Here is a 57,902-nt window from a genome sequence, read left to right as displayed (position 1 = left end):
TAAAAGTGTCGCCCATGACGCCATTTCTGTCGGCGACCTTTTCAAAAGTGTCTGCGACCTAAGTATAAATTGGGCTTTAGCCCTCCCAAAAGTCGCTAGATGACGCCATCGTTAATTTGCATAATATGCAAATGAGCTGCGCATGGGCAAATGTTTCTAATATTTGACCCGTGAATGCAAAGTACTATTTATTTTGCCCGCAAATTCAAAGTTCTAGCGGGAAAGTAATGAAATAATGTGGCGAGTCATTGCCTGTGCTGCATCACCTCCAGGCTCCAGCAAAGGAGCTCAGCTGCCTTTGTCTTTTGGGTTGAATTCGTTTTCAACAAACATGGCTGCCACTGGAGAGCTGAATTGTGGAGATTCGAGTCTGTTATAGAAGACATTGACAGCACATTCAATTTGAAAGAGGAACAGAGAAACACGATCAAGGCATTTGTCGATCGAAAATATGTTTTTTCTGTCCTTCCTACGGGATCCGATAAAAGTTTAATGTATCAGCCGGTCCCGATGGTCTACGTATGGTTATACTACAGTGCTCTGATTAGTGTTAGCTATATCAAATTGAGCGAAAAGGCATTTTTTTTCCTGGTTGGGTTGAAACACACCCTATAATCACAGCCCAATAGAGCAGTATCAGACTCATGCCATAACTATAACATTTGCTCATTTCCTTTTCTTTTTTTCCCCTATGCAGTTGCCTAATAAATGTACACCCACAACTGGACTGGCTCACAGACAGAGTGAGTCATCATCACTTCCATCCAGATCAATGGCAGGTTCAGATACTGAGGGAGCTGCCTTAAAGGAGTAAGCAGCTGATGTGCCAAAATGCTGCAAAACGCTATCTGGCAGCTTGTGCTCATAGCAAGCCTCTCCAGACAGCCTCAGACAATATCAGACATACAGGATGGAGTTTAGGGTCTGCAAGGACATCCGATTTCGAAGTTTGTTTTTGACCACACTCATCTGACTGAAAACCCTCTAAATTTCAGCATTTGAATGGGGAAAGGACAAAACAGACACAGCAACCTGGGAAAGCTCCTGAAACTGGCTGAGGCCAGCCGCATCCTTAAACTGCCAAACTTCACTCCAAAAGCCTACTGTGTTATGTATTTCCCAATGTGGTCACATGCTAACATCGAACAGTGCTCAGCAATTAGCCATAGCAATGGTTGCCTCAGCCCTTTTGGCAGAATAATTTTTGTTATTTATAACAGGCAACTTGCTTTGTGTGGCACCATAGGGTTTTGCCTTCAGGGCATGCTTTTTAGTTGCCATGTGCTTCCTTACGTCATCTATCTTTGCATAAAAGTCAGATTTGCAATAAAGGCAGTATGCCCGCGTATCATCCCCTACATGTGGCTTCAACCAGCCCTTGAATTCAAGGTATGACTCCCACTCACTCCTATATTTCTGGCTGTAAGCTTTTCGCAATTCATTTGCAGGCAGTGCTTGCTCAGATTGGTCACGGTGCGGTCTGGCTGGGACTGTGGATCTGCTATCTAGTCAGACTGGCCGCGCAGGTGCTGAGTGGAGAGGAGACAGCGACAGCTCTCACTGTACGTGAGATAGGTTGAATCGTGAACTGCAGAACGGGATATGTGCTTTGTGAACACAATAATCCACCAAATGACAAAAAAAGTCGCTAGATTTGTCACTAGTCGCTTTTTGCTAATTAAGTCGCCAAGAGGGTCTGGAAAGTCGCCAGATATAGCTACAAAGTCGCTAAATTGGCAACTCTGCAATGATATGTACTGTTTTGCTTCATGTTGAACAAGTCAGTGGGTCTGAGATTATTTTAAACAAGTCCACATTTCATGGTACCAGCTGTTTTCACACACATCTGGAAACTACTGGCCTAAAAAGTGATTAATTTAACTGAATTTTTTCAATATTCTGTTTATTTGAAGCCATTAAATGTTGAACTGTTTACACAGTTTATGTAACAATGCTAGATTAGATTTCTGCTATCAACAATGTCTAATTATAGTTTTTTTTCTGTGTCTTCCTTTTCAACATGTCTCGTCTCATTGTCCCCATCATTATTGGACATTCTGTCTTTCCTGTCCCACATACCCCCTCTATCTAATATTTGGACATTCTACAGGGTGCCCACGGTGCCTGGAAAACATGGAAATCATTATTTTTTATTTTTTTCAGGTTTAGAAAAGTCATGGAGACTGAGCAAAAGTGAACACTTACATGTAAATTGAAACAGTTGTCCTGGAAAGTTTTATTGGATGATGTGTTGATGAATTGTAATAAAATGAAACTATTGAACACAGATTGAATGGATTTAATTGATGAATTCCATGAATTTAACCTCAACAGAAGCATTGCATTAGGTCTAAAAAAATCTCAATTAAGCTTTAAAGGGGCAATTGACTGCAAAACCGATTTTACCTTGTCATAGTTGAATAACGACAGTTCGGTGGGTAAAATGAACATACTGTGAATATCAAAGTCCATAGACACCTCTTTCCTATTCAAATCTCAAAAAGAAAAAAAATTGGCTGTATAACGCTATAGCTTTTCAACAAAGCTACCGGTCCTACGTAGGACCGGGGAACGCCCTTTTTGGCTCTGGTCTGTATTTTTTGTCACACCCCAGAATTTACATCCAGACCAGCCCGAGGTAGCGTCTATCTCCGATACTAGTTTAGGTGCGCGCTGCTCTGTGTAGGCTACTTATAAGGAATTACAAAGAAGGTTTTGAATTATAACAAGGATATTGAAAATGAACCACGGTCGTAAATGCTGTGTTCCAGGCTGTACAGGGAAGGCTAACACTCAGTCTTCCCAAGGAGCCAAACATTCAACAGGCATGGCTGATGTTGTCTATGAGAAGATCCCGGCAAAGTTCGACACTCAATCATTCATTTGCTCTGTACATTTCACCCAAGACAGTTTTGCCAACCCTGGACAATTGCAAGCAGGATTTGCCAGGAAGCTGATCCTGGAAAGACGTGCTGTTCCGACCGTATGCTCATTGCAACCGCAAGCTATAAGGACAGTATGATGTTGTGCTAACAGTTAGCAATGCTAACGTTTCCTGTATATAGCATACCAGGTAGAATGCTAAATAAGTTTCTACACACATCATATGACTCTAGCTAGACTAGCTGTAGTCGGCATTAGAAGGGAAGCTTCCGAAAAATAGCCAGAAAACGAACAGCAGTCTGGCTAATTGCTAACGCCTGTCTAGATAATCTATTTGAAAGAACTGGAGAAAGGTAGGTGCTTGATACAGGATACGTTAGCATTGCTAGTAACTGTTACTAGTAACACGTAGACGGTAGGCATGTAAACAAGTTTGCTAACGCAAGAGCATAGGTAGAATGTGTGATAATTTAGCCTAGTTTATTGGCAATGGGACTAACGTTGATTCATGTTCCTGACTGTGTTTCATTCAAATAAATAACCTGTGTAATGTAAATCTACAATTCACGATGCATGTTTGTCCAGGGGCCTCATTTATAAAGTTTGCGTACGCTCAAAACGGGACTGAAAATGTGCGTACGCCACTTTCCACGCAAAAGGTAGTGATTAGGGATGGGCGTGGTTAATTGAATATCCGGATATCCTCAAGTAAGTTAGTATTCGAATACTTTTTTCGAATACTTATGAGCGTAGTTTGATTTAAAAAAATGTTTCATTGAAAAACCGTTGCGTCATGTTGTGAATTCTAATAGTTGTGATGTTAGAAAATGATGAAAACCATCAAAAAAAGGTAGGCCACGCCTGCGTTGTGCTGCGAGTCTCATTTCATTTGGCGCTACAAGAAGCATAGTGTCCTGGCTAAGCAGTACCACGCAGCAACCTCAGTTCCTGCAGTCTTTTCTACGCCGGCCTGCTCTTAAATTGACTCCGTACTCGCCTCTCCCCTGAGCATGTTTAAATGCTAATTCTCTTGAGTATAAATGAGTATGGATAATGCAGTTGTGGTTTATTTATTTTCTTACCAGTAGCCATGTAGAGCTAGCGTAATCGGCTGTTTATGTTTGCAATGTGTGGTGGCGCACCGTATCCTATAGGATTCCGGTTCCAAGTTAATATCCTAGTAAATATGCAATATTTCTCCGTGTGTCTTTCGTATTTATGGATGATAGCGTACCCAATGTGTTTAATTTAGTCCAATGTAGCCTACTTTTTATTTCACATAATAGGCTAATCGCTTTTACGCCAAATTAAGAGCCTACGTCTGAAGACGCAGCGTTTTTTCAAGTTCATTGTCTTTTCGTTATGTAATAAATTGATCTTTCATTTGTTTTCTTTATTCAACCCTTATTTAATCTAATAGTTTAACAGTCCCAATTATTGCCAGAATGTGTGGTGGTTCATGTGTTTACTGTATGCTTAGTGTCACGTCAGGCTAATTACATAACTGAACCACATTAATAAAATAGATGATCCGGATATTCGAAAATAATTTCGGATACTATTCGAAGAGTGAAATCAGTTCAAATCTCCATCCCTAGTAGTGATCTATTGAGGGAACATTGCGTATGCGTACAGGTGTGCGTACGCACGGTTTTATAAATCTGAATTTTAGTGTGCGTACGCCATTTTAGGCTTTTGGGCGTACGTACACTTTAAGTAAGAATCGTACGCACAGTTTTATAAATGAGACCCCTGATCTTTGTCATGTTATTTTTCAGCAAGATATTTAGAGGTAGCTAGCTTTATTTGCGAGTTTTTATTTCAAGTCTCCAACTTCGGCTGTTTCAGCGAGTGCTGCTGTTGGCCGTGTTGCGTTTTTGCTCCCCAGCTTCACTCGTTGAAAACCAACCAATCAGTACGCAGCTTATCTAAATATTAATGAGCATACCATAAAAGAGAAAAGCTAGTGTTTTTTCCCGGGAACATTTCAGAGGATCTGTCAGTGGGCATAGAACAACACCCGGGCCATTTTCAACCCAACCAATGTTACATACCCCATTCGAAAACCTTAAGGAACAGTGTAAAATACCCCAAAAACCCAGTCAATTGCCCCTTTAAAGTTACATCTATATGATAGATAAATATTGTCCAACTAACAATATAGCATACATATTCAAAACAGATTATAGCCATCAACCTATTCTGTACCATTGTTTAAAATGTAGGCTATAGTATTTCTAACGTTAACGAGCCTTTGCAAACTCTGGAACACACAACTACGGAATCGGTCTTTGTCAGGTGACGTAACAGTTGCGAAAACCAAAGGGCATTATGGGAGTAGCCATAATTTTCCAGGTATGCATAAAGCGGTGTTCAGTGAGTTTGCTATTGATTCATTTAATTTAAGTGTCAAAATGGGACGTTCTTGTTGCGTGATCGGCTGCAATAGAAGGTCTTAGACAGCAAAGGTCATACGCTTCACAACGGGGATATATTTTTTTCCTTTCCCAATTCGAAGAAAATATGGGGCAACATGTAGCGGATCACCTGGGTTGCAGCGGTCCAGCGCAAAAACATCACTTTTGCTAACATATCGCGTTCTATGTTATGTCATACTCAATTGACCGTTCCCAAAACTCCTCCCTAGAACGGCCCTCGTCCAATTGTACCTCAGCAACCGCTACTAAGAGAAGGTTTGTCAAGCTTTGACTCAGAAGCAACATGGTTTAACGGTGTGCCTATGGGACGTGTCGATCTGACACCAGATATCCAAAAAGTTTAGAGGGAGGTGTAGTATTTTTTTCATTTGCAAAGCCGAAGACTCAAGAGGGAAAGTGATGGCGGTGGATAAAACAGTGTGGGAGACCCCACTCCCAACTTAATTTAGAGAACATCACCAAACACACATAGCCTATGTCTGCTCCAAGGTAGCTAGCGTTAAGCTGCTAGCGAACAATATCTAAGATGTTAGTTGAGAGAACATCCCCAAATAGTTATGGTTCATGGTAACTAGTATTGCCACTACTAGTGCATAACTAATCACTCCAACACATTTGTTAATGTTAAAATCTAAATGTTAATGATAACGTCTGTAAAATTGCAAGCTGAGCAACCCAACGAACGCCAGCGAGTTGCCAGGAGCTTAAAATACTGTATCATTGTTGAACAAAACGTCCCAACAAGCCGTTATTAACGTATTTTGTTTTAATCTTGTTTTAAAAGACTATGGGGCGTGTTTCAACCGAACTCGTAAAACAAATGCCTCTTCTCTCAATTGGATGGACCTACAACCAGAGCAATGTAATATGTTTGTTGAAAACAAATTCAACCCAAGCGCTCTTTCGTGACGTTGTTAATAACGTTACTGTTGATAATCTCTCCATTATCGTATAAAGCCTGCCCTGACAATTTCATTGGTCCGAACAGCTCCTGTTCGGACATAGTTTTTTCCCCAAACGTGCCCCCCCAGACCCAAGATAAGTTGGGCTGGCAGCCAGGCTAGTTCTATGTATGCTAGTTCTAATATGTTTGCGCTCGAAATTTTTATAAAGGTAAGATCGTTAAATCCACGTGTAGTTTTGGACGAATTATGTGGCACAGGAGATGAATCAAAATAATGTTACCGTTAAATGTCATGCAATCGTCTTATAGGCTACAGGGCTGTAACATATATGTACTCTTACTTTAGTATAATTTCTGACTAATAGTAACCCTTCTGGTCCCATGTAATGAAGCTTAAACGTTTTTTATGTTATTGCAGGTCAACAAGCATATGACAAGATGGAGACAGAAATCACTCTCACCAAAACTGCACGCTCTGCAAGGCAGTGTTGACCAGCCTTGCATTTACAATAAAACATATGAAAACATTTTTCAAAAATGTGTTGTTAATTGTTTTCTTGTGATTTACTTTGACAGCTAAATGGAAACAAACACATGTGTAAGGTGTAATACTTCAGGTGTATAAAAAAAAAAAATTACAATAGTGCAAACTGCAAATCAGTGATTTGTATAGAAAATGTATGCTTAAGTTAATGTCAGTTCAATTTATATATTTGTCCATGTACTGACATTAAAGTCCTTTGGTCGGAATGTAAATCCGCACTCCAATTTACTGCAGTCAGCTCGTATGGATCTATGTCTTGAATGGATGACAATTTCTCAAAATAAAGGTTCCTAGCATTTTTGGTTAGTTTATCGCAGTACAGCCATTTCTCAGTTTTCTTGTGCTTCTCCAGTTTAGCGATTTATTTGCTTGTTATCTTCAGAAAATTATCATCAGTGCTCATCGACTGCACGTTTGCTGTAGCTGGAAAATGGCGGCGCAGTGACGTCACACACAAAAAACCTACGTGTCTGACAAAGACCTGCTTGCTACTAGTAGCTATCAGACATTCATTTGTGCTTTTCAGGCATGAGCTTCAATATCAAATAGAATGGTAAAACTGTGTCCCCACCAATGTTCAAACCAAACCTACGCCCTTGAAAAATATCAGGAAACAGCGCTAGGCACCGTGCAACGTCACCCTTTGTGTCATTTGAATTCTGTCACATTTTGAAAAATAAAGTATCAACTTACCGGCACATCTAAACAAAGTCTGTGAAGGGCTTGGCGTGCTTGCCGATGGCATGGGCATTTCGGAAGAGCACCTGCATCTTTTTGTTGGTCGAGTCGGTGAGCTTCGTAAGTTGTCTTGACGGTCTCACAGGTCTGCACTGACGAGCTTCTGGCAGCTTTGATTGCCATACAATCTTTGTGGCAGTTTGACGTTTTTCAGACGCAGCTTCAATAAAGTCATCCATAGTAGCTGTCATATCCACAAACTCCAGGTTGGTCTTCTACCCCAACAACCAGAAAGTGTCAGTCCGCGCCTGGCCCAACATCACATTCTTTAAGCAAAAAAAAAGTTTGAGGACTTCGCTCTTACTCAGCCACCTTACTTCTGTATGGCAAGGAATGCCTTCATGCTCCGAAACCCACCTCCTTCAAGAACAGCTGAAACTGCCAGTGATTGAGACCACGCGCCCGAATGAAGTTCACTGATTTCATGACTGTGGTCATTATATCATCCAGTTCCAGAACCTTTCCACACAAAGCTTCTTGATGGATATTACAATGATACGTTACCAGAGGTGTGTGACAGTTACTTGTTTGCATTTCCTGCATCATCAGTCCCACCAAGTCTCCACACATTGCAGGTACACCATCGGTAGTTAATCCCCCCCAATTTTTCCAACGGTAATTCATTTTTACTTCTTCACAATATCAAAAGTGTCCCGTCGTGCTCCCATGCATGGCAGCTACATCCAACAGCTCCTCCGTGACAGAGAGGTCCAACTAATAAAAATGGACAGCTGCGCTGTATCCGCATTGTCTGTGCATTCATCAACAGCCAAAGAATGAGCCAGATAACCGTGCGTCTCTTCAGCCAGCTGTGTGTCTAGATATTCTTCCTCTTCAGGGCCCCTCCCACACCATCCTGGGCACCCTTCCCGTGGCTCGCCTCAATATAGTTCCATGTCCCGGCAGTGAATCCTCGCATCAACAGCTAAGTACAAAACAGGAAAAGTTACCTTGTTGTTTGTACTGCGTGCAAGGGCCATCACTGTAAAAATGTAGAGACCTACATTTTTTTCTTACATTTTTCACTCAGTTTCATTGCAGCCATTTGCTAAAATAAAAAAGTTCATTATATTTCTCATTAATGTACACGCAGCACCCCATCATGACATAACAAAACAGAAATTTAGAAATGTGCGCTTTTATTAAAAAAGAAAAACTGAAATATCAAATGGTCATAAGTATTTAGACCCTTTGCTGTGACACATTTAACTCACATGCTGTCCATTTCTTCTGATCCTCCTTGAGATGGTTCTACTCCTTCATTGGAGTCCAGCTGTGTTTAATTAAACTGACGACGACGACGACTTGATTAGGAAAGGCACACCCCTTACTAAATAAGATCTTACAGCTCACCGTGCATGTCAGAGCAAAGGAGAATCATGAGGTCGAATGATCCGCCCAAGGAGCTCAGAGACAGAATTGTGGCAAGGCACAGATCTGGCCAAGGTTACAAAAAGCTAACCCTTCTGGAAAAACCTCAAGGCTAAAGCCAAAAAAGATAGGGCGGAAGAGAGGCGTAGCAAATTTAAAACTGGCGGAAGACCACCAATCAATGCTACAGATCCTCTGTCAAAGAAGATCATTGGTATGATCCCGCAGCAGATTTCCCCCCTTCCCAACCCCTACAACGATGACGGCGCATTAGATGACAGTACAGCCACAGAAGCTGCAAGTTAGTAACTACGAACTCCAACGCCGTTGGTTGCAGCAATAACGTGACACAAATTATGAAAATGGGCTACAATTTTGCCTCCAAAGCATTTGTTACCAACCCAGGTGGTCAGAGTGGGGAACTGTGTGAAAGGCTACTGCTCAATTAATGTCCAAGTTGTGTGTGTGATGACCAGGCCCAGATCACACACGTTGTTGCAAGATGGCCAGGATCCACACATGACAGCCGAATCTTTGACAACAGTCAACTTTGTGCACTGCTGGAGAGAGGGGAGATCCGTGGACACCTAGTGGGGGACAATGGCTATGCATGTCGCCCGTACCCGATGACTCTTTTTTGAACCCTCAGACCCAGGCAGAAAAAACCTAAGTACTCTCACATTGAAACAAGTTTCAATGTTTCGAGTAATCGAGTGAAACACAGGTCCCGGACGACACTGCACTCCCGGGGAAGGCCACCTCACGGTCTCCTCTCCGCCCCGAGTCGACCGTGGGCGCCTAGATGTAGTCAACGTGCCCCGAGAGTGCGTGACGGCTCTGGCCGGGAGGATCTCATAGGCCACCGTCTGAGGGAGGGTCCGGTACCCGCCCAGCGGAGCGGAAAGGGTCCGAGCGGCCTCCCCCCATGCCTGCACGAGAGAAGAGACAGAGCAACTGTGGGTCAAAACGGTAAAAACAACTAATTTAAACCTCCTTAAAAACATCTTAAAAAGCCATAAACAAGGGGAAGACTTAAAAAGCACCTGCGTCCTCAGGTCCTTCCGGGTCCGCTTCAGGGTCCCGAGGTGGGGCCCTATCCAGAGGCCGTCCTGGGTTGTCATCACTTGTTTGCTGGATAGGGCCGACGCCAGTGCTGTGCGGCATGTGACGTCGCAGTCCCCTAAAAACAAGGCATAAAACTGATAAAACACAATCATGTTAAAATGGGGATACTCACCTCCTCGCTCTTCATTTCTTTTTTTTCTTTTCTTTGGGGATGCCTTTACTCTCCTTGGGGTTGGTTTGAGGGGAATACTCTGTCGGTGGAGTCCGACTCCCCCGAGCTCCCCTCAGGCCTCCCCGTCGCGGCAGGATCAATATCCGAGGACGCATCTCTAGGCCGTTTCCCCATCAGGTTCTGTCCACACTGGATATAATCCCCATCGCTGGTGCTGGGAGAGGAAGTGGAGGCGGCGTAGGAGGAGGTGGTGGTACTCGGTTCCCCAGTTGGTCTCCTCTCTTCGCCGCTCTCGCCGCTCTTCCCCCTCCTCCGCACCCACCCCTGCTTCATCCACCCCCACCTCCACCTCCTGGATCAGGGGCTTTAAAACAGGGGTTAAGACCGGGGCTGGCCCCTCCTTCCCCCGGCCTTCCTTTTCCACCCTCACCTCCTTCACCACAGGCTCCAAAGGCGCCCTGTCCGCCTTGAGCCTATTTGCAAAGGACTGAGGACAGTCTCTGAACAGGTGGGAGAGCCCACCACACAAGTTGCAGGCTCTCCCATTCGGGCACTCCACGAAGACATGCCCAATCTCCTTGCACTTTCCACAAACTACCTCCTGGCATGCCTCCGCGAGGTGCCCGTGCTTCCTACACTTTCTGCACAATTTAGGCTGTCTCTGATAGTGTACGAAGCCCCTGTTCTCCCCCAACACAATGAGGGAGGGTAACTGCCTCAGTCCTTCGTACCCTGTTGGATCAGGGAGTTGCTGAATGGGCACTCTCCACGCCCCATTCCAGATGCCATCCTGATCCATCACTTTAGCCGGTGGCCCGGTCACTTTGCAGTACCTACTCAACCACAAAGAAACATCCTCCGGGTTAACAGTCTCATTAAACATCTGGACAATCACCACTTTCAAGGTGTTGTCCATCAGTTTTTCCATTTCAAAAGCTAGGGAAATATACTCTCTGCAATCCTCATACCTTGACCAAAACTCTTTCAGCAACGAAGCAGTTATGAAACTAACATCAAAGCCCTGCGCGGAAGGCAAGGCCAAGATGCAGTTCAAATCTGTTGCTGTGAATTTCAAATTCTTCTGGAGCAGGTTCCTGGAGAAGTCCAATCTGGACATCTCCAGTTTTACGCCTTCCACCACCTTGAACAGAAAACGGACACTTGTGCCTCTTCAACAACAACACTCAACAACAATTAAACAAGAGAGTGGGAGTGACACTACAAGGAGACAGAGGGGGGGGGGGGCACACCTACACAAGAGGGTAGAGTGCACACCTACACAAAGCCAGGTTTGGTGGTTTGCTGAAGGATGAGAGTGCCCATACCCCAGTGGACTTCTTCAAAGTGCTAAATCCTGACACATGGCCAGAAGACCAGGCCAGCCTTCTCACCGTTGGTGATGATGATGTGGCAGACCTGGTGAGGCATTTCAAGGAGCCTCTAGAGAGGTAAGAATGTATTTGACACTGGAATTGCCATAGAGACAATGTTGTTTACATATTTGCAAACTCACTTGTTCTGTTCAAACTTGCAGATCGGGGTGCAACTTGGCTGCAATTCAGGACGAGTGGCAGGGCCTGAAAATCCTGGTCAGCCATCATTTTAAGGACAAGTCGTACAGTGGCCTTTGGGAGTCCATGTTAACAAAGGACCCCTACAGGCTTGATTACAAGGTAGGCCAACAGTACTGAGTGGTTGCGTATGGTATCCTTAAAGGTTAGTTTTGATAAGTTAATGATAAGCGTTTAAATGAAATTGAAAAGTATAATTTTTCCTTTAGAATATACTAGAGTTGGTGAACATCATGCTGGTGCTGCCAATTTCAGCTGCCCAGTGTGAGCGAGGCTTCTCTGCACAAAATCTAATCAAGTCTTTGACAAGAAGCTGCCTTGGGGTTTCCACCACTGAGGACCTAATGAGGATCACCCTGGAGGGGCCTTCTATTGAGGACTTTGATCCAACTCCTTCTGTGAACCGCTGGCTGACTTCAAAGCGTTCCAGACGGCCAAACTACAAAAGCAGCTGGACAACAGATATACTTTGCATCTAGGCAACGTGCAGTATATGCATGACATGTTTTTTTGTTTATTAGTCAGGGACAAGAACTGCAGGAATGCTTGCATGTTCATGTCGCAGCCTTAGTGTTGCACAGCGGGACGGTCCAAAGAGCAAATACGATCAAAAAAACACTGTGCTCCAAAATGTCTTTGTGTGCTCCTAAATGTTTTCATTTAGGAGCGCATGTGCTCCTTGGGGAAAACATTAGCATAGAGCCCTGCATTGTTGCAGTAGCTATTTTGTACAACTTTGGGAAGACAGTAGGAGATGAGCTACCCGAGGAGGATGAGCACCCACGTGAGGATGATCTGGAACATGCTCAAGTGCAGAATGCTGCAAACGCAAGTGGTAATGCTGTCAGAACACTGATTGAAAACCACTTCGCAGCGTAATTAAGGTCAGTATTGGCAGAATATTGTTATATTTTGATTGATATGTGCACTTATACAATAGATGATCTTAACCCATACCTATTAACGAATATGCTTCTTACTTTCTCATCCAAACAGGGAGGAACTAAGAAGAACAGTAAGACAAGGGGACTGCCAATTTGATTGAAAGAAACGTTTTACTCCAATAAATACAAATACATTACACAATTTCAGTTTCAGAATTCATTCAAAAATCTTTCTATTTCTTGTGACCGCCTTAGATCCAGTAGCCTCTGCTTCTGAAGAGTTAGGAGTTCTTTCTATAGCAACAGGACATCTTTTTTAATTTTTGCATTTTCTATGTCGAGCATGCATCTCTCCTTCTCTAATGTGAGAAGCTCCTGGTGAGAGCTAAGCTTAGCAAGACAACTTTCACGTGTAAGAATTCACATAGAAAGTTATTGGCCGATGGAAGAATTTTGAAATCTTTCAATCGGTCATTCCAGTGTCACAAGTTAACCTCCTAGATGATATAATGAATGTGCGTGGTGCCCTCACAAATATCTGCGAGTCTGTTGTTCCCAGATGATATAAAGTGTACTGTGTTTGCTGATCTGTAAATATTTTAATTTAATCCACAAATGATGTTCAGACAAATAAATGACATGTACTGTACAGTCTTGATTAAATGATATTTAAATGGTCTGACTCATGCTTTTTACCTCTTGCACTGCTTGCAGAGCCAATTTGGGAGCTTTTAATTTGCACACAGCTGTAGTGGAAGTGGATGTCACATTGGACACAGTGAATCATTTGACCATAGTCAAATGGTCACTGTATGCAGGCTTTTGGTGTTTCCAACTCAGGATCATGGTTTTGTGACAGTAGGTCAGGCAACACATTTGAGACGACGAAAACTTAAGCTTTTGGCAAGGGCTCTCACAACAACTCTTCATCTCTGAATATGCGTTGCACAATGACCTCATGATTCGTCCACACCACAAAATCGCATCACATACAAACGTGGAGTTGTGCTTGGTAATAGTACTGGTGTGAGTGCATAAGTTTGAATGATTCGCATAGGCAGAACTGCTTGTCTTCAGTGCATCACTGAAGGGCATTAAGGTCACACTACTTTATGTCCTGGACATGCCCGCAGACAACGCAGTTATAGGCATCGAGTGACTTGAATGCTCGTAATGTATCTTTTGTGTTAACACTCTGTATGAATATCTTGCCACTCCTGGGCATTTTAATGGGTCAACTATCCAATGCTTGATCGAATATGGATCGGGAAGTTGGATTCCAACACTTAATGTCAGTTTATTCAGGTAACTTTCATTAAGCGAACGCAGATTAAGCGAACGCAGGTATGAACTTACTTCCGCCATTTATTTTGCACACTACATGACGTGGGCATTGTTTACCAACGGCGTCTATAGACCAATTATTTGTTTGTAAACATTCGGGATGCGCAGCAATGTGGTTGCAGAAAACCGGGAAAGGATTGCAATTAAAATGGCAAAAGGACCACAAGGGTCATACAAAAAAGGCCAAAAAAAGTCCAGGAGGACAGCCTGAAAGAGAGAAAGTGATTCCCCAGTTATCTGTCACATCAGAATTTTGATTTGGATCACGAAAGTCTTGAAATTTGAGTGAGAATGTTGCCCGGTAGGCCGCATAGTTGGGCGGCAGCAAAGTCTTCACGTCATGTCACCAAGTTCATAATTTTACAGTTTTACAGTCAATTCTACATCTAAAATGTCGAGCAGGGCAGCTTTCAAGAGATATGGGAATTCTGCTTTTAGCCAGCTGGTCCGATTATTTTTGTGATTTGTTTAAAACTGGCAATCTGAGTGAGACTGCATCCCCGTTTTGACGTTAGCATCAGTCAGACTCGGGTCGCTCACTGGCAGTGTGCACAATGTTGTATTTCACTCTATTCTACACCAGAAATGTCTGGGAGGACTGCCTATTGTAGATACGAGCCTGCTAGCCAGCATCTCGGATTTCTTTAACCAAACCTGTTTCATTCATCATTTGCATGAGAAAGCGACCTCGGTTAGCCAGGCTAGTTTTGCTCGATCACTTGGTCAGGCTATTTAAAGGTATATGAAATGTAAATATACTTGTCCAAAGGACTTTTTGTACTTTTTTTGTCAAGATAGAGATATATGATGACCTGATCGACACTCGAAGTGTAATAGATCATAGCCGCGGGAACATGTTTTATCAGGGGTGTGCTGGCGGGGGCTTAATGTTTCGGGGCAGCAGGGAGGAACTGGGAGTAAAAATTGGCCCTGGACTTTGATCCAGACCGGCCCACCAGAACTGGCCCCCATATACGCCACCACAGCTGCCCTGCTAATGCAAGCATATTCTGTGTTCAGTGTGATGCGAGTTTGAGAGTTCCATCCTTAATGCGAGCGAGCCGAAAAATGTTTGGCCTTTATTTGAGTGCAAAATAGTTGAGCTTCATGTCAAATAAACATACCCGTTTTTCAATTGGTAAACCTTGTCTAGTGAAGGTAATTTCTGTCTCTTAATTTTTCAGCCCCACCCTACGTTTCTTAGCCTGGTTTTCTATTGTTATTCTTCTCCCGGTACTCCCGATGGCCAGTCCGCTACTGCGGAGCTGTGCCACGGTGGTGGATTTTTAAGTCATATCATTTTAAATTCTCATACTGTCAGGGGGTGCTGCAGCACCCTCAGCACCCCTAGTTCCCGCGGCCATTTAATAGACACGTTTTTGAGCCGTTTCAGCTCTACTTCCTGAACTACTCCCCTATATGCAATCCACTTCCATTCTGGCGGGCTGGGTTTGTTTTGCTAGCTAGCTCCGTTGTGCCGACAAAGCACTAATATCGCAGTGACAAAGAGGATATAAAATTTACAACATGAAGAAAAGTGTTTCGGGAACGACGTGTGCGTAGTTGGTTGCAAACACTCGAGAAAGCACCTGAACGAGTGGTTAGATAGAGTGTTACGACCAGTTTTAAAACCTAGAATTGCCTCTAGAATCGCCTCTAGCCTGTTACAGTTATACTACAGTAGTATGCTTATTGTTTGTAGGCTATTCACATTTTGCTGGTGTTCCTTTACCCTATTGTTGCTGTGTATTTAATAATTGTACATTGATATGTGGATATAATAATTCAAACCTTTCAAAGTGCCAATACACACATCTGTATAAGCCCGGCATGAGGTGTGTAGCTAACCCCCGCATTTGGGGTTGAGGAAGTTGGCAACCCTATGTGTAGCCAACCGGGTTCATAGGAAGAATAGATAGATACATAGGCACTTCAGGCAGTGACAAGCCACATAAATAAGGATAAGTGTACTGCCTGTCTTGTCCTTCTGAAGCTGTTAAATTGAATAGGCTGAACATCAACATGTAACATCAAGTATAGCCTAGAAATTCCAAACAAATTACCTTTCAATTTTACGTATGCCTAAGCTACTTGGACCGTGTCCTGGCAATAAATAAAGAACATTATGCTACATGTTTTGCCAGGATAACTGGCAAGACCATTGAATGTTCATGATGTTCCTGTGTGTTTATTCCTTTGACTGGTTACAACAACGCAATCAATCAACCAACTATAACAGTTTTTAATGTCGGGCTACGAATTTATAGAACAACTTCTGTCTGATACGTGTGGCATCCTTTAGCCAAATAATTCTAGCCTGCATTTTGCTGAGATTGAAGAGCTAGACAACAAATGTTCTAATGAATCACCGACTAAAGTCATCTTCTGTCATTGCTTTTGCTCCATGTTAAAAGCTCCAAAATGTCGTTATCCACAAGTACATGCCACAACGTTGGCAACTTATCGAGTAGTAAATGTCAAACGACAAGTATGTCAAAGTAGTAGAACCGTGATCCCAAGCTAGCATAGACGCTGTCTTTACACCGGCAGACGCTGTGCAAACCACTTCCGGCAGAAATGAATTGCATGTTTAGAGTTATGGCGGCCCCCTGGTTTTGACGCGTAAACTTAAGTTCGTGTTTTGCAACCGACATGCGCAGTTGAACCTGCTTAACAGTCGTGTGACGTATGGTGATAATTGGTCAGCTCTCGAGCACCCCCTAACGGGCGATGACCTGCATTGCCTTTTAAAAAGGCTCCTCCTTTTCGCCTAAAATATACTTTTTTGTCGCGTCCAAACAACTTTACCCTCTTCACTGCATATCCTTGGGTCTTGAACGCCACACCTGCCAAATCTTTACTTCACACAGTGCCCAGTTTGCAATATAATCGAGCTGCAGACACAAACATATTTTTGGCATTATAGCTAGTAAGATGATGGTGTATTGGGACATTCAAAATGTTTTTCTGCCATACAATATATAGTAGCCTATGGATACTGGGATCCACCCCTACTTTGCCACACAATACCAGCCTTTTGCCGATGTTTAGCAGCTACCAAGCTACGTACTCACGTGTCTACGGAACGCCCCCGGCCACGGTACTATAGTTGCACACAGTGGCGCGGGGTAAGGCTGACATTAGCCAAGCTAAACTAGCCATTGAAGCTAAAGTGGAGGCAGTTGGCTAAGGCCCTCCGAGGCAAACGGGTTTCACTCGACAAGGCGTGTTGGTGCGAAGGACATTGCTCGCTAGATAGGTATCTTGCTATACAGTTCCGAAATGACATCGGGGGCCGAAAAGACCGATCTGGTAGACAGTGAACAAGATGAAGAAAACGTCTACGAAGTGGAGAGGATTATTGACGTGCGAACTGAAGAGGTAAATGTTGACTTGCTGTGTAGCTAGCGGATGTCATTAGCCAGCTGCAGTGCCAGAAGTGTGTTCTGTTGTTAGCATAGCATGTACACAGTCTATACTTTGCAATGCTATGGTCTTAGCTAGCCAGTAAGTCAACAACCCGGTCACACTTATCAATTTGACAAACACGTATAGGCAGTTTAACAACTGTTATTACATTGTCTGTAGTTTACCGATTAGGCGTGAGGGATAACGTTGACTGAGATAAATGTAAAGCAACAATCAATGGCTGGCTGCACAACTTTGCCCAACGTCCACAGCACAATGCACACACAGTCACGGTCATTGTCTAGTACTACTAGTAGTACGTTAGTTAGGTAGCATAGACTAGTAAGCCAAACAGCACCTTTACTAGATTACTAGTTGGTTTGCTGAGGTAGCTTACTGCTGCTGAAACAGCTTGGCTAGACTTATCAGTTTCAGATTTTGCAGCCAAGTTTCTGTTTATTACTAGCTAGTCTAGCTTGCTAGCTTGGTTTCCTTCTACGTAGAACTAGAAGTCAGGAGGTAGCTTCAATATGTGTGCCTGCTGCTGCATTCACCATCAGACAGTGCACGGTCATAATAACGTTCCACCAAACTCATTTGTAGTAAAAGCAAGTTATAATATTCAGGGCTTAAATAGACCTATGTTGACAGCTAATGAGATATGTTACCAGCTAGCCTACATTAAAAGGGGACGAACATGCTAACCAGCCTGTGTTCTAAGCTTTGCAAGTGTCTCCTGCTAAACCCTTCAGTTGAATCCTTAAAACTTACTAGCTGGCATCCACGTAAGACTGCAGGTCGAAGGTGATTGCAATTTGTTACAAGTACAGGTACATTGGATTTGGAACATTGGGTATTCATAAATATCAGACGTGTTGTTGTGTTTGCCCATACTCTACTATAAAACAAATGTACATTTTCAGTGAGAAGAGTGAGTTAGGGTCTCATCTTGCCTTCAATTAGCCCCAGGAATCAGACAGATGGCTATCATATTATGTTCTCGTGACATCTCTAGTACATAGGAGAGGAAAGCTGCAGCTGTGTAATGGTTTCTGAAGCCTCACAGAGGTTCTAGAGTATTCTGGGAGAGGCGTAGTCATTCCGGTGAGGGGCGGTGACAGAAAGTGTCCTGCTTAAACACAAGGAAGCCTGTACGGAACACCAGTCAGGGCGAACCATTGCATCCTCAAGTTTGTTTACAATTTAGCACAAGACAGTAGTTTTCATATAGCTTTCATATATAGCTTTCATATAAACAGCACTGGTGATGCAAAATGTTTAGGTCGTGAAAATACAAGTGCCACATACACTTATGCTTGTGTCTGTCTGTGCTCTGTTTGTGTTGGGTTGGTCCTTCCAAATCCCCCATGTGACTGCGGACTGTGTTGTGTGCCCCCGAGGGGTGGGCTGACGGGGGGGACTGGCTGTGCTCCAGACAGACACAGACATTCTACTGAATGTGTGTGTGTGTGTGTTTCAGAATGCTCCACGAGTGCACACCTAACACAAACAGTCCCTTAGTAAGTAGGGCAAATGCTGCTAGGTTAATAACACACAGCTCACATGCTTCACTGTGTTGAGGGAGTAATACACATACATGTCCTTGTTTTGATTGTTAACCCTTAAATATAGCTGCTTCAAGCTTGTCATTCTATAGAGGAGTCTGCTGTTGAGTCAGACACTACATTTGAAGAAGCCCATAGCTTTAGGCACCTGAGCAACTACAAACGTAAAACAACAAAAATGTTAATTTTACAATTTAAAAGCTACAGGTTTCACTGCATGGAAAGATATCTACAGCAGGATATCAACTGTTAAATGAATTATGTGTATGCAGTCTTGCAAAATGTAATGGTTGTAACCAAAAAACATTCTTGTTGAGAGTTGTGCTAGAAAGGGGACGAGTAGGGTTGTCAGAACTATTGTCCCATTAGTCAGTAATGCATGCAGAGTTGTGGCTCAAATGGATGTCTGCTGTAGTTAAATCATCTGCCATCCTCGTCGTCTCATTGTCTCCCTTTTCTAGCATTTTCCATTTATATACTTATTTGTTCAATTCATCAGTGGCTTATGAGGAGTTAAGAAAGTCCCTGAAAATGAGTGATTATTTATTCAGAGGAACTTGGCTGCGTCTGACAATAACATTTAACAACATTGGTCCACTGATCCTCTTCTTCAACTACCTCCATATTCTGACTGAGTGACCTTTGACCTCCGTAGGGGGAAGTCCTGTACCGCGTACGATGGAAGAACTACGCCTCGGACGATGACACCTGGGAGCCGGAGGCTCACCTGGACGACTGCAGAGAGGTGTTACTGGCCTATAAGCGCGCCCTGGCAGAGGCGGAGGCCAAGAAAGGCATTGTGAGTCCAATCCAGGTCCTAATCAGTTTGTGGTATAACCCAGCCATGCAAGGCAATAATGGGAAAGTAAAAATTGTGCATGATTGACTTTTATCCATTGCACATCTTTTAGTAAATGTCAAGTTGTGTCTGATTGCATTATAGTATAACATATAGGTGCTTAGACACTCAGCATTTGGGATTGTCGTTCCTGTTGTTAACAATCTGAACCTTCTTTTGCGTTCAGAAGCTGCCCATGAAGAGTGACGTGTTTGACGCAGACTCGAGTGAGAGCGACAAGGAGAGGCCGACAGAGACGCCCACGAAGAAAAAGAAGAAGAAGAAAAGGCCACTGGACGAGGAGGTGGAGGAGGAGGAGCCGTCTTCAAAGGAAAAGAGGAAGAAGAAGAAAGAAAAGAGAAAGGAGGATATCCGACCTCGACCGGCGCCCGAGTCAGACGAAGAGGACGAGCGAGCGCCCTCCCCTCCAGCGCCCTTGGCCCACAAGGACAAACCAACTGACGGCAAGAAGAGACTGGTGGACTCTGAGGACGAGGATGAGGTGCCCGTTCCCTCCAAGAAGCACCGGAAAAGCAGGACCAAAGAGGGAGGGAAGCACAAGAAGGAGAGATCAGAGGAGGGCAGGCAGAGAAAGGGAGGTAAGAAGGAGCGGAGGCATCAGGTGGAGACTTCAGAGGAAGAGGGCACTGCCCCCCTGGAGGAGGATTTGAGCGATGAGCCCTCCGAATCCCAGACGGACGACCCCTCCCGGAAGTCATCCGAGAGAGGGCGTGCGGACGACATGCCCAAGAAGAAGACGGGCAAGTCTGAGCTGAAGCTGCAGGGCATCAAGGACTTCCTCCACGACAAGAGGAGCAAGAAACCGGACACGCCCTCTCCCACACTCTCCCAGAGGGAAAACAAGCTGAAGATCCTTTCCTCCTCTAGGAGCAGGGATGAGGCTGTCCCTCTGTCGTCCGACTCCAGCGACAGCTCCTCGCTCCACAAGAAAGCCAAGAGCAAGGGCGCGGAGAGCGCCACTGTCCCACCAAAAGTCCCCTCCTCGGCCTCTTCCACCTCCTCCTCGTCCTCCATCGTAGCAGCCAGCACGAGCAAGGCCAGGGAGGAGGAGCCTCGAGAGGACGCCCCCAAGGAGAAAGAGCAGTCTGCCTCCACCAATCTGTTTGAGAAGTTCCTGCTGAATTGTGAGGCCAAAGACCGCGTTCCTCGCAGACAGGCGGTTCACCAGCCCTCCCCAGCTGAGGCAGGCAAAGCACCAAAGGTAAGCCGAGGAACTGTGCCTGATGTGCAGAGAGGGATTATGTGGTTATCTTGGTCACAATGGTGTCCTCTGTTCAGTGATCTTTTGTTGAAATAGCTTTTATTCTTTTTTTTTTTCATTTTTTTTTTTTTTTTCGTTCAAATTTCAGCTGATTGGAAAGATTGAGAAGAGGGCCAAGTCAGCGAAGGAGTCTCCAGCCCGTAGATCAGAAGAGAAGACAGAGAAGCCCAGGCACACGGAGGGTGAGGGACACACTGAGGGCGAGGGGCACACGGAGGGCTGGGGGAACACGGAGGGCGAGGGGGCACCCGGAGGGCGAGGGGGCACCCGGAGGGCGAGGGGGCACCCGGAGGGCGAGGGGGCACCCGGAGGGCGAGGGGGCACCCGGAGGGCGAGGGGCACACGGAGGGCGAGGGGCACACGGAGGGCGAGGGGCACACGGAGGGCGAGGGGCACACGGAGGGCGAGGGGCACACGGAGGGCGAGGGGCACACTGAGGGCGAGGGGTACACGGAGGGCGAGGGGCACACGGAGGGCGAGGGGCACACGGAGGGCGAGGGGCACACGGAGGGCGAGGGGCACACGGAGGGCTGGGGGAACACGGAGGGCGAGGGGGCACCCGGAGGGCGAGGGGGCACCCGGAGGGCGAGGGGCACACTGAGGGCGAGGGGTACACGGAGGGCGAGGGGCAGATAGATGTTCAGCTGCTCCCTGTAACTCAGTCTGAAAGTCTGCATTGTCTTGACTAAAACTCTCCTCTTTCTTTCTGTCTCCCCAGATGATAAAATGGAGGTTGAAGCAGATACTCTGGGAGACAGGCGAGGGGAGGTGCCTGTGATGAGGTTAAAGGTCTGCGAGGATTCTCGCGAGCGGAGAGAAAGGCAGGAGGAAGGGCCGAGGGGAGGAGACCGCTGGGAGAGGAGGAACCCTTCCTTCGAGGCAGCGGACAAGAGAAAGAAGAGGGAGGATAGCGAGCCAAGGCTCTTTATTGCTTGTGATGACAATCAGGATCCTCAGGATTCCCTGGAGAGCTCAGACAAATCTGGTAGGCTGCAGTTTGTTGCCGTCAGGATTCAGAAAGTGACAAAAGTGGCTCATATGAGCATTGACACAAGTCTGAATACATTGACACAAACTGAATCTATTTTCTCTGCCTTGTGTGATTCAGACAAGGCTCCAGCCACGCTAAGTTTGGGGATGGACCTTAATCTGGACTGGATGACACTGGATGAATTTCAAAAACATTTGAACGGAGAAGATGAGATTCTCTCAGCCCCACCACTATCTCCTAGTCAGTATCTCTCTCTACCACGCACTCAAGCACACGCTCAACATTGATTGTTCAATTACAGTATTTCACTATCTGACCCCTCCTCCAGGTGAGCTGCGGGATGCTGTGAAAAGTGGAGATTACATGTCGGTCAAACTTGCACTCAATTCCAAGGAGGACTACAATTTGGACCAGGAGGTATGTAGTTAATCTCAGGATATTCAGACACTGTCTCAAGGCTCCACCCTCTTTTAGGGTGCTGCTTTGTTTCAGTAAATTAAGGTCAAATGTCAAAATATTCTGGTGTTCTATGAAACTGTGAAAAAGTAAACTCTCAGACAAAAACTCTTCCGCAATTTACAAATAACTAGGTCACGTCATGGGTAAGAAAGATAACTTAAGGTGGATTTCGATTATTTGCACCTTGGCTGCCCCCAGGTGTGTGTGTGTGTGTGTGTGTGTGTGTGTGTGTGTGCGTGTGTGTGCGCACGGTGTGTGTTGTGGATGTGAAATTGTGTACATAAGGACTTATGTAAGCTCTTGCTTACACAACCTCCACATTCACATTAAACCGTATTAGACCACATTGAACAGTTGTTGATAGAACAGCTCAAGGCATCCTGCTTGAGGCCATAGCATCTCTATCATCACTGCCCATGGAAATATTACACCTGGCACTCACTCTCCAAGAGATTTATATCGGCCTGTCAATCGGCCTGAAATTAGTCAACAAAGCATGATATACTCACAATCTGGGATCAAACGACATGCAGTATATCAAAGGATGCCATGGAAGAAGCAACGGTAAGAGAGCAATGCTCTTCACCTACTTTTAATTAAGTCAAAAGTTTAACTTTTTCTCTTTAGTAACTATTTGTAATTCAAGTTTGTTATAAATACACATGGATTTAGAATTCAATTTAAATATTGATGTTTGTCTGAACATCACTATTGTACATCCTCATAAGGTATGTTTTTATTCAGGAATGCGGGAAGCCAAAAGACGATGAACGAAGGAAATGGCTGGCGAACTTTGTCCTTTGATGCAGGTACGTACAGCACGACATTCACAAAGCATTCTTTCATGATCCACGGAGCGTGTTAGTGTTGTCGTCATGCTCAGATGACCGTTATTGCCACTAGAGACGGTATCGGTTGTAGTTCTTGCATGGCTTACTCATTTCCATCATCAGCTAGGCATTACAGAAAAACAGAAAAGATGGCTAAATTAAGACATTACCATCCTTTGTTTTTCTTAGGTCAAATTCAAAAAGGTTTTGGATCAATTACAACATTTAAATACAGAAATATCTTCTTTGCATTCTTAACCTATATTCGTGCATATAAATGGCTCAATCAGAAGAACTAAAAGTAAATGTACTGAAATTACAGTATGTGCTAATTTGTGGATATTGTTGTGGCTGGTTTTAAAGCAAACCAGTTTGCAATGAGTGTTTTCATACATAAAGTCTGCGGTTGAACTTAATAGTAAGGCAAACTTTCCTAACCAAAATCAAAAGGCATTATGTGACTGGCACTATTCCATTCACAATATCTGGTACCTTTCGGCAAAACTCCATAATTAGTTTGCTCATGCTTTATGTCCCTAAAGGCACTGAGATGTGTTTCAGAGTTTAAAATGTGAAAACACAAAATGTGAAAACACAAAATCCAGAATGGCATCTGAAACGGAAAGATTAACATAGATATCTAACCGCTATCAAAACATCATCTTTGCATTTTCTGTTGTCTTCATGCAGCATTTCATCCGACATGACATTAATTTTTCTCCAGACTCTATACAATGTCAAACCGTTGCAGCCGCTGCTTAATACAATAAAGCCATAAACTATTCCTTGAATGGGTCACGTGGTTTTTGTTATCAGAATGTTTCGTTTTTGCACACAACAGCACGGAATATTAGTGTACATGGCAGTGTGGCCAGTTTATGAACTTGTTTGACTGGGCATGGGGCCGTTGCCAAGGTGCTTTAGCGTTCTCAGATAGTGCCAGGTGTACAATGCTTTCAAACACAGCTGCTGCTTGATGTTGGAGTGCAGTTTTGCCATCGCACACTAAACAGAACTAAATACAACTTTTGGCCAAAAATGTTGATACATTTTAGGCTAGTGTGGTACTATGACGCTACTAAAATGTTGGTTTGAATTCATGATGACAGTTTTTGAACTGTATTTAAATTAAAAGACAATTATTCATCAGGTTTGAGGAGTAACCCTTACATATACTTATTCTCTTACAGGAATGTACTGTTGAGAAGAAGAGTTTAATTGATGAAGAGAGGGATTTGATTGAAAAAGAAAAAGGTTCAAAAGATACGAAGAATTCCACAGATCAAGAAAAGGACTTAAATGCTCGCGACAAGCACTCCAGCAAGGAAGTAGAAAAGAATTCCAGTGGCAGGTTGAGATCAAGAGAAGAAGTAAAGAGCTCCAGTGACAAATTAAACAGATCGAGCGATGAGGAAGTGAACTCTGGCGAAGAAGAGCAAGATTCCACTGGCAGGTTGAGTTCTAGCAGCATAATGAGATCAGAAGGAAGAATAGATGATCCCATCAAGCAATCCAAGTCAAGTGATAAAGTGAGGAACCCCAGTGTGGAGGAAAACAACTGCAATGAAGAAGACGTCAGTTCCTCTGCAAGATTAAGATCCAGTGAGAGGTTGAGATCAAGACCCAAGAAGAATTGCTGTGAAAAATCAAATAGTTCAAGTGATGAGGAAGAGAACAGCTCAAGCAGTGATTCTGAATGGATGGATTCTACAGTTGCAAGTGAATCTGATAATATCTCATCTGATGAAGGCCTTTCCTCTGATAACGGATTAAACAATACCGCAAAAATATTGTCAGTGTTGAGAAATGGGAAAAAACGCAAAGACTCGAAAACGGCAAGCTCTGAAGTGACTATCATACCATTGAGCAAGAAGGTTAATGGTAAACGAAAATGGGATAAAAAGCACTACTGTTTGTATTGCAAAGCACCTCACACTAAGATAGGTAGACACTTACAAACCAAACATGCAGGAGAAATGGCTGTTGCCCATGCTATACACTTCCCCAAAGGCTCATCAATCAGAAAAGATTTGTTTAGCCAACTTCGCAATACAGGGGACTATCATCACAATTACGAAGTTCTCCGATGTGGAAATGGGGAACTGGTCACAAAGAAAAGGACGAGCCGCCCAACGTCTGTGCGTGACTTTCTTCCTTGCCAATTCTGTTGTGCTTTTTTCCGCAAAAGTGAGTTGTGGCGACATGAGCGCGTATGTAAATTCAGAAAAGTCGATGCGGAGCCCAAGAGGAGAACAAAAACCCGTGTCCAGTCGATGTCGTCTCGACTTCTCCCATTAGCCTATGCAACAGGAGGCTGTGAAGAAATCATACATAAGATGAACCAGGATGAGATTGCAGTGCACATCAGAAACGATCCCTTGATTTGCAAATATGGCAACGCGTTATCAGCTCGACATGATCATGACAAATCACAGTATGCTTACATTGCACAGAAAATGAGGGAATTGGCCAGATTTATGTTGGCGGTAAATGAAGTTGACAAGAGTGTTAAATATCTGCATGAAATCTGTCTGCCATCTAAATTTGAGTTGGCGGTTGAAGGTGCCAAGAAAGTTAGTGGTTTTGATGAAATGTCTAACAAGTTTAAAACCACAACTCTTGTTTCAAAAATTGGCTATTCTTTGAAAAGAGCTGCGGAAATAGCTTTTGGAGAGAGTCGCATGGCTGAGGATAGTGAGACGGAATGTCAAGTCAGGGAGTTCATTAAACTTCTCGATATGGAGTGGAGTAATCTGTTTTCTCGTAGTGTCCTGAGCTCTCTTCGCCGGGCAGAACGGAAAGAACTTGATGCTTCGTCACTGACCACAGACTTGATTAAACTCCACAAATTTCTTAAAAAATCAGCTGATGAATCCAAAAAAGAGCTACTTGAAACCCCCAGCCCGCTGGCCTGGAAGAAACTGTGTGAAACTCTCCTCACAGAAGTGTTCCTCTTTAACAAGAGCAGAGGGGGGGATGCAGGAAAGCTTCTTCTGGAGACATATGCAAGCAGGAAATGCAAAATAACTCCAGTTACTGCAGATGTATTAAACAGGCTGACGAAGATGGAGGTGTTCCTTGGTGACTCTTTGACAAGGATGGAGTTGGAAGGAAATGGGGGTAGGAAAATGCCACTCCTACTCAATGAAGAGATGGTTTTGTCTATTGATATCCTAACTGAGAATCGTGAGAAGGCCGTTGTGCCTGAAGACAACCCCTATGTCTTTGGACGAAGGGAAGCCTTGTCCAACACCCGTGGGCATGATTGTCTCAGAAGGGCTTTACAACAGTGTGACGTGACAAACGCAGATATTTTTTCTTCCGGCAAACTAAGGAAACTGATTGCATCCCATTATCAGCTGCTGAATTTCAATGATCGTGAACTCGATCGAGTGTCACAGTTGTTTGGACGGGGACACCTAGACTGCTACAGGCTGGCAGAAAACCCTTCCTTACTGGCGGAACTCAGCCAGCTCGCTGTCACTCTGGATCAGAACTCTGAACTGGATTCCAACAAAGACCACACCTGTGGTAAGTGTATGTTTCGGGGGAATACAGTCAACTGTTGCTTCATAGTGTCAATGTGTAGCCTATGTGATGGTATTAGAATGCTCTACTCTTCTTATATGATAAGAAGCTACCTGAACATGGACCTTCTTACTTTTGTATGTGTTTTACCTAATGACGTTTTTATGTTATGATTTCTATGATACTTCCATGCACCACTGCTCGCATTCACCCTCGTACATCTCTTCATTGTCATTTTTCAGTGGTGTTTCCTGTTTGTGCGCAAACTCACAAGAAGCGGACCTGGAGCGATGAAGAGCAGGCGGCTGTGAAGCGCCAGCTAGCGGCCTCCATCGCAGAGATGACCGTCCCAGGCAAACGGGAATGCGACGCCTGCATCAACGCAGAGCCTGTTCTCCAGAGTAGGACCTGGAAAGACATAAAGAACTATGTGCACAACACACTACAGACCATAAGGAAGAAGCACTTCCAGGTCAGCTCCGACATGGACATCGTCAACCCGGAACTACTCCAGAGTAGACAGAAAGCGGAGATCAGAAAGCGAAAGAGAGAGGAGGAAGGAGATGGTGACGTTCCTGATACAATGGTACACAGTAAGGTTCACACAGAGAAAATTAGGCCTGTTACAGCAGCAAAACCCAGGAAAAAGGGTTCGTGGAGTGACGAGGAACAGGCTGCGTTGAGGCGCCAGTTCAACGACTTCGTCTTCATGATCAAGGCCCCGGGGAAGAGTGAATGTGATGCGTGTATCGCTGCTGAGCCAGCTCTTAAAGACAGGGTGTGGAAGGAAATAAAGAACTATGTACACAACAGACTACAGACCAGGAAGAAACAAGGCTCGGTACGCAGTCTGATGGAGGACGTTGGAGGACCAGACCTGGAGAGGCAGACACCTGAAGAGGAGCTGGAGGCAGCCCCCACTGCTCCTGTGTACACATTCTTGTAACTGGCTTCCTGGAACTATTCTGGAAACATTTGAGCGAAAGAGAGAAAACTTTACGTTAAGTACGGTGTGACCATCCTCACACAATTTTGAAATATACTTTTGTTGTGGCTTTCACAACTCCATTAAACACTACTCTATAGCTGCATATATCCGGCATGAAACCTTAATTGTGAGTTTTGAATGTGGATTATTCTAAATGTCATTGTGACCATGCATTAAGTGATACTTACGCCCTGAGTACTTCTGGAAGGGATACTTGTTTGTTTAGCTAAATAAGGATTATCTTCTCATTATATCAGACTGTACTATCCACATGAAGAAAAAAGTTGGAAGCCAACCCAATATGACACATTTAGAGACATATTGATGTATGCATACGAGTTATATTTGTATATTTTCACCAAATGGGTAGATGATGCAGATGTCTAAAAAGTTTGTAATGTCATCGTAATGTCTGCACTGCTGTACCTGTAGCCCTCATATTTACTTTGATTTAGTTGAATCAATTAGAAAATACTGATCCAACAGGCCTGGGAATTCAGGTAATTTCATGAAGTCATTGTGTTAGTGGCTCCGTATAGAGTATTTTCGATCAGTTTTCAGGCTTCTGTTAGTGTTAACAATTTTCATTCAGTTTGTTTTAGCTTATACCAATGTTAAATAAATACAATTTCTAGTTAATGACAGTAATACATATGTTACATCCCTCTGGATGGAGACCCTTTAAACGTTATCAAAAGTATGGATATAATGTGCATTTCAAATCTTCAGTTGCAACTTTGTATATTTTTATAGCAATTGTTTTAAATGATCTAAGCCAAGCATATAATGTTCAAGTTTTCACATGGAGGTTTCCACTGATACTTTTAAAAGGATCACCATGGTTAAATGTTTTTGTGGAAAATGTGTGTTTATGGTAGAGGGCCCCTATACTACCCACAGTTACGCAGTTACAAGCATGTCTGTGCCAAATGGCAAGGAGAAGAGTCTTTACAATTAGAATCTAAATGGAGGACACACATCACATGGTTCATTCTTTTCCAATATCGCTACTTTTTCCTCAATTGGTTCTTCTCTCATTTCCCCCATATTAGAACCTCTGTAGTAGAAGCAGGCACACATGGTGCTGACTGACTGACTGAATGGAACTGCCTCCCTCTTACCTTTTTCACATCAGCTGTTTGATAGCGATTCTGTAATCTGTGTTAAAATACATATTTTCTCTTTTTACTCAGACATGTAAGCAACTATATCCGTTAGAAGTTTATGCTTCATAATTGCTGTTGTAATCGGTGTAGTTGGTTGTTGGCTGAAGAAATCCGTGAGCGATTTAATCCACTTCTAGGTACTTGCGTAAATTTACTGCTAATTTCATGGTTCTTCAGTATATTGTGCTGCTCTCCAGACTGCTGTTACGTAGGTCACTTACCCAGTGCTGCTGTTGTTAACTGTATGACTCCACATCTGATAGGAAAATAAACTATAACTTGGCAAAAATGGTAAAGGTTGTGGGACATCTGCCTCAGTAGGATTTTGAGGTTTATGCACATGACGGTTTTTCTCACTGAGCTTAATTATAGTGTCTGTGTTTTGCATCACATGACACGGCTGTATTGCCATGCATTGCTACATGATTTTGCTGTACTTGTCCATGTCTTTTTTAAATGAAATGGATACGTGTGTGTGTGTGTGTGTGCCCCGTGCAGGATTCCAGCGGTATGTCCTTGTGCATGTTGGCAGCCGCGGGTGGCCAGGATGACATCCTCAGGCTCCTGATCAAGAAGGGAGTGAAGATGAATGGACGGCAGAAGAACGGCACAACAGCACTGATGCACGCTGCAGAGAAGGTAGTCTTCTCCCCACTACTCCTCCATCACCCCACCACTCCTCCACCTCCCCACCACTCCTCGACCACCCCAGCACTCCACCTCCCCACCACTCCTCCACCTCCCCACCACTCCTCGACCACTCCACCTCCCCACCACTCCTCCTCCACCTCCCCATAACTCCTTCCACCTCCTAACCACTCCACCACCCAACCATTCCTCCTTTACCACCCCTCCACTTCCCCACCACTCCTCGACCACCCCACCACTCCTGCACCTCTTCACCACTCCTCCACCTCCTCACCACACCTCCACCTCCTGCACCACTCCTCCACCACCCAACCACTCCTCTTTTACCACTCCTCCACCTCCCCACCACTCCTCCACCACCCCACCACTCCTCCACCACCCCGCCACTCATACACGTCCCCGCCACTCATACACTTCCTCACCACTGGTCCTCCACCCCTCCACCTCCCCACCACTGCTCCACCTCCCCACCGCTCCTCCACCTCCCCACCACTCCTCCACCTCCCAAATTGTCCAATAGTTAATTAAATTAAACAACTTTCAAAGTTAGTCTTTAGCAACCTTTTTAAACTCTCCTCTGACTTTTTCTGTGTCTTCTAATCAAAACACTTAAAAGTGACCCCATGCTGGCTATTGAACCTGTTCTATACTTGGCTAGTCTGTTCTTTACTTGGCTAGCCTACTATATTGGCCTACATTGTTGTACGTAGTCCCATTTACAACACTGGGAATCAGAATTTGGTCATTTTGAAAAGTTTGTATCTGAATCAGGGTGATCAAATCCAAAACAGTACAAATGTAAAATGGATTACCTGATCCTGGATAGCAAAACATGGGATTTCAAAATCCAGATCATTTAGATCCAGATTAAACTTTTTGAACAACTGGCCCCTGGTGCTTGGAAACTGAAAAGGCTACAATGTGTGACCTGACAATGCAGAACAGCATCCATGTTGTCTCACTAGCTCTTATTGTCATCTTGTTTCCAGAACTTCCTGACCACAGTCGCCATCTTGCTGGAAGCGGGATCCTTTGTGAACGCTCAGACGCTGGGGGGTGAGACTGCCCTCATGAAGGTGAGGGAGAGGAGGCCTAACAGTCCTGGTAGCCCGGAAACAGTAACAGTCGTGATATCAAATTGTATTTGTATAACCCTTTTTCCAAACAATGTCAAAGAGGGCTTCACACATGCCCATAGAACTGCAGCTCACTCAACCTAAAACCCGCAATAGAAGGGAAAACTCATGGTTCGTTGTTGCCCAGTAACAGTTGAAGTAGCCCAGTAACAGTCTTGGTTGCCCAGTACCAGTTCCTTCTGCTCCGCAGGCGTAAGAAGGGTAATGGTCATGGTAGAACAGTGACAGCGGTGCAGTAACAGTGCCTCATCCCTCCCAGGCGTGTAAGAGGGGTAACGCTGACGTGGTGCGCCTGCTGCTAGAGTACGGGGCAGACTGCAACATCACCTCCAAACACAAGAACACAGCCATGTACTTCGCCAAGGTCAGCAACAACATCATGGTTTTCGACCTCATCAAGGACCACGTCCAGATGTGAGTGCTGCAGCTTTCTCTCACACACACACACACAGTCACACCCTGTAAACAAAACACAAGCACAGTAGTACATACACACACCCTGTAAACAAACCACCACACTATACACAAAAAGTGTGCTAACAAATCTAACAGCATTGATTTCCTTTTCCTGGGCCGGATTTGTTGATGTAAGAAATTATATTTCTATATTTCTGTGTCACACACAGGTTATCTAGTGTAGCAGAGGACACGATCCGTGCTTACTTTGAGTCCAGACTGGCCCTGCTGGAGCCTGTGTTTCCTCTAGCGTGTCACAGACTGTGTGAAGGCCCAGACTTCTCTCTAGAGTTTGGCTACAAGCCCCCTCAACACACACCTGCAGAGGGTAAGATGCACAAAAAGACACAAAACACAAACATTTAAGACTTGAGAGGAGTACTTGGACACTTTGTGAAGACCTTAGGACACTCTCCCCACCCCTCTAGGCTCAGGCATTCTCCTCTTCATCTTCCACGCTAATTTCCTGTCTGAGATCTCTGCTCGGCTGTGCGGCCCCTGTAGCGTGCACGCTGTTGTGCTCAACGACAAGTTCCAGTTGCCCATCTTCCTGGTGAGATGCCATAATACATCCACAGTACATTGTCTAAAACAACTACCACTGTAGAACTACTGCAATTACACTATCAAAGTATCAAGAAACCTGTTGAAAGATGACTCGCCCGTGCTAACTGTGTGTGTTGGGCCTAACTATTTGTTTCTCAGGATAGTCATTTCATTTACTCCTTCAGCCCTGTGCCGGGCATCAACAAGCTGTTTGTTCGCCTGGCAGAGTCCCCAACGGCCAAGGTGAGGCATGCCAAGACAGCAGTGAAGCTGAATGCCTTGGGGTCTCTCTCTCTCACACACACACATCATGTCAATGCAGTCTCCCAATACATTTTTCATTTATTGATATTAGTCCTACATTTCAGTTTACAGTAATTATCACTCACTGTCTCTAATGGACTCTGGAATGCTCTCTCTCTCCACAGGTCAAGCTCCTTATCTGTGCATACAGAGTCCAACTGCAGTGATTTCCTCCTCTTGCCCTGGTCGAAGGTCACAAGAAGTCTTGACTGCTACCCACAGGACAGGAAATACTACACACACACACGTATTTATATTTACACACAGTCATTTCAAATGAACTCCCTTGCTACCCATGCCATCACATTTTGTTTGCTGTAGCTTTCTCGGATGGTATTTGTGGGAATGTTGGAGACTGTAAGCCCTGCGCACCATGATGTCTGCTCGGCATATCGACATTCAGGGAATACCACCCCCTGCAGGTCTTTGTGGAGCACTGCAGACAGTCATAAGCCTCTTCTATGAATGGGAAGGGTTTTCCTCGTGCATCACTGTGATTGGAGAAGACGTACAGTTCATATGTGTGTCAGTGTTGTAAAGAGTGGAGCAGAAGTCTGTGGTTCTTTTAAGAACACGAACACGGCTATTTATAGAAAGCAATGTGTGGAAGGTCCCATTTACTGATTGTAGAGACTGAAAGTCATTTTGTTTCAGTACATTGTCCTAATCCCTTACCAAGTGTCTGCCTCCACCCATACACCTTGGGTTGTACCTTTGTGTGTGTTTTCTTTGTGCTTTTCTTTAGCTTGTGTTTGATACTGAATGTGTGTATTTTGTGTGTTTACGTAAGCTCATCTGGTAAGTGACTGGGGGGTATAAAGAAAGAAGTGCACTATGGGTACATGTATAGTGCTGCATCTTGACTGGTAGACTTGTTAAAGCTTACCCCCAACTTTTTTTTTTCTTTTTTTTTGTGTGTGACTATTTTAGACCATAATTCACCAGAGTTTATGAATCAGCTTCTGTTCATACAGGTGTCAGTAGGTTGACAGCTGCTGTTGCCTTTGCATTAGGCACTTTTGCCACAATTGAAGTGGGTGTAGTTATATAGCGTGTACAGTGCAAAGCTGCCTCAGATGTTAATTTACTTTAAGGGCTAAAAGGTCCGTCCCCTAGGAAGCTGCAGTACTGCTAGAATTTAGGATGAGCATTTTAGAGTTATCAGCTGTAAGTGTTCATAAATGTGTGTACGAGTCCAGAGCAGCCATCAAGTCAATGGTACTTCTTGATTGTGACCATGCTGAGGAACCCCCTTAGCAACATGCCATTGTTAACCTGTTAGAGGAAAGGAAAGGTTGGTCAGACTACCGGTTACATGAAGGAAGTGTTGATTGCTGAGGGGTGTTTGAGGATAAAGCTGCTCCATCCTGCCTTGATAATCATCACTGTTGGACTGGATTCTCGTCTCCTTCCTCAACCTTATCAATATCAGTGCGGCCGTGGGAAATGAAACAGAAACATCCAAGGGCATAGGGTATCCAAGAGTAATGCTAAGATATTAAAATCTGTCTTTTTTTACATCAGATAATACTTTTCCAGACATGTTTTTTTTCCGTTAGATCAGTTGTTTGCCATTTTTTGAAATCTCACTGTATACTAAAATCTCAAATGATACTTGCCCATAATAAAGTCGAATATGCACATTTTCTACAAGTCTCAATGTTGCACAACATGAGGGAGATGTTCTTTCTGTCTGTACTTGTGGTCCTACACATCATTTACACATTTAGCAGATGCTTTTATCCAAAGCGACTTCCAAGAGAGAGCTTTACAAAAGTGCATAGGTCACTGATCATAATGAGATAGCCCTAATTTCTCTTGGATGTGGCATTAAAGAGAGCCTGTAGGATTCCTGTAGGTTCAGATGTGCAGTAATAAAATCGACATGTTTCAACATAAAGGTATGGTCTTGGCACATTTCATTCATTGCTGAAGAGAAGTTGACTATATATTAAGAGAATATTTCAGTTATGGTTTAATATCAAGATGGACACTGATTGTATGGTCTCAGGTTGTCTGCAAATGGTTATTCTAAGCTCATCGGGGATTCTAGCCATACCAGTAAGACATGAAAACATTTTTTAAATGCCTGCACCTGTTGGACATTTCCTGGTGTTCCTTTTTTATTGCACTGCATTAAATCAACCAGATTTGATCTGATAATTCACCTTAAGTGATACAGCCCTGTGTACATTATTGCAAACTGAACCTCATGAAGACTCAAATCAATGTATTTGTATAGCCCTTTTTACACGCAAGCATGTCACAGAGGGCTTCACATACGCCCATAGAACTGCGCCTCAACCAACCTAAACCCTCAAGGAAGACAAGGAAAAACTCCCAGAAAAACTCCCAACGGGAGAAAAAATTGAAGAAACCTTGGGAGGAGCAGTTCAGAGAGGGATCCCCTCTCTGAAGACTGTGATTAGCCATGCAGTGACATACATGTGCACATATATATGCCCTGCACCATAGAGTTAGCCCTGCACGCATCCTCTACCAATTCCACAGTTATTTGTAATGTGTTATTTCACCGCTTGGCGGAGTCAAACTTAAGGCTGTGGATGGACATGCCTCGCAGTCTAGGGCCAGTTTAGCATTTTGGAGATTATTATAAAGGGGCAAAATTAGGTCAAAGCAGGCGGATTCGAATCAACATTCAAACCAGGGACAGACAGAGCTCTGATTGATGTCGTCGTAGAATTCGTCAACTTCATTTGCAAGTAACACCCATATGCTTCGTCATAATTCGGTAAGTTTTCAAATGTAGACTGAACAGCAGCTGGTTGGTGTCTGATAAAACATGAAAACCCATTGCTTCAGTCAAAATCACATGTATCTGATGATAGCGCACCTGATCCGCCATATTAAGCCACCCTCTAGTTTAATGTGTATTTTACTTTTACTAGGCTACTGTCCGTGCTCTCGCTCGCATCATATCATGTAGTTCCACCTTGCCCTGTCCTCTGAGAGTTGCTCAAACAGGTAAATATCTAAAAAATAATAAACGTTGCCCACTGTGGTCGTGCAATAACTGTTTGGAACCTTGTGTATCGTGAATTTATATCGTTTCAAAAATAAAACAGGCTACAACATGGGATCCGCAAATGTTTATATAATGCATCATGACCATATTACGGATTAATGTGTTATCTTCACATGGAATACCGTTTTCTTCTTTCACTGAAGAATTTTGTGGTCCAACCACCATAGATGTTTGTGTTGAAGCCTGAACGTAACCTAACCTCCTTCAACGTAGAAAAGCTGAATGCTGATTGGATCTCAACAATGTGGTTCATGCGACCACAAATTACGGTTCAACAAACAGCCCTAGCTGCCGAAGTAAACTGCCCAGTCATTGTGGATTTAGTTATTAGAAATGGTTAATGGTAACACGGGAAAAAAAAAAAGTTATTGATTACGGAGATAATATATTTGTGGTCAATTTAGTTGTTAACCGCACCGCTCTTGATTGAACAATGTGCGCTTGCGCGACGAAGGAAAACGAAAAGGATCCCGTTGGCAGTATCCTCCCACGCGCCGACAATAACGTTGACGTTCAGGCGCATGCGTTCACCGGATTAGTGTGAAGGCAAGGCACAAAAGTGGCGCTATATCGTTTCAAGCCTTTACTCCGGTAAGAATTTCAGACACATTTTATTCCAATTTTTACGGTTTATTCTTCAAACTTTCAACAACTATCCAGGGATTCAGATCCCTGTTTAAGGACTACCTTGAGGCTTGTGGAACGTTTGAAAGTCTCATTTTGTAACGAATTAACAGTTAATTTCTACCCCTTCTGAGATTTTCTCCCCCTCTCCGCCGTGGCAGGGTAGTATTGCCACTGCTCCCACGTATTGTTTAGCTCGCTCTCTAATGGCGGACGTGAGGCAGTGCTTCTTTCTGACGTAAGGGGGGCAAATCGGAGTCCGATTTGAAAATGTTATGTTAGCACCCCGGATGAGTTTACCATTCTACATTGGGCTTTTGCTGATTTCAGAGGATGTTTACGATCCGTTTCCTCTCATAACAACACACAACCGGGGCAGTTGGTTTGATGTGTAACGTGTAGCGCCCCCTCGGGTTGCCACGTGCATTTTCTCTGATTGCCCAGGGTGGTCTCTCTGGGGTAACTTTCCAATTAAACGTTAACGTTACACATGTATCACAGCAATTGTATATTTGTTCGGATTTTCAGGCTGTTTTGTATATATTGGTTTGTGTAAACCTAATAACAGCCATTTCTCAGAGGATTGGGAGGTACTAGCCAACACACAACGCAGACTGTTTACAATTAAGCTAACAGTTAGCTAGCTACTTCATTTTATGACGTGACTATGGGTTTGCTAATCGTCTTTTACAACGAATGTATACAAATAACTTTAGATCAATTTTCTGTATTAACAATGCAATGGCGCAGTCGCTGGCTCTCCTCTTGATTCGCCGCTAATCCACTGTCTGTGTGCGCGAAGAAGGCCAGGGGTGGGAACGGAACACTCTGAACTGCACATTTGTGTTTCTCAAGTTGGCTGTCTGACCCCCCATCTACCCCCTTCCTGCAGTTGTAAGGGCTGACCAGGTAACCATCATTTGTCATTGGTCCTTATCAATTTAAAGTTTTGTCGTTGTGAGTTTAATTATCTTTGAGTTGTATGAGTAAAAGTGCTTCGACAAGGGCGGGTGACAAACGAGGTTATCCGGTTGCCTTGACAGTGTGGAGCTTTGGTCCTCGTTGAAACAGAGGTCCTACCCGTGTGTGTAGTCAAGGGCACGGTCTGGGGATAGTTAGCTTACCAGGGCCAAATGTGGTAGGCTTTTTCATGTTTCCACAGCCAGTGCTTATAATGCGGCGATCAGCTGTTGGATCGAATAAACTAGTCACAGGGCTTTAAATAGAGGAGGGTTTTTCAATTCGCAGTGTGGCGGCTATAATGAGCAATATTTTACATCAGCTGGTTGGTCAGAAGATGCTTCATTGCGCATAGTACAAACAGTTTCTTAAGCATTACATAACATTACCGGATGGCGATACGGTGGAGAATACCAGTCTACAGTTTTTAATGCTTTATCTACCGCGGGTAGGATGACATGCGCACGGGATATGTGGTCAGGTATGATGTAATTAAGACTGTCACCCCCTCCCCCCAAATGACCCAACATTATTGCGAGGTGGCTGTTGCCCATTTCGGCTGCTTTCACCAATATATCAGAATTTGGACACCGCACAGACTCAGACGGCGGCGTGTGATGTTAAGAGTAGGCTGCATATTGTCGGTGTGGTCCAGCGGTGTTCAGATCGAATCTCTCCTTGCGGGGCGTCACCTGTGATAGTACAGGCGGTGCTTGGAGGAAGGTTGCAACATCCAAGCCCTTTAGTTGGAGCCCCCATCCCTCGTCCACGTGAATGCAGTCTGCTTCATGGGGCTGCATTGCAGTCTGAAGGCTATTTTTTCCTTGGTGCATCAGTGAGTCTGCTTAGCCCAGTTTGAACTAGGACTTGGTTTATGGTGGCAATAGTGTGTTATGGATGTGTATGATGTATTGTGTGGATAGGGTGAATCTGGTTGGGTTCCATTGCTAATCCTAACCCAAAACTATAGCCAGCCTTTAAAGGTAGAGTAGGTAAGCGTTAAAAAAATAAGTTTGTCCTCTATAAACGTGTAAGCTAAGCCCTCAGAGACTTGTTTAGCAATACCGAATGTTCAGTGCCAGTGGAATGCCAATTTCAAAATTAAGCGGCCCTCTACTTTCCTACCAGTTATGTTCCAGCCAATCTGCTTCAGCTGGGCTTGCCTTCTGCCTTAGTACATTTTGTGAAACCGACTGTCAATCAAATGTGAGTTGGAGGAAACCATGGATTCAGACAAGTATTGGGGACGCCGTTTCTCATAGAATGCATTTTATAATGTTACATATTGCAGCTTTAAACCACTACTGCATTGCCCGTTGGCGGCCAATGCTAATGCAGTGCCCATTTATTTCTTGTGAGATCCATGGCTCCAGCACCTAGTGCAACTCAACATGGTGGCAACTGTGTTAAGCAGACAGTTTCTTGCCTTTATGAAGCAATATGATGTTGAAATTGTATAGATTTCATAGGTTATGAAATCTTCAGATTTTGCTGTTTTGCAGACTTCAGCTGATCAACATGCCTGGTTAGCCTGGCTTCCAGCCCAACTTCCCGCCCACAACAAAAAGCGAAAAGGCATTTGTTTTACGAGTTTGGTTGAAACACGCCCCATAGTCACAGCCCAACAGAGAGTTATCAGACTCGTATTCTGACTCGAATTATGAGTATGACAACGTCAGGCTAAGGCCTGGTTGTAAGGAATGCATTAACTGCATGAGTAGCTGAACATAATTTAGTGGCCTAGGCCTATACAAAATAATGTGTTGTTAACAGGATGTTATTGGTTACGGTTTGTAACATAGACTGTGAACGGTAGCATATTCTAGGGCTGGGCAGTATGGCCTAAAATGTTTATCACAATATCATTCGTAAGTACTTGACGGTATCGGTATTTATCACGATATATTAGTTATTCTTAAAATGTCATGACAATGCCATCTGCACTGCAGCGGCTAATCTACCGCACTGGGACGGATTTGGATTGGGTACAAGTGTGTCCCTGACACATTAATTTAATTTTCCAAATTTTCCAGCGTTTAATTGTCTGGAAGATCGAATTCTCAGTAGCCTACGCATTCAACAGTAGCCTACGTTTATGGGATCGCAAAAAAAACTTAAATATTTGAAGAGTTAGCTCTAGCTATAAACAATTATTAGATGGCTGAATACTCGATTCTGTTGGACTACAATAAACATACATTTCACAATTCTAACCAACCTGGCATTGGATTTGTCAAACCCATTCTGGTAGATTCATTTTCGCGCACATGCATGGTTTTCAGGTGGTGAAAGAGATTGCTGGTGTTTCCACCTTTGGCTAGCACAATTCGACGACACAACTTACAGAGTAGGCTACTGTTTGTTGGTCGATGTCGGATAACTTGAAACCAAATCATTTCCAAATGACAGAGGCTCAATTTTTTTAACCAATTCTTTGTCCGGCAAATCAACCCCACTGGCCGTTATTTTCATACATCTTTAAGGCTTGCTTACACTTGCCAACTAAAGCAGTTTACTCATATGAATGTTTGCTTCCTCTGGAGTTGCGCTAGCTTGTTTGTTGACTTTCATTGGCTGGCACAATGCGTGCAGCGTCCATGCTGCATGTTTTTTTTTGTAAAAGATACAAATTTGAACTAGCCCACTAGGCAGTATCACTTGACTTATATTTTATACCAAACAGAAACACTTTACTAGTACATTTATTAATATATCGTGATATCCATGATATGGCAAAATCCATATCATGGCTCAACGCAATACCGGTATTCGCGTTCATACCGGTATACCGCCCACCCTTAGCATACTCTACTGTTCCCCGTAGGTTAATGAGACAATTTAGCATTCGTCATCTATGGTGTGAGTAATGGAATCAATGTAGGGGTGAATTGAGTCACAGCAGTGGTAGTTCCCTGGTGTCCTCAGTTAGCTCTGCCACACTATGTACTGAGCCATGTCGCCTGTCAAAGAATTGTGGAAAAAGGATGGGGCCTACTGTATGGCTCCAAAGAGACTGTCCTGATTTGAGTCAATAAGCCTCCCATGATGCTAAGCTATGGACTGGTTTTAGCCAAAATGGCTCCCATAATGCTGAGAGCTACTGCTCCTGGTTTGAGCCAAGATGGCTCCGATGATGCTGAGAGCTACTGCTACTGGTTTGAGCCAAGATGGCTCCGATGATGCTGAGACACTGCTCCTGGTTTAGGCCAAGATGGCTCCGATGATGCTGAGACACTGCTCCTGGTTTGAGCCAAGATGGCTCCGATGATGCTGAGACACTGCTCCTGGTTTAGGCCAAGATGGCTCCCAGGGTTCTGAGATTTTTTGGGGAGTTTCCTCTGAATGCAGACAAGAGTTTCCATTCAGCTTTACTCCCATAGACGTGCTGTTACACACTTCAGTGACAAGCACAGAGACTTTCTGTACATTGTGAATAACAGTGTTTGTTGTTATCTTGAGTATAACAGTGTATGTTGCATCTAGGATATTACAGTGTAAATGCTTAAGGTTTCTAGATGCGCTGCAGGTGTGTGTGTGTGTGTGTGTGTGTGTATAATAGGCTGAAGCTGTCTAGTATACATGCTGCAGGTGTTTGGTGTATGTGGAATGTGTCTAGTATACATGCTGCAGGTGTTTGGTGTATGTGGAATGTGTCTAGTATACATGCTGCAGGTGTCTGGTGTATGACAGTCGATCTCCAGGAGGGACGCTGATCATCAGTGGTCGTTTTCCAGCTAGAGCAGTTCTGACCATCCAATAATTCATATCTGCTTACATTTGACATCATGTTCTGTCTTCGTGCTCTGGAGTCTGGACATGGCTTGATATCTGTCTACCTTCTGAGAACAAGTCCCTATGGTTGGTGGGTGTGTGTGTGTGTGTGCGCTACATCGCTACGGCAACCACAGTAGCAGGAGCTACTGCTGCCAAGAGCAAGTGAACTGCTGTAGTTAATATAGGGGGAGGAGTGGGAGAGAGACAAAGACAGACAAGAGAGGGGATAGGTGTGTAAGGAGAGGATATAGGTGTGGGGGTGAGAATAAAGGATTGCATGTGAGGAGGATGTGTGAGGAGGAAACAGTATAGTGTGTGTGTGAGGAGGAGAAGGGGGAGAGAGAGAGGCTAGGCATGTGAGGAGAAGAAATAGGTAGGTGTTTGTGTGAAAAGACAGGATTGTTTGTGCGGAAAAGCGAGGATGGATGTGTGAGGTGAAAAGATAATGTGTGGCAAGAAGAGAAAGATGGGTGAGGAAAAGAGTGTGTGTGTGTGTGTGTGTGTGTGTGTGTGTGTGTGTGTGTGTGTGTGTGTGTGTGTGTGTGTGTGTGTGTGTGTGTGTGTGTGTGTGTGTGTGTGTGTGTGTGTGTGTGTGTGTGTGTGTGTGTGTGTGTGTGTGTGTGTGTGTGTGTGTGTGTGTGTGTGTGTGTAGGAGGGGATTGGTGTGAGGGGAAAGAGGATAGGTGTATGAGGAAAAGGGTGTTGGTGCTGCGTTGAGGAACAAAGGTAAATGAGAACATCCAGAGTAGGAAGTAGCAAAGAGAAGTGGGTTGGACACAGCACACCCACAGGTAAGTTGGTGGTACTGCAGACCCCTGGTACACCTATGCCTATGGTGCCTGGCTCTATCCTATAGGCAGCGTGTGCTCATCAGGTGTGGTCTCTGCGCTGGTAAAAGCCACGTCTAGAGTGTCACCTGGAAACAAGGCAGCGTTTGAGAGGGCACTGCAGGAGTGAAGTCGAGCAGGAGACTGGAGGCTGCTGTTGGCTGACAGCCAGACCTGGACCCTGCTCACCAACGTGTGTTTTGTGCACAACAGGTGGTAGCGTAAGAGATGGATGGGGAGTCGGAGCCCAGGCCCTCTCTGGAGGAGGAGCCCATGGAGCCCAGGCCCTCTCTGGAGGAGGAGCCCATGGAGGCCAGGCCCTCTCTGGAGGAGGAGCCCATGGAGGCCACCCCCTCCTCAGAGCAGACCACACCCCTTGATGGAGCCCAGGAAATGGTTGCCACAGCAACAGGGGAAACCCCCCGGGCCGTGTCGGACAACGACGACGACGTTGTGCTGGTGGAGGAGGCCCCCACCTCTCCCGTGGCCACGCCCACGCCATCTGACGCCCCCGTCCTCGTAATTGCAGACTCCACTCAGCCCGCTGCCACGAGAACGGATACCATGGAAACCACCACAGCGACAGCGGCTTCACCCAGCCCCTCTAATGCAGCCCCCAAGGCCCCCACAGAGCCCATTGTCATTGATGACGAGGAAGACCCTGGGCACAGAGACTCGTCTGCCTCAGTGGAGCCCACCCCGGCAGGCCTGGCGGAGGGAGGTACTGCAGGCCTCCTCAGCAGCACGGAGCCAGACTCCGAGATCAAGATCGCCAGCGTCACCACGCTGGGGCCCACCCCCGCCGAGGGAAGCGTAACCACGGCGCCGGCCCCCGAGGCAGAGGGGGACATGAACCTGAGGATCACCAGCGTGACGTCGCTGCAGGCTGCGGGGGAGGGGCTGGAGAACGGCCTGCAGATAAGCAGCACCTTCAGCCTGAGCACCGAGGGAGCCGGGGCGCGCAGTCCTGCCTCCTTTAACCCCGGCCGCGCTGGCACTGCCAACCAGCCCGTACAGAACGGAGAGACCGGAACGCACCAGAGACCTGGTACTACACACACACACACACACACACACACATACACGGGGGCACGTCAGAAGCCTGGGGCCTGTTACATAAAGGCCGCTCCAATAAGTTGAACTTAAAGTCACAAACCAGACTTGAATTAGCTTAACAAGTCAAGAGGGGCTAAAGCGGTTCCATAAAGGCAAATTTCAGCTCACGCAGTCCTACTAATTCAAGTCAGACTTAAGTAATCAAGCTAATTGCGCGTGCACCCTATTCTTAAGCAGCCCGAGAGGTAAAACATGGATCATACAATCCACCACGGCAAAAGCAATGCACACGGCCACGTGACTTCTTCCAGAAAGAACGTTCCCTTTAAGCCGTGTACTATGACAGCTCCCTCATCCACCACTTCATCAAAATGAAACGACACGCCATGATTGACGCGAACGATAGGCTACGTAGGTCAAGGTCTTTTTTTAGACCTTGAGTTACTTCGTTGATTAAAAACCAGACACCCTCTAAACACATGTAAATGTACTTTTCTGACATTGTTTTAAATAAAAAGGCTACTATTAATCAATACATATCCCAGTAGTCTAACTTTTTAACATGGTTGTCAGGAAAATGGAGGATGTAGCCTATAGATTTAAGTTTGTTTTGCAATTGTAGACTACTGTTAACAACTATGTAGCTATGATAATTATACTCGGATAATTTAGATTGAGATAGGACTATGCCTGATGCCTAAACATTTGAAATCACAAACTAGGCTACGTAACGAGGTGTGTAGGCTATCAAATTATTGTTCATCATCGTTTAATGCAATAGGCTAAATGGTGTAGCCTATGTAGGCTATTTAAGTTGATTTTCTATGTTGAACATGAAAATGAGAATATCCGTGGTAAATCATCGTTTTCCCATTGGGTCAGTGTTACAGGAAAGTCTGCTTAAGCACCAAGTCACGCTAACCCTGACAGTTAGCCTGACCCTGACCAGACTAGTCTTGCAGCCTAGCAACCGAGTTCGACCTACGTTGAGCTAGCTTTATGGAACCGAATGAACTAGAAAAATAGTCCGACAAACTGACATAAGTCTGGCTTATTCGGTAAACTCGCTTTATTCAACAGGCCTCTGGTGCTACACACACACACACACACAGGGTCACACCAGAGCCCTGGTAATACATGCACAGTGAAAGAGGCCTGTTACTATACACATACAAATATGTACATACACATGAACACTTCAGAGGCCTGGCACTATACACACCTGCCTATACATATACAGACATTCACACACACTCCCTCCTGTACTCCCACACTTTCTATCCATGCTAGTCTATAGTGTCAGTTGCTTGACCTCCCTTGTGCTCGTTAGCCTAATCTTTCCTCTGCTAGTTAGCCTGATTTTCCTTTGTGCTAGTTAGCCTGACCTCCCCAGTGCTAGTTTGTGTGACTTCCCCTGTGCTAGGTGTCCTGACTTCCCATGATCTCCCCTGTGCTAGGTGTCCTGACCTCCCCAGAGCTAGTTTGCTTGAATCCCACCTGTGCTAGTGAGCCTGACCTCCTCTATACAATGTCATCTGACCAGTACAAGCTAGTTACGGTGTGCATGTTCTCCTCTTCAGATTCCTGGATCTCCCAGTCCGCCACGTTTCCACGGAACCAGAAACAGACGGGTGTGGACTCCGCCTCCCCGGCCGCCTCGCTGCCCAGGCCCCCCGGCCCCGCCCCCTCGGGCTCACAGCCCCGCGTCGTCAAGGTAACCTGCGCCAACTGCAAGAAGCCTCTGAGGAAAGGCCAGACGGCCTACCAACGCAAAGGCTCCACCCACCTGTTCTGCTCCACCACCTGCCTCTCTGCCTTCTCACACAAGCCCGCCCCCAAGAAGAGCTGCACCATGTGCAAGAAGTAAGATGGTGATGATGGATGTCTAAATGACCAATGGGAAACAGATGTGGTACATGCATTAAATTATAAAAATGTTCTCCCATGTTTGTGTTCCAGAGACATCACCACCATGAAGGGCACCATCGTGGCCCAGGTGGACTCCAGTGAGTCCTTCCAGGAGTTCTGCAGTACTGGTTGCCTGGGGGCCTACGAGAACAAGCAGAACCCACCCAAGTCTGCCATCAAAACAAAGTGCACCGTCTGTAGCAAGCTTACTGAGGTCAGTCTGATACGCAGTATTTATCTTTCTCTCTTCCTCTATCTCTCTGTCTCTTTGTCTTCTCCTCTCCTCTTTCCAGTATGGCTGCCCAAGGCCTGGTTTCTCATCCAAGCCTTCAGGCTGGTGTCCATGGTTACTGAATGGAGAACAGTTTGCACCAGACAGAGTTGTTTTTCTATCGCACAATGGATCATTTATAAGGATGCCAACTCAACAGCAGCTGTATCTCACCCAATGTCTACATTGTCTATGTTTCCTGCTTTCTATCCTGAGCATGATATATATGCTAATAATATGACCCCCTCATTACAAACACCTGTGTTCGTCCTTCCAAACACAGATCCGTCATGAGGTGAGCTTCAAGAACGTCACGCACAAGATCTGCAGCGACTCCTGCTTCAACCGCTACCGCATGGCCAACGGGCTCATCATGAACTGCTGCGAACAGTGTGGCGATTACCTGCCCAGCCGCGCTTCCGCAAACCACTTCCTGCTGGTAGACGGACAGAACAAGCGCTTCTGCTGCCAGAACTGTGTCAAGGACTTCAAGCAGGTAACCAGGTCCCTGCCACAGTTCTAGTAGATATACAGGGACAGTCCAGGGCTAGGGATGGGCGTTCATTTTAATATTTGAGTGCTCACGTAAAAGTTTTGTTGATTACCCAAGTCTAACACTGTAAAGATTAGCCTACATAAAGAGGAAACATATCCACATTAAAATGTTGCATCATTTAGTAATTGAATTGGCTTCAAATAAACAAGCTGTGGCTGGGTAACATTTTCATCTGCAGCCACATTGGCCCGTAGAGCAAACAGGTGGCATCACAACGGCACCAGTGAGAGCGCTTAGGGAATCCGGCTAGTAATCTGAAGGTTGCCAGTTCGATTCCCGGCCGTGCCAAATGACATTGTGTCCTTGGGCAAGGCACTTCACCCTACTTGCCTCGGGGGAATGTCCCTGTACTTACTGTAAGTCGCTCTGGATAAGAGCGTCTGATAAAATGTCTAAATGTAACACTGCTAACAGATGACATGAGATTGGCTGTTTTGTCTCCTCGTGCAAATGGTTAATCATCAGACTAATTGTTCGATGACACAAAGCAACAAGAAAAAAAAGAGAATGCCCATTGGTAACCCGATGGCCAATGAGAATGCACATCAGGGATGTAGACCAGACTAACTGCAGCTGTAGCAGAGCTACCTGGCCAGACACAGGCCCTTCAGTCTGTAGGTTGTGTTGTGACCAAAGAGACTAAATGTTCAAACGTGTTCTTCTACCACTGCACACTCTCCTCCATCTCAGTGCATGCCCCTGTGTGTGAGCAGGCTCACAGTAAGCTGGCCAGCTGTAGCAGCTGTAAGACCATCATCAAGACCGGGGAGGTGACCCAGGGGCTTGGCCCCAGTGGCTCCATGGAGACCTACTGCTCCTCTGCCTGCATGAACAAGTCCAAGGTGGCCCCCGTCACCACCATCCTCAGTGAGTCTGCAGCTGGGGTCCCACTCAGCACCCACCTCAGTGGAAATGGTATTTACTTTGTGTGTACAACTCTGTGTTGGGTGCTGCTGTATGTGTGTGGGAGAGGGAGAAGTTCATGTTAGGTGTGTCTGTTTGGAGTGTTATTTATGTTTGGAGTGTTTCTGATGCATGGTGTGTTTCTGATGTATGGAGTGTTTCTGATGCATGGTGTGTTTCTGACGTTGTGTCTGGGCCCCCCACCGTGTACAGACTCGGAGCCCTCGTGTCACTTCTGTAAGAGGAGCTCGTTGCCCCAGTACCAGGCCACGCTGCCAGAGGGGAACGTCCTCAGCTTCTGCAGCTCTCAATGTGTCACCAAGTTCCAGGTACAGGCTCAGACCAGGACCTCGTAGAACCAAGACCATTCTAGAACCAGGCACTTGTAGAACCAAGACCATTCTAGAACCAGGGCCTCGAGATCATAACTTGACTTTCTCCTGACCTCTCTCGCTCGCTGTCGCTCTCGCTCGCTTTCTCTCTCGCTCGCTCTCTCGTTCTCGCTCTCTCGTTCTCGCTTTCTCTCTCTCTCTTTCAGAATGCAACCATTCAGACGAGCACTAACGGACAGGCCCTCCTCTCGACCACCAACAGCATCCAGCTCAAGTGTAACTACTGTCGTGGGTCCTTTAGCCTGAAGCCAGAGACCCTGGAGTGGGAGGTAAATCCACTGCCCATTTTACCCTAAGCATAATCCCTCCTCTGCTAGTTAACGTGTGCGTGTGCGTGCGCTGTTGAAGAGGCTGCGCGATGATGTGACGGGTGTGTCGCTGTGTGCAGGACAAGGTGTACCAGTTCTGCAGCAAGGTGTGCTGTGAGGACTACAAGAAGCTGCACTGCATCGTCACCTTCTGCCACCACTGCCAGGAGGAGAAGACCCTGCACGAAACGGTCCAGTTCTCCGGGGTCAAAAGACCCTTCTGCAGCGAGGGTGGGTGAGGGAGGGAGGAGGGAGGGAGGGGGGGAGCGGTGGGCTAGTGGGTGAGGGAGGGAGGGTTGAAGGGGTGGGCTGGAGGGTGAGAAGGGTGATTCTACCATCGCCCCTCAAATCTACATCACACACAGATGGATTGGTCCACTTTCATACACGACATGCTCTTTGCTGCCACTAGATGGTGTACTTTCATCATCCTAGACATCAGTTCAGTTGCCCCTTTTTATTGCGGGCTTGGCAGTGCCACGTTGCTGAACCTTGTCGTGTTAGATTCCTAACAGTAGTGGTGTCTGACTCCTTCCCGTGTCCTCCTTCCCAACCCAGGCTGCAAGCTGCTGTTCAAGCAGGAGTTCACCAAGCGTCTGGGGCTGAAGTGTGTGTCCTGTAACCACTGCAGCCAGCTGTGTAAGAGGGGCATCACACGCCAGCTGGGGGGGGTCACCAGGGACTTCTGCAGTGAGGCGTGTGCCAAGAAGTTCCACGACTGGTACCACAAGGTCCGCTCCCACTCCCTACACACCCACATGCTGCTGCTGAAGGATTAGATCCTGACTTGGCTAAACTTCTGATGTGGTTTTGACTATAAATTCATGATAAATGTATAGGTTTATCTACACAAATTAGACCTGGAATTTCAATAGGCCCGCACAAATGCACAAAAGGCCTGCACAAATGTTGGCAAACTCGTCAGCCAGCTCGCTAAAGATGTTAGCAGGTTCTGTTTGTCCAGCAGACACGGTGCTGTGGTACAGGTGTGAGAGGCTGTGTTTCCCCGTGTGTCCACTAGGCGGCGCGCTGCGACTGCTGCAAGGTGCAGGGGAACCTGACGGAGGCAGTTCAGTGGCGGGCGGAGATGAAGCACTTCTGTGACCAGCACTGTCTTCTGAGGTTCTACTGCCAGCAAAACCAGCCCATCCTGGTAACCCAGAAGGGCCCGGAAAACACCAGCCTGGGTGTGTTGTGTGTGTGTGTGTGTGTGTGTCAGAAGGTTACGGTCTATAGCCAATGAATAGTTCACTGATGGAATTTGATGTTTTCTTTTGACAGAGATCGGCATTCAAACACAAGGAACCAAACTGGCGGTGAGTTTTAAAACCTGATTTAATTTATCGTAGAACAGCAGGAAAACATTTTATATCACTATTGACATGAATGAATATTTCTTTCTCTTCAGTATTTCCTTCTCTTTCAATACACATCTTACACGTTTTAAAACGGGTACATGATTTGCTGTACTGTAATTGGATTGGCACTAATTGGAACCCTGAAATCAGAACACCTGAGGTTGTAGAACCCAGGCCAGGACTCCTCCCTCTGACCTGCTCCCTGTGTCGTCCTGCTAGATGCTGAACCAGGCTCCGGTGTCGTACGCGGCAGGTGGTGGCATGCTGAAGGACGTGAAGAACAAGGCGGTCCTCTGCAAGCCTCTCACCCTCACCAAGGCCACCTACTGCAAGCCTCACATGCAGAGTAAACACCTGCAGACAGGTAGGGGGGTTGGTGCTGTGGGGAACCAGTAACATCTGGTATTAGGACATAATGATCATCTCAAAGGCCTATGGGAAAGGCACACATTTATCATAGGCCTTTGAGACCATTTTAAAGACCAATCTAAGTTATGTTAAACCTAAGAATCATTCCTTATGCTGTCTGTGCTGTGCTCTGTTGTGTGTGTCTCTCCAGATGCAGACGATGGCGTTAAGAGGGAGTACATTCCGGTGCCCATCCCTGTGCCTGTCTTCATCCCCGTTCCCATGAACCTCTACGCCCAGCTCACCCCCACGCCTGTCACGCTCCCTGTTCCGGTATGCGGCGCCTAGCAACAGCCAACCTCTACGTCCTGGGGAGTCACTTAACGTCTGCCCGCTAGGTCCAGTTTTTGAGAAACTAGACAATAATGTCGAATCCAAATCTTAATGTAAATGACCTACTTGATGAATATAATCACTAAAATCGAACTTTAGAATTGTATATCTGATGTCTAGCGTTGGTTCACTTGATGATTGTCCTCTGAGCACTGTGCCAGTCATGCCTCTCTCCCTCCTCCCGAGCACTGTGCCAGTGATGCCCTCTCTCCCTCCTCCCGAGCACTGTGCCAGTGATGCCTCTCTCCCTCCTCCCGAGCACTGTGCCAGTGATGCCCTCTCTCCCTCCTCCCGAGCACTGTGCCAGTGATGCCCTCTTTCCCTCCTCCCGAGCACTGCCAGTCATGCCCTCTCTCCCTCCTTCCGAGCACTGTGCCAGTCTCTCATGCCCTCTCCCCCTCCTCCCAAGCACTGTGCCAGTCTCTCATGCCCTCTCTCCCTCCTCCTGAGCACTGTGCCAGTCATGCCCTCTCTCCCTCCTCCTGAGCACTGTGCCAGTGATGCCCCTCTCTCCCTCCTCCCGAGCACTGTGCCAGTCTCTCATGCCCTCTCTCCCTCCTCTGCCCAGGTACCTGTGCCTATTTTCCTGCCCACCACGCTGGCTGGCGTGGAGCAGATCATCCAGACCATGTCCGAGCTGAAGGACGAGGTGCCCTCTGACCCCTGCGAGGCAGACCTCCTCGCCATGGCCCATGTGATAGCAGAAGACCAGAAGCCAGCTACAGGAAGTGGTTCTCCTCAGCTTCCTGTTGTCCCTCCAAGCTCTGAAGGTGCTGCTGTAATTGTTTGTTACTGGGTGACTATTTCAGACTGCTAACAGCGGTCTGTTACTGGGTGACTATTTCAGACTGTAACAGCAGTCTGTTACTGGGTGTGTTGCAGATATCAAGTGTGTGAAGGTGAAGAATGAGAGAGAAGGAGAAGAAGGAAAGAAAGAAGGCTCCAACAGCAGCAGCAGCTGTGAGGAGGAGCAGGAAGAGGAGCAGCAGCAGCAGCAGGAGGAGGAGCAGCAGGAGGAGGAGCTGGTGGAGGAGGAGGAGGAGAAGTATGAACCAGACCTGGACCTGGAGAAGGACTTCCCTCAAGGTGAGGACCCCTCTAGCTGTCTGGCCGACCCCCCTCTAGACACAGCTGCTCCTGATGTTGAACCCTGGTGTGGTATAGTGAATAGGTTAGTCTGTAGAACAGTACAGTAGTACATAAGCATTCCTGCTGGGTTATGTCTGGCCTGCCTGCCATCCTTGCTGAAATAGAAGGGCGAAGGGTATTCATACACACACTGCTGGTTCGGAATGTTCCAGAAATGAAGCTTAAAACTAGACCTCAACTATAGTGGTATCTACTTTGGTCCACAAGGACCGACCACCCCTCCCTCTGTTCAGGGAGGTTCTGTTCAGTCTGGTCTAAGCGTTCCTGTCTCTCTTTCCCCACAGCGTCGGGACCGCAGGCCTTACCGGACGGCGTGAAGGAAGAGAAGGGTCCCAGTGTTCCAGCTGAAAAGGAGACCCCCGGACCCCGCCCTCGGACACGGGTGCGACGCGCTGACTCCGGCCCAGACCCGGCTGTTCACATGCTGATACTAAATATTGCACAGATATTCAAATGGACCCAGAGCTATGACTCGCCTCTGTGGATCTCACTAAAACTTATGGGCCTGGTCTCGCTGTACATGGGTTTTGGTTTCAGGGACTGAAGAGGCGTGCAGTCGAGGCCGAGGCGTCGACGCGGTCCCCGCCCCCTCCAGGCGGCTCCCCGGCAGCGTGCTGCTCACTGCCCCTGAAGGCGCGATACGGCCTCAATGCCTGGACGCGTTGGGCGCTGGCCTCCAAGGAACCGTCTGCCAACGGCAACGGGAAGGACAACCCCAAACGTGAGTCTGCGGGGAGTGGGAAGGAGGGTTATGACTGGGCTGCAGGGAGTTCATGCCATCCTTGGGAATGTCAGGCTGTGGGTATGATGGCCGCCTCTCCATATCTCTCCATGTCTGTTTACCTCTCCATATCTCTCCATGTCTCCGTGTCTCCATATCTCTCCATGTCTCCATACCTCCACCTCCAGGAGCACTGGCGCGGTCCGGTCTCCTCTCGCTGAGCGTCCCAGAGCTCAACCAGGCCCTGGCCCGCTTCGTCAGCGAGGTGCGCCGCCCCAACGGAGAGCGCTACGCCCCCGACAGCCTCCTCTACCTCTGCCTCGGTCTCCAGCAGGTCAGTCCTCACGTCCTCTCATGACTCCTCTCCTCTCATGACTCCTAGCATAAAAAAAAAGTTTGAGTCTGTACATTTTCAAAATGGGCAAATTCCATGATCATGTGACTTCCGATGATACAGTAAAGGTGAACGTTTTTTTTCTTTTGTTCTGTGTTTTAATGTGTCCAATGATTATACCTTATTGCTGTTCACATCCTGAAAAACAGTGTTGACTATTGAAATATGAGGACACTTGGCCACACAGCTAATATCTTAGTAAAGTTATACATGTGAGATCTAAGGTGTGTGTGTGTGTGTGTGTGTGCAGCACCTTCAGAACCGCGGGAGAAAGGATGACCTGTTCAGTGACCCCGGCTACCAGAGCTTTGGAGAGGAGCTCAACAAGGTCCTGAAGGCCTGGAAGCCCAGTATACTGCCTGACGGTAAATGGTTTAATCCCTATGAATTCACCAGGCATTTAGAGGGACATCCGTCTATCACTCCCTCAGTCTGAACTTGTGAAACATCAAGCAGTTTTTATTTACATACCTGAGACTGTGCGACCTGCAAATATTGCACAAAATTGGTTCTGTCAGTGTTACTGAATCAGCTGCTGGTTATGTGTTTTATATTACATTTGACTTTTGACTTTTACTTTTTATTAATTCAGCAGATGCTTTTATCGAAAGCGACATACAAATTGTGTGAAAGTACAGATAAAAATCAAGGATCAGAAGTGCATTATTGAGTCTAGCCACCAAAATAATGTCAATGATGGGTTTGTATGGTGCAGTACTAAATCTCAAATACCAGGTGCAACAACAGAAATAGCTAAACAACAGTGCAACAATAACATCTGAATGAATAAAAGATTTATTCTAATTGAGCAGTTGTGGTACTGGGGGTTCTGATTTGGAGAATGGTCTACTTGTTTGACTCAAGCTTTGTGGTGTGTGTGTGTGTGTGTGTGTGTGTGTGTGTGTGTGTTCGTGTTCAGGCTCCCGCTGGAGCCGTGTGGAGGAGCAGAGCCTGTGGAGCTGCAAGGTGTTGGGGGAGCACAGTCCCCCAGCCCTGCTGCGCTCCCTGGTCTACCTCAACACCAAGTACCTGGGCCTGCACACTCCTGAGGAACACCTGCGGCTGTCCTTCAACAGCCTGTACGCCCCAGACCACACTGACCCCACCACACAGCAGACCTCAGTCTGCATCCGGACGCCCTCCAGAGCCCGGGAGCACAGCCGTGAGTACACACACACACACACGCGAGAGTGATAAGCCTCACACACACTCACCCCTGCAGTACCGGTCTCCCCCATAGGGGGTGCTCATGCTTTGATCCTCCTGTTCCCAGTACAAGCAGCGTCCAAGAAGAGGAAGAGAGGAGACGAGGGCGGAGCCCCGGAGAACGACCCGGACGACGCCTCGGGAAATCCCGCCCACTGTCCCCTCAGGAAGGAAGAGTGTCAGCTGTATGAGCTCTACCGCTCCAAGTGGTCAGTCATCCCTCCCTGGACACCACCGCACATATCTCTATCCCTCCCGCTATCTAGCCATCCTCTCTCGCTCCCTGTTCTGTTCTTCATCAATGTCCAATGATTATATCTCATTGCTGTTCACATCCTGAAACAAGCTGTTGACTGATGGAATATGAGGACACATATTGGCCAGGTTGCCGTTGCAAATGAGAATATGTTCTCAATTGGCTCACCTAGTTAAATAAAGGGTAAATAAGAAAATGGCTAGCCGGACACATTATTACCAAGTTGACATTTATTTGGTTAACTGTGTTAAATTGCTGGAAAAATAGATATATTCCTATTGTTACAAAAATGTATGTGATACATTTAGCCTGATGGATTTTAAAATCAGCCAACTCTCTCCCCCCAGCCCGGAGTCTCTGAGGTCCAGTTCTGATTTGTTCTACGTTCAACCAGAGGAGCCCTTCAGCCCGGACCGCCCCCTCTGGTTCAGCTCCGCCCCCCTGGGGCGCCGAGCCCTGGAGCTCCTCCTCCCCCGTGTGCTCCTGGTGAAGGAGGTCAGCAGAGAGACACGCCCCCCGGAGGAGGAAAGAGGGGAGGAGGAGGAGTAAGCTGGATTCTCCATCCCCGATTCCATCCTCCTCATTTTGTCTCCCTCTCACCGCCCAGTCTCCATGGCAACATCACCTCCCCATCTCCATAGCGACATCCTTGCCCCCCCCCCCCCCTTTCCAACCAAACTGATCTCAGGCCAGCTGTGAGCCCGCAGCGCGTGGAGGCTGGAGGGGCGAGGGAGGACAGGAGCTCGGAAGGGACAAACAGAGCTCCTAAGAACTCAACGAGGATGAGCTGTTCTGAATTACAGGGATGACAAGGATGCACCATGGGAGGAAAAACAGACACCATCGAATGCTGCTTTTCAGCCCATAGGACAGACTGGTGTGAACGTTATGTAGCATTAATTGCAAAGCCCAGATCGGGCTTGTTTGAGGTGTACATAGTTATGGAAATATAGGACGTGAGGTGGGGCGCAGAGGTGAACTGTGGACCTCTCTATCCACCTCAGTGTTGAGCCATGAAGCCTTTTAATAGATGATATTTATTTATTGCGGTTGATTGGTCTTGGTTCAAGTGTATCTTCTTTTGGGTTCTGGATTGCGTGTGTGTGTGTGTGTGTGTGTGTGTGTGTGCGCGCGCGCGTGCGTGTTGGAAATGTACCATGTGTGCCATTTTTTCTTCCCTTCGTTCATAGCATTAAACCGCGCTGCAGCCCTGCTCCTGTCTCTTCTTACTGTGTGTGTGTGTGTGTGTGTGGGGGGGGGGGGGGGGCAGACAAGCACTAAAGGACTAAAGATGATTCAAGACAATTTTGTGTGCTTATGACACTCATTTCTTTGTTACTGTACGTTCTATGTAAGCTATCCCATGTTAAGGATTTAGTACACGTAGTCCTTTCTGCATTACTCTTAGCTGTCAGACCCGTCAAAGCGAGACTCCTGTACCGTTCACTGCAGCGCTGTGGTCGTGAACGCGCTCCACCCGTGGTTCCTTCCGCAGGCCGTTCCCCCTCGTACACCAGAGGCACCCTGGGACACCAGAGGCACCCTGGGACACCAGAGGCACCCTGGGACACCAGAGGCACCCTGGGACACCAGAGGCACCCTGGGATGTTGTTATTTATGGCGTTAAAAAAAGGGAGTGTTAGCCTTTTTTCCCATTTTAAGTTTTGTTTGTATTTTTTTTTTTTTCTATCAATAAATTGCAAGAGAATACCTCCTTTTTTTCATGTTCCGGTCTTGTGTAGGAAATGGTTTCGTTTGAATTGCCACCCTCCTGCGTTGCTGTTTAAGTCCTGCTGTGTGTCTGTCAGCTGGGCAGCGAGGTGGGAGGAGGAGAGGATGCTGGGTGCCGAGGCTGCCTCTGGTGCCTGTCATGAATGTGCCTGTCATCTGTGTGCAATGGAAGTCTGTGTGTTTGTGTGGCCATGGGAATTGAGCCTGTTGCAGTGTGTGGGCTGACCTGCCAAACGATTAAATAAATAACTTCATTTTATCTTTATTTCTGAAAAGGAAAACCCCGTTTGTCTTTCCTCTAAATGTTCGGATGTGCCTTTCCTGTGTTTGCGTGTACAGGACGGGTGGGAGATGTGTCACCTGTTACGGTGCCATCACGTCTGTAGCTCCGCCTCCAAGGAGGCGTGATCAGGACAAAGCACCTCACTGGAGGGCAGGGTTTACATACAGGGCCTATGACCGGAGGGCAGGGTTTACATACACAGCCCATGACTGTTGTCTGTATGGTAACAAGGTGGTAGATATGTCGCCCTGGCGACATCCCTTATCCGTAAGGGGGGGTCGTCTCGGCAACATGTCAGCAGCTGAGGGCAGTTTGGTGTCATGGGAACGGAGACAAAACCAGTTGGACTGATACAGTACACTGACACATAGATTAGCATGTAGTTGACGTGTATATTAATTCTATAATAGTTTTAGAAGTATTGTGAATGCCATTACAAATATTGAATGTCAGTGACAATATTGAATTAAGATAAATTGCCTAATTTCTGGAACCTAAAATAGCATATAAAGTAGGACAATAAGGAATACGCTAGCTTTCTACTTCAATAATGCTCAGATAAATGTTGTTTTATGCCAGTAGACCACAGCTTGCCAAAACCAGTTACTCGAGAACTTTTAAACAATTATTCAAGCGCAGTGATGTTGCAGCATATTCACGATAGAGGGCGCTATACGCCAGGCTGTTCATGCCTTGTTGACCAGGGTAAGGTTAGAGAGGCAGAAGACCCGCTCCTTTATCCAGGAACATCCCAGCATAGTGTTCAGATATTACCCAGCATGCCCAGCTGCTGCTATGGCAGAGTCGTCTGAAAGTGTTCCTCTTTGTATGACTGACGCAAAGCAGTCCCCATTAAACCCAGACCCCCACCCACACACACACACACACACACCTAGCCCCACCCAGTGGCCCAGCCTGTGTACAGACTTCCCTCCCTGACACCTGTCTAAATCTTCAGAGGAAGGATATCACCTAAATCAACTTCACTTTCATGCAAAACGTTCTAAATAGTCTCAGATCAGGCCACTTCATGTGCATTTTTCACAAAGGTGTGACAACCCCATTTTTGAAGAGGCAGCTTTTTTCTTTCTTTCCTATCTGTTAGAGTTGGCCAGACTCCAATAACTTGTCCCATTGATCTAAAGCTAAAACGCCCTGTGGGCACTCACAGACAGCTCTGCGAGAGAGCGAGGCAGGGAGAGAGAGAGGGAGAGAGCGGGCGGGCGGGTGTAAAAACATTTTTTCACCCTTGTGTTTTTTTTGTTTGGGCTCAATCCCCGGTTCTTTCAGGGGGCATAAAGGAAGTGCTGGGCTCAGCAGGGTCGCGTGGGACAGGACTGAGGCAGAGCCAGCGCCAGACTATAGGTGGCGATTAGGGCCTCTAATGTGCAATGAATCCTTTTCGAATCACATGATATGAACTAATGTCGCCATTTAATGATAAAACAACAGAGATGGGGAGGGGCTGGGGGTGCAGCTGCAAGGGTGGTGGGGAGGGGGAGGTGGGGAGGGAGGGGGGGGGGGTTACAGCTGTAGGGGGCTGGAATGGATGACGACGACATTTGTAACGTTGTGTCCCTCGACCTGTCTCAGACTAACCAGCCACAGGGGAAAATGTGTGTTCAGAGTTCAATACGAGAGAAGTTCAGGATGCAATTTCTCAAATGCCATATCATGGCATTACCACGCAGCCAATGTGTGTATTGTCCTGTAGCAAGTGTTGTGTACACGTCACTGACCCTCCTAACAAGCCCTGAACTGGACCTCACTACAGGGTCTTCATCGGGCCACCATCATGAAAATACGTAGATCGTCTTTTGATCCCTGCTGTGACCTTGGAAGGCTGGGTTGAATGCTGCTCGTGTGCTAGGGGGGATTAGGGTAAATTTAGGATGACATATCCCTAATTAGGATGGAAATAGAGGAGTTCTCCTCCTCTACATGTCCCCGAGCCAAAAGCTTACCCGTGTTGGATAGGGTTTGAAATAAACTATCGTACTGTACACTATATGAAGTTTAATTATATAAAATGGACCAGCTTGCTGTGAACCATCCACAAGTGTTTACATTTTACTCAATTAGCAGATCCCTTTATCCAAAAGACGTACAAATAGTGCATATAGAAAATACAGTCGAAGATTAGAGATAAGAAGACCATAGTTCTAACAGTATATCAGTGATCAGAGTCAAGGAACTTTTTTTACTTGCCACAGTGTAAAGTATGAATTTGAAAAATGTGGGAAAACTTAATGGACTCAGTACTGAATGTCATTCTGAGGGGACCACCAGCCCTGGGTGGACCACCAGCCCTGGGTGGTGCACATGTACTCGTCACAGCCTGCAGGTGTCGTTGTTGGGATAACCTGCCCTTCAGACAGACCTAGCCTCCAGACAGACCTAGCCTCCAGACAGACCTGCCCTCCAGACAGACCTGTCCTTAAGACAGACCTGCCCTCCAGTCAGACCTAGCCTCCAGACAGACCTGCCCTTCAGACAGACCTAGCCTCCAGACAGACCTGTCCTTAAGACAGACCTGCCCTTCAGACAGACCTGCCCTTCAGACAGACCTGCCCTCCAGACAGACCTGCTCTTCAGACAGACTTGCCCTCCAGACAGACCTAGCCTCCAGACAGACCTGCCCTTCAGACAGACCTAGCCTCCAGACAGACCTGTCCTTAAGACAGACCTGCCCTCCAGACAGACCTAGCCTCCAGACAGACCTAGCCTCCAGACAGACCTGCTCTCCAGAACCTGGACTGCTGACTTCCTCTCTTCACAAGCCCCACCCCTGTTGCCAACCACACCAGCTACACCAACTACACCGGTCACCCAGATGCATGCTGAGAATCACCAGACTAATACGTCTGACAACACTACTGTTTCAATGGACAATATTGCTATGATGACCTATTGTGGCTTATTACTGTCATGAACAATATGATCAAAAACAACAACGTACAGTGTCACTAGTTAAATCAGTCAGTCAGGCCCTACAGTTTGTCTTTGAGGTCTGAAGTGTGTAGTGGAAGCCATGGGCTGGACCCAGTGAACAAAGACTCCAGTCCTGAAATAACCAGTAGTGGAGTGAAGTATTCGCAGTGAGGCCAGAGTGGTGGCTGGGTGATTAAAATCTATAAATACCCCTGTCTGTTCTGGGCTGTTGTCTCAGTGGCCCTTGTGCCGGGCCCCCTGCCAGCGTTGCAGTCTCCCAACACTTCCTCACCCCATAGACCTCTCACCCCCTCAAGTCCTCACCACCCCCCCAGACCTCACTCCGTAGACCTCACCCCCAGGACTGCTTTTGTTGATAGGAACACCAACCCGCAACAACACCCCCCTGTTGATCCAAGTACAGAAAAAGGTTCTGCCTGACCCCTTTG

General features: G+C 46.1%; 2 protein-coding genes and 1 long non-coding RNA gene across 8 annotated transcripts; all 3 read left to right on the top strand.

Annotated features, from left to right (window-relative positions):
* The first annotated feature begins 11,429 nt into the window (after positions 1-11,429).
* Positions 11,430-12,377, top strand: LOC146234853 (uncharacterized). Its single transcript, XR_014741736.1, has 3 exons — positions 11,430-11,563; positions 11,650-11,788; positions 11,896-12,377. It is a non-coding gene; the product is annotated as an uncharacterized LOC146234853 (long non-coding RNA).
* A 4,269-nt stretch (positions 12,378-16,646) lies between these two features.
* mphosph8 (M-phase phosphoprotein 8) lies at positions 16,647-33,704 on the top strand. 4 transcript variants are annotated; one of them, XM_084688852.1, is made up of 14 exons: positions 16,647-17,295; positions 19,543-19,686; positions 19,913-20,947; positions 21,096-21,189; positions 21,726-21,992; positions 22,116-22,238; positions 22,327-22,415; positions 29,468-29,608; positions 30,607-30,693; positions 31,013-31,167; positions 31,380-31,537; positions 31,638-31,762; positions 31,915-31,998; positions 32,184-33,704. In XM_084688852.1, exons 1-14 carry the CDS (start codon positions 17,197-17,199, stop codon positions 32,223-32,225), a joined length of 2,643 nt encoding a protein of 880 aa, XP_084544978.1. In that variant the 5' UTR covers positions 16,647-17,196; the 3' UTR covers positions 32,226-33,704. The 4 variants fall into 4 exon arrangements, with proteins under 4 accessions (XP_084544978.1, XP_084544976.1, XP_084544975.1 ...); XM_084688850.1 differs by lacking the exons at positions 29,468-29,608; positions 30,607-30,693; positions 31,013-31,167; ... (2 more) ...; positions 31,915-31,998; positions 32,184-33,704 and adding exons at positions 24,478-26,818; positions 27,058-29,265 and having other exon boundaries at positions 16,672-17,295; positions 19,916-20,947; XM_084688849.1 differs by lacking the exons at positions 29,468-29,608; positions 30,607-30,693; positions 31,013-31,167; ... (2 more) ...; positions 31,915-31,998; positions 32,184-33,704 and adding exons at positions 24,478-26,818; positions 27,058-29,265 and having other exon boundaries at positions 16,673-17,295.
* A 1,794-nt stretch (positions 33,705-35,498) lies between these two features.
* Positions 35,499-54,504, top strand: zmym2 (zinc finger, MYM-type 2). Of its 3 annotated transcripts, none has more exons than XM_084689306.1 (23): positions 35,499-35,695; positions 41,503-42,337; positions 43,926-44,208; positions 44,305-44,467; positions 44,808-45,020; positions 45,794-45,947; positions 46,197-46,312; positions 46,522-46,644; positions 46,764-46,914; positions 47,242-47,414; positions 47,705-47,870; positions 47,965-47,999; positions 48,261-48,405; positions 48,601-48,722; positions 49,351-49,552; positions 49,665-49,868; positions 50,216-50,313; positions 50,469-50,652; positions 50,841-50,986; positions 51,297-51,411; positions 51,966-52,208; positions 52,320-52,461; positions 52,856-54,504. In XM_084689306.1, exons 2-23 carry the CDS (start codon positions 41,518-41,520, stop codon positions 53,055-53,057), a joined length of 4,200 nt encoding a protein of 1,399 aa, XP_084545432.1. In that variant the 5' UTR covers positions 35,499-35,695; positions 41,503-41,517; the 3' UTR covers positions 53,058-54,504. The 3 variants fall into 3 exon arrangements, with proteins under 3 accessions (XP_084545432.1, XP_084545430.1, XP_084545431.1); XM_084689304.1 differs by having other exon boundaries at positions 35,501-35,695; positions 45,794-45,995; XM_084689305.1 differs by lacking the exon at positions 35,499-35,695 and adding an exon at positions 36,435-36,637 and having other exon boundaries at positions 45,794-45,995.
* The last annotated feature ends 3,398 nt before the right edge of the window (positions 54,505-57,902 follow it).

Source organism: Hypomesus nipponensis, chromosome 23, assembly GCF_054491055.1.
Source record: "Hypomesus nipponensis isolate SF chromosome 23, ASM5449105v1, whole genome shotgun sequence".
Taxonomy (NCBI): domain Eukaryota; kingdom Metazoa; phylum Chordata; class Actinopteri; order Osmeriformes; family Osmeridae; genus Hypomesus; species Hypomesus nipponensis.
This window is presented reverse-complemented; position numbering and strand designations above follow the sequence as displayed.

What these genes read in the sequence shown, in the direction of transcription:
- mphosph8 (XM_084688849.1), top strand. Translation starts at nt 17,197, where the DNA reads ATGACATCGGGGGCCGAAAAGACCGATCTGGTAGACAGTGAACAAGAT. An exon ending in TTGACGTGCGAACTGAAGAG is followed by an intron (nt 17,296 to 19,542) that starts GTAAATGTTGAC and finishes TGACCTCCGTAG; the next exon opens with GGGGAAGTCCTGTACCGCGT. An exon ending in AGCCCCACCACTATCTCCTA is followed by an intron (nt 22,239 to 22,326) that starts GTCAGTATCTCT and finishes CCCCTCCTCCAG; the next exon opens with GTGAGCTGCGGGATGCTGTG.
- zmym2 (XM_084689304.1), top strand. Translation starts at nt 41,518, where the DNA reads ATGGATGGGGAGTCGGAGCCCAGGCCCTCTCTGGAGGAGGAGCCCATG. An exon ending in TCTGTAGCAAGCTTACTGAG is followed by an intron (nt 44,468 to 44,807) that starts GTCAGTCTGATA and finishes TTCCAAACACAG; the next exon opens with ATCCGTCATGAGGTGAGCTT. An exon ending in TGTCCCTCCAAGCTCTGAAG is followed by an intron (nt 49,553 to 49,664) that starts GTGCTGCTGTAA and finishes GGTGTGTTGCAG; the next exon opens with ATATCAAGTGTGTGAAGGTG.